Below are 72089 nucleotides of genomic sequence, written 5' to 3'. Positions count from 1 at the left end.
TTACCTTATTTGCATGGTCACCAAAAAGGTCTCTACCTGATCCTTTGGAAAGATGTCTTGGCTTTTTGGGGTTAAGAGAGGTGGCAACCTTGTCAATCTTGAATGTCTTGATGGATTGCTTTTCAATGACTATGGCATTAATCCCCTCCATCTTGGAAAGGATACAACTACCAACGAAGGTGGAAATCTTTGTGGGGCAAGTATGGAGCGTAGTCCCCTAGTTCCAAGTTGGAGCTCAAGCTAGAGAAGCTGCTCCATTCTCTTTTGGAAAGTTGTTGGGTACTCAACTATTGTTGATGCGATGGTTTAAGAGCATGAGATGGGTTGACTTCTTTGACACCAGTACCCAATATTTGCTCGGGTTTTAGTTTGCTCGAAAAATCTTGCTCGGGCTATGGTAAGACTCTAACTTTTGAGCATCACTCTGCGAGTGTCGCTAATGTGAAGTACCTCTTGTAGTGCTTGTTATTCTTCAAGTTCTTATGGAAGCATCTCGATTGAAAGGAAAAAAGTTTTATTTTTGCTTTGTCGATTTCAAGAAAGCTTTTGACATGATACCGCGAGGAAATCTTTGGAGACGTATGCAAATTTTTCAAGTGCTGAGAGAACTTATGCATACAGTCTTTCACATCTACCAAAAAATAATATGTTGACTATTTATGTGAGATGGAATTTCAAATTTTTTTGCAAGCACCATTGGTGTCAAACAAGGATGCCCACTTTCCTCAACCCTCTTTGGGCTACTCATTGATGAATTGAAATGCATGGTTCTTGATTTTATGCAGCAAGAAGGCATATAAGAGGTTAAGATCAGAAATGCGGTGATCATGCTTTTGCTTTATGCCGATTATGTAGTGCTATTGGCACATACTTTAGAAGATGCACAAAAGCTTATGAGTGTTTTGGAACGCTTTTGCCTACATAGCGGGCTGATTGTGAATGGATCCAAAACCAAGGTTATGCTTGTAAAGACCCTCAACGACAAAAATCCATGCATTGTATACAACAATGAGCAACTTGAAGTGGTAGATAGCTTCAAGTACCCTAGTCTTGAGGTTCCATCCAATCATAACTAGAAGGATTGCGCAATGTGTTGCTTGGAATCTGAAAAGAGGTCTTATTATGCATTTGAGAACATGTGCAATGCTAGAGAGATCATGTGTTGGGCTCTCAAAAAGTACCTCTTTGACACGTTCGTGATGCCGGTACTTCTTTATGGAGTGGAGGTGTGGGGTGGTAGCATTGGAAAGTCTACTTAGAAAGAGTTTGAGAATGTCCAAAAGCGTTTTCTCACCAACTTTCTACAAGTCAAGACACAAACACCCTACATGCTCTTACTTCTTGAGTCCGGATTGCTTCCCATTGAGGTCTTGGGCATGCAAAGGGTTGTGGAGTACATGCATAAAACACAACGTAGCCCTGTGCATCGACTTCCTAAAATCACATATTAAGCAAGTCAAAAGGTCCAAAAGACATGCAAGAGCAAAATACTAAGTTCAGGGTGGATGCTTGACATCAAGAAATGGTTTGGAATATGGGATTCATGTCACTTTGTCAAGGAAGTGTCGATTGACTCCCAAGTTAATGAGGCCTTCTTACAACGCCAATGTATCACGGCTTGGAAGAATCCGGACCTTCTCGCTTCAGCCATTACACCACACACATTGCCCCAAACTACAAATCTCTCTTCTTCACCAAACGAGGCAACCGAACCCATCCCTACATCCTTGAGCCCATCTCATTGAGTGCGATCTGCACCATTGCCTCCATTTATCTTAGCTCCCGTTCTCTACGTGGCGAGACAAGATGCTACAACACTGGCGAGGAGTCTCATCGACTTTGCACCTTATGCCCTCGTCAAGTGCAAGAGAGTGAGTACCACACACTACTTGAGTGCTCGTCTTTTGACCACATTAGGTCCTCTTTTCCCATATATTCAGCCACGAGCTCTCCCTACATACCTTCCTCTCCCAATCACGTTGTGAACTCTATATTGAGACGCTCATTTCAACAATTTTTGAGCATCGAGAGTCACTTATGAACTCCACTCACACCACGTCACATGTTCATTTGGTCCCATAGGTCATATTTGACCTCCAAGGACGATGATAGAAATAACTATCTCTCTCTCTCTCTCTCTCTCTCTCTCTCTCTCTCTCTCTCTCACACACACACACACACACACACACATTAAGAAGGTCAGTAATGGTGCAAGTTCTCTCTCTCTCTCTCTCTCTCTCTCTCTCTCTATGACAACTTTAACTTCAGATCGATAAAAATCACTAATATTTACAATTTTTTTATTTTTGTGCTAATGTTAAAACCCCCCCTTTCGAGCTTGGTGCCTAGAGCATGTTAAAAAGTTGTTGTAATTTTATATGTTTGACCAAGAATGTTGATGATGTGTTCAAGCAAGCAGTCATCTACATTAACAGCGCAGAGGACCCCCAATTTCAATCTTAGTGCATTATCCGTATGCTTGGCCAAGAATGGGAGAGGTTGTTCAAGTTCAAACGTTCAAGAAAATTACATTATGCTGGGCCAAGATTGGGTGAGATTATTTGGGCAAGGGGTCATCCGTTTTTGTGTAGAGGAACCCCCATTTACAACTAGGTATTCCTTTGGCAACCTCTAGAGGTAAACTTTCATGGCCAACCATTGTGGCTATTAATGTGACACCATCCCTGTCCAGACATAGCCTACCCCTCAACTCACATGCCATGCATGCTTTGCCATACAATGTCCTAATCCTATTGAGTTCTGTCATATTCCGATTAGTATAGAATCACATCAATTTTTGTTTTATCACGACTATGTGAAGGCTTGATTATTTAGCTACACCATTTCATAAACAACTTAGAAAAGAAAACTTTGTGCAAAAAACCACCATATGTAGCAAACAATAAAAGAAATTGACTTACTTCTCTATGTCTTGGTCATCCACCAACAAAACAAATTGTCCTACTTCTATAAGGTTTAGAAAATAAGGCTCAACTAGCTTGTTCGGATCAATAAGATACTCATACACACACAAATGTTATGATGCACAAACTACTCAAGTTTAGTAATCTAAATTTTTCATTTTTGACAAACTTCTTGGCTTTGCAGGCTTTGTGAACAAGATATGGATCCCAAGAAACGAGGGCGAAAGGTAATGAATATAAATAAAGACTGGTTTTTAGCATATTTTTTATTTTATGTCTTGAACTTCAATTCATACATTGACCAAAAAACAAAAGATCATGTCTAAGAGAAAAAATAGGTTCTTCACTTAAATCTAGATCTATGTGTATCAAATTTTGAGTGAAGGAGTGCAATCTAGGACTCATGCACACACACACAAATTTATCTACAATTTAACAGAAAGATAGATTGGACACATCATCCCATGATGTGGACAATTATCAAGATATGGAGAAACTAATTATTTCCATGATATAACCAAGCTCCCCAACAATTATCTCTATTATACAAAATGTTAGCCAATCACAATTTGAGAGACAGGATACCACTAATGATGTGGAGGCTAGGAATAAATGGCTTCTTGGACCAAGACTTGATTTGGGATTGTTAGGCGGGCTAAGATACCATCCTACTGTATGCAAGAAAACAAGATTAATAAATGACCCAACATAGATTAAAAAACTATAATGAAAAAGATATTAATTATCCTTCACAAACATAGGCACTAAGGTAGAAGCAAATCTCTTATAACTTCTTTATACACACACCATATTTAGTAGAGCAGTAACCATTGTCATATATATATATATATATATATATATATATATATATATAGATTTAAGATTTAGAAATGATTAAATATACACACAAGCAAACAAAAGCATATCTTTGTCTTCTCAAATCTCATGCAAAATCTAGAAGGCGTGCTTTAGCTAGCTCAAGCTCGACATCATCTTATATCCCTAGATAATGTCTCTTCAGCTCTCCGCATGCATGCCCTAGGCCTCCACATCCAACAAAAATTTCCAAAGTAGCATCTCCTTTATCCGTAAAGTCCGAACTAACCATCTGTAAAAAAAAAAATCTCTTCCACCATAAGAATTTTTTTGAAACCACAACAAATGAATATGATGAGTTTCTATCTCACATAAAAGAACATATGATGCCTTTCTTGTAAGGTTTCCAGTTTTTGAAACCTTAAAGATTGTATAAAGCTTAATCAAACTGATATGATTATTGAAAAAGCAATGTAGAGTTGTTCGACCATGGCAAATATTGGTATTTTTGGAATCTTAAGCATAGAAAACCCCAGGGTAGAAATTTTCAGATTTAAATTCGGACAAAAACTGACCCCGCTAGTCCTTCCGGAAGATTCAATGTAAATTAAATTATTAAGAAAAATTGAAGGGTTGCAATAATCATTTAAGCATAGACTTGATTAAAGGCCTCCCAGATATTTACAAGATATTTTACCAATTAAGAAAAAATAGGTCAAAATATAGCAGAATTGACATTTTAAAAGCTGGCAGGTAATGGAAGGGTCATCACTGACCTGCCAGGGACTCATTTAGTAGCAGGGGGTGTTTTTTGACTTGTTGGGGACTACTTGAACTGCAAGCAACTGCCTTTTACAGCTTGTGAGTGCCAAAAAACTATAAATAGGACCCCTTGCTTCACAAATTCGATAGACTCGGAGCCTTGACACTCTCTCTCACATCTAGAGAGAACGCTACGTTGAAATCCCTAGAGATTAAGCTCTAGTTGATTAACCTAAACATTAATTAGTCTAATCCTTCTTAATTAGCAAGGCTAGATTAATCTCTTTTGTTAATAAATCAAAGATTAGACCTATGTATACTCATAAACCCTATACTAATTAATTATTCTCTACTGATTGTTGTAATTAAGCTTGGTACTGTTAAGCTAATTAATTATCCTATCATATTAGGGCAATTAAATTGAACTATTCAATCAAAGGTGAATTAAACTTTGGGAAACCCATGATAATTATATTACCATCAGAAAATTAGTTTAACTAAATATTCTAGAAAAATTACATTTTTTAGGGAAAAATAAAAGGGGAAATATAGTAAATTAACCCAAAAACCTTTGATATCAATATCAGAGGAATAACACACCTTGAGGAATACATGATAAATATCACAACCTTAGATAAATAGTTTAGCTATGTGTCTTCAATAAAAACAACCAATTCTTGTATAAAATGGACAAGGGAAATTAGGAAATGAATTTATCTAATTGCCAAATAAATACACGAGGTCCAAAACCATTATTGAAGAGTGGGAAAAATTACTTATAACATAAATAAGTTATAAAAGGAATATCTCATCAAATCGACTATTAAAGATACCTATTTATTCCAAAAATCCTTATTTTTGGGTAAACAAGGAAAAAGAAGACTATTCAATTAAGCTTCTAAATGGATTAAGTCTTTTTATAAGGTTCCCAACATGGCTCCAAAGAGAAGCAGGGAAAATCCTCTTACTGAGGAAGAGGATGTTAGCAACAAGCGAAACAAAGCCACTAATGACCATGAGGCTGGGCCTAACCATAGGCCGACTGAGGAAAGTTTGCACGCTCCAGCCCAGTAGCAGATGGCCGAGTAGCCCCAGGTGGGTTTCTATTTTGTTAACTTAGAATTTTTTAAAAGTTCATTTTTAAGTTAGCATTGCATACGTAAAGTTAGGAAGGATAAACTGGCTGAAACAAAAGGTAGCTTCCAACGTGCATTTGTTTATAATGTTGGAAAGAATTGTTTGGGTTAAAACTGATTGAAATAGGAAAGATATGATTGAACATTCTTAAGACAGCTTGTCTCAAGACACCTCCGACTCCTTAGTATAAATTGATGATAATGATTGGCTTTCTAACCACGGTTAAGTCGGCTACCCCCATGAACGATGATTTTCTACTCCGTGTCATGTCTTGATGTTTCTACATAAGTTAGGATACCATTTTTATCCTAGGGGAGCCGCCCGGTTGTACGGGCAACGGGTTTTGGTGTATGGGCACTCGAAACCTTGGGTGGGGGTTTATCCACTCCGGATTGTGAATAAGAAATGGGTGCCGTTTTTTCACCCTTAGGTGGTCTTGAGACAAGAAGAGTACTGGTCATGGTTATTATGGATAATGTTTTGATTGACAGTACCCTGTCTTAAGTTTAAAGATGTCTGTTTGCTAAAAGAATGTTTTTAATACTGTTTTCAAGGGCTGTTATAATAAAATTATGTTATGAAGGATAAAAGGAATCATTATTTTAATTGTGATAAGAACGTGGTAGTAATTAAATAACAAAAGAATCATGTGTGAGTGCGGGGTGGTAAGTGGGGATTGACTAAGGTTGTCAACCATGGACGGGTGGATCTGATTAGTCAGGCAACTATCCATTCCCGCGCACTAAAACGTTTTAGAAACTTCTTGACTTGGAAGAGAAATCCACGAATGGCTGTGCCCTCACCTATGTTAGGGGGAAAAAGCGTTGGCTAAGGAAACCATAATCTGAATGATGAAGTTATAGTGCCAGAATAAGAATTTGTTTTTGTAGGCTGTTTGAATACGTTGTCCCATTTCTGCTACGAGACAGTATTAGGTCTGCTTCTAAGGCTATATACCCAAGCCATTGTCAATGGTAAAGGTCTATTCCTTGGATTTTTCTTGTTTAGAGACTCTGATTTTTATCAGACCTAGAGACCTGTCAAGGATCCCATCCCGTTTTTGGTGTTGACGTGTTGGGGACCTTACAAGTGGTATCAGAGCATGTGTTAACTAAATTAATTCTTGGACCTAGGGAAAAGTTTAAGGGTTAAGTCGAAATAAGTGATGTTTGACAAATTCAATTAAAGACGTATTTAATTAAAAAGAGGGAGTGAAAGGAAGAGAGAGAATTATCCCTATCCTTGCAGGAAAATCTCCATAAGGCCTACTTCAAATTCTTGGATTTCAACATTAGGTTTATGAGGGCTTGCCTATCCCGAGACTATTCAATGCGAGAAAGCATGATGAAATGGATGGATAATAGATTTTCTCCTTCCACTTGAAGAATCAAGTGGTCAGGATCTGGTGGAATTTTCTTCATTGATGCGGGAGAATTAGAAGGTTTAGAACTAAATATGAAGAAACTCAAATGGGCCAAAGATCTTCAAGTGATTGAAGTATACTTTTTCATTGGGACGGACAATTAAGAAGAAACCCTTGTAATAGATGATATCCAAGTATTGCAAAATCAGTGGGTGTTTGATCAGGTGTCTAAAGTAATCTACCCAGGTAGAATTAGGCCCATAGGTGTAGGCCCTAGTTTTAATGGACCAAAAGATGTTGTTTTGATATCTGATCCACCCAAAGTCCACAAGATTCTAGTATAGGGTTGTCGTCACCCTTGTACATAGTAGGACCTTCATGGATTGTATTAACTCTTGTACATACTATGGGTCTCATGGGTATGCTATAAGCAGTTTTGTTTATGGTTTGGTAATTGTCTTCATCCTGTGTGCAAAAGTTTGAGTATGAGATAAGTTAAAAGCATAAGTAAGAGAGATTTCATTTGGTACTAAATTCCACTAATTCAATTTCAGGGATATACTCGTGTAAATAGCCTTTACACTGCTAGTCAAGAGAAAAAATTACTAATAAAGCAAGGTCAACTCCCTACTTTCAAGGGAGAGAGACCCAATTTAGAGCGAGATGCCGAAGCGTGGTTAGATGCCATGTATGACTATTTCAAAGCTGTAGGAACTGCTCTAGAAAACCAAACAATGTTGGGTATGTTCCGTCCTAGTGGAGATGCCAAACTTTGGTGGAAGCAACACTGCAGAGATAATCCCACGAGTAGTCCATCTTGGGAGAAAATGAAGCAAGCAATCAAAGAACATTATCTCCCTCCTGCACATCAGGCTATCAAAATGAACGAGTTCTCTGGTCTACGCCAACTAGGACTTTCATTAGAGGAGTACAACACCAAGTTCATTTCTTTACGACGCTATGCTCTCCAGATGACCATGGAGAAACAAATTGCCCGTTTCTGTCAAGGCCTCAACAAACCCCTAATTACACGTCTCAAAGCCATGAGGCCTACATGAATACAAGATGCCCTTCTCAGGGCTAAGTCTCTCGCAGCCAAAGGAACCAACTCTATAATGGATTTAATAACTTTAGGGGAAGAGCCAGGGGAACTTTCAACCAAGGATACCAACAACATGGACTAGCTGCAGTAGTAAACTTGGAGCAGACCGTCCCAAACGTTAGGTGCTATGGATGCAATCAAATGGGGCACTATAGAAATAACTATCCTAAAGAGCAAAACCCTCGAACTAATGCTAGAACCATTCCTCAAAATCAAGGACATAATGTAAGAGGAGGTAGAAATAGAGGACGAGGTAGAGGAAGAGCACAAGGAACCGGATCTTATGCAATCATAGGAGAACCAACTTTATGAATAAGAAAGATAAAAGAGCCACTCGCTTGGCCATAGTTCGCAATCTTAGAGCTTTGTAAACCACTATAAATCAATAATGTAAAAACTTGAGTTACTTATATATTATAATGGTATACATGATTTTCTTCTCCAAAATTACTTAATGAATCTAAAGTTAAGTTGGTATTTAATCAAGAAGTTAAGGGTTGATCTAGCAAATGAGACAGAGGTTCTCGATAGTGCGAGAAGAAATTGAATCTTGAGATTGAGATAGTTATTAAGAAACCAACTCACATTCCTTGTGTACACGATAGCCTTCCTTGAAGAATGACCTAGATATGAAAGTATTAATTTACGACGTTAACAAGAAGCCGAAAAAGAACTCTTGGTATGATACTTCTTAAAACCCTTTACATATTGTTCGTTAACCAGGTTAGAGCACAGAGGGGGTACCTCTCGTGCAATGGTGGAAGCTTGTGCCGAATGCAGATTGCTCAGAATGGCAAGAACACGCCGAGCGCATTCATATTGGCAAAGCTGAAATACATGATACTTGTCGAACACTGATTGCTCTGAACGGTCAGTTAGACCTAGCGCGTTCATGTTGACAAGGTGGATATATGTATCTTTTATGGAATTGAATTAGCCTAGTTTTTGAGATGATACGAATGGTTTGTAAAGGTTTTTAAGATGAGCTCAACACTAAGAGTTTCTCGAGGAAAGAACTCTTAGAGTAATCAGTAACATTGGTAAGTGAAAAGGTTATCCCTTCGAAGATGCCACTTGGGAGGATGAATTTCTCTTCTCAAAGATTTTCCCAATTTCGGTTGAGATGAGGACATCTCAAATTCTTAAGTTGGGGTGATTGTAAGGTTTCCAGTTTTTGAAACCTTAAAGATTGTATAAAGCTTAATCAAACTGATATGATTATTGAAAAGGAAATGTAGAATTGTTCGACCATGGCAAATATTGGTATTTTTAGAATCTTAAGCACAGCAAACCCCGGGGTATAAATTTTCAGATTTAAATTCAGACAAAAACTGACCCCGCTAGTCCTTCTGAAAGATTCAATGTAAATTAAATTATTAAGAAAAATTATAGGGTTGCAGTAATCATTTAAGCATAGACTTTACTAAAGGCCTCCCAGATATTTACAAGATATTTTACCAATTAAGCAAAAATAGGTCAAAATATAGCAGAATTGACATTTTAAAAGCTGGCAAGTAATGGAAGGGTCATCACTGACCTGTCAGGGAGTCATTTAGTAGTAGAGGGCATTTTTTGACTTGCTGGGGACTGCTTGAACTGCAAGCAACTACCTTTTACAGCCTGTGAGAGCTTGTCAGTGCCAGAAAACTATAAATAGAACCCCTTGCTTCACAAATTCGATAGACTCAAAGCCTTGACACTTTCTCTCTCATCTAGAGAGAATGCTACGCAAAAATCCCTAGAGATTAAGCTCTAGTTGATTAACCTAAATGATAATTAGTCTAATCCTTCTTAATTAGCAAGGCTAGATTAATCTATTTTGTTAATAAATCAAAGATTAGACCTATGTATACTCATAAACCCTCTCTTAATTAATTATTCTCTACTGATTGTTGTAAGTAAGCTTGGTAGTATTAAGCTAATTAATTATCCTATCGTATTAGGGCTGAAATCACTCAAATTAACCATGAATTAATGAGAAATATATTAATTAATCTTAGATTAAGTTGAGGTAATTATCAGAGCTGCATTAGACATTCATTAAGCTAGGTAATTTTTCTAATTAATTAGGCAGAATTACACTATTTTTTAGAGAAAATTAAAGGGGAAAATAATCAAATTGATCCTAAATGTTTTGAGTTATTTATCAGTGGTTAATTACGTGTTAAGAAACCCGTGATAATTAGGAGAATCTCAGATAATTAATATAGCTAATTACTTTAGCAGAGATACTATGTTTTTAAGACTAATTAAGTAGGGAAAATTAATAAACTGATTTCAAATGCTAGAAGTTATTTATCAGTGGTTAATTAGGTGTTAAGAAACCCGTGATAATTAGAAGAAGCTCAGATAATTAATATAGGTACTTACTTTAGCAGAGATACTCTGTTTTTAAGACTAGGTAAATAGGAAAAATTAATAAACTGATTTCAAATGCTAGAAGTTATTTATCAGTGGTTAATTAGGTGTTCAAAAACCTGTGATAATTAGGAGAAACTCAGATAAATAATTTAACTAATTACTTTAGTAGAAATACTCTTTTTTTAATATTAATAAAAAAGGGAAAATCAATAAATTGATTTCAAATGCTGTGAGTTATTTAGTAGTGATTAATTAGGTGTTGAACAACCCATGATAGTTAGGAAAAACTCAGATAATTAATATAGCTAATTACTTTAGCAGAGATACTCTGTTTTTAAGACTAATTAAATAGGGGAAATTAGTAAATTAATTTTAAATGTTGTGAGTTATTTATCAGTGGTTAATTAGGTGTTAAGGAACCCATGATAATTAGGAGAAACTCAGATAATTAATTCAACAAACTTCTTTAGCAGAAATACTATGTTTTCAGGACTAATTAAATAGGGAAAATTAGTAAACTGATTGCAACTGATTTGAGTTATTTATTAGTGGTTAATTAGGTGTTAAAAAATGAGTGATAATTAAGATAAGCTCAGATAAATAATCTAGGTAATTACTTTACCAAAAATACTCTATTTTAAAGGCTAATTAAATAGCGGAGATTAGTAAACTGATCTAAAATGCTTTGAGTTATTTATCAGTGGTTAATTAGGTATTAAGAAACCAATGATAATTAGGGGAAGCTCAGATACTTAATCAAATAGGGAAAATTAGCAAATAGATTCAAATTGAATTGAGTTATTTATTAGCAATTAATTAGATGTTAGGAAACCTGTGATAACTAGGGAAAGCTCAAATGATTAATCTAGCTAATTACTTTATAAAAAATACTTTGTTTTTTGGACAATTTAAATAGGGGAAATTAGCAAATAGATTCAAATTGATATGAGTTATTTATTAGAGATTAATTAGATGTTAGGGAATCTGTGATAACTAGGACAAGCTCAAAGGAGTAATCTAACTACTTACTTTAGCTAAATTACCCTGTTTTTAAGACAAATTAAATAGGAGAAATTACCAAATAGATTTAAATTAAATTGAACTATTTATCAGAGGTGAATTAGACTTTGGGAAACCTGTGATAATTATGTTACCATCAGAAAATTAGGTTAACTAAATATCCTAGTAAAATTACATTATTTTTAGGGTAAAATAAAAGGAGAAATATAGTAAATTAACCCAAAAACATTTGATGTCAATATCAGAGGAAGAACACACCTTGAGGAATACATGATAAATATCCCAACCTTAGATAAATAGTTTAGTTATGTGTCTTCAATAAAAACAACCAATTCTTGTATAAAATGGACAAGGAAAATTAGGAAATGAATTTATCTAATTGCCAAATAAATACATGAGGTCCAAAACCATTATTGAAGAGTGGGAAAAAATTACTTATAGCATAAATAAGTTATGGAAGAAATATCTCATCAAATCAACTATTAAAGATACCTATTTATTCCAAAAATCCTTATTTTTGGGTAAACAAGGAAAACGAAGACTATTGAATTAAGCTTCTAAATGGATTAAGTCTTTTTATAAGGCTGCCAACATGGCTCCAAAGAGAAGCAGGGAAAATCCTCTTACTGAGGAAGAGGATGTTAGCAACAAGCGAAACAAAGCCACTAATGACCATGAGGCTGGGCCTAGCCATAGGACAACTAAGGAAAGTTTGCAGGCTCCAGCCCAACAGTAGATGGCCGAGCAACACCAGGTGGGTTTCTATTTTGTTCACTTAGAATCTTTTCAAAGTTCATTTTTAAGTTAGCATTGCATACATAAAGTTAGGAAGGATAAACTCGTTGAAACGGAAGGTAACTTCCAACGTGCATTTGTTTATAATGTTGGAAAGAATTGTTTGGGTTAAAACTAGTTGAAATAGGAAAGATATGATTGATCATCCTTAAGACAGATTGTCTCAAGACACCTCCGACTCCTTAGTATAAATTGATGATAATGATTGGATTTCTAGCCACGGTTAAGTCAGTTATCCCCATGAACGATGATTTTCTACTCCGTGTCATGTCTTGATGTTTCTATATAAGTTAAGATACCGTTTTTATCCTAGGGGAGCCGCCCGGTTGTATGGGCAACTGGTTTTGGTGTATGGGCACCGGGAACCTTGGGTGGGGGTTTATCCACTCCGGATTGTGAATAAGGAATGGGTGCCGTTTTTTCACCCTTAGGTGGTCTTGAGACATGAAGAGTACTGGTCATGGTTATTATGGATAATGTTTTGATTGACAGTACCCTGTCTTAAGTTTAAAGATGTATGTTTGCTAAAATAATGTTTTTAATACTGTTTGCAAGGGCTGTTTTAATAAAATTATGTTATGAAGGATAAAAGGAATCATTATTTTAATTGTGATAAGAACATGGTAGTAATTAAATAACAAAAGAATCATGTGTGAGTGCGGGGTGGTAAGTGGGGATTGACTAAGGTTGTCAATCATGGACGGGTGGATCTGATGAGTCATGTAACTATCCATTCCCGCGCACTAAAACGTTTTAGAAACTTCTTCACTTGGAAGAGGAATCCACCAACGGCTGTGCCCTCACATATGTTAGGGGGAGAAAAGCGTTGGCTAAGGAAACCATAATCTGAATGATGAAGTTATAGGGCCAGAATAAGAATTTTTTTTTGTAGGCTGTTTGAATACGTTGTCCCATTTCCACTACGAGATAGGACTAGGTCTACTTCTAAGGCTATAGACCCAAGCCATTGTCAATGGTAAAGGTCTATTCCTTGGATTTTTTTTGTTTAGAGACTCTGATTTTTATCAGACCTAGAGACCTGTCAAGGATCCCATCCTGTTTTCGGTGTTGACGGGTTGGGGACCTTACATTTCTAGACCACCTCAAACTATTCCTTGCAATGAAAATTCTTTAAGCATTTGATAATTGTTTTGTGACCTCTTCACCTATCTCGCAATCAATTAAAGGAAGATTAACTATGTTCTTGAGAGAACATAGTTAGTGCCAATGTTTTCACCTAGACTTACACTTGTGCGCATCGATCTATAACATACTGCATATTTTATCAATGAAAATTAATATATTTAATGATTAAAAAATCAAACCAGATGTCCCTCCTAATTCTAAAATGTGGTGTACTTCCTTATCATGAGACTTCAAAGCCAATAGAAACTCACCAAAAATTGACACCTTACACGCACATGGCAAGAGAGGATGCGTAACCAAAATATCAATAAAGGAAAAAAAAATTTAGGATATTTCTCTCTGGATCGTAATAAATAAAAAAACTTCATATTTTGAAAAGGAATCCACCTTTTTGCACACATGATACCCATGCTTTCACACGATGATTTTTCACGTTTGAGATCCTCCCACTCTTTTCCATTGATTTCTATCCTAAATCTCTTATGTTGAAGAACCCAATTTGGCCCAAACTTTTGAAAATCTATCTTTGTCACATCAAAGTAGATAGAGATTTCACGTCGAGTGAGGGAGACCAAGAAAGGGGCAGATGCATCAACATAACTATGGCTATCAAAGGATTCAAGAAATTCTCAACATGGCTAGAGCCGATATAGATTTCTTCATTAGAAATCAATCTACACAAAGGGATTAATGGAGCAGAGCAACTACACTTCACAAAAAAGTTTTGAAAACACATCATCTAACAATCCCAAATCAAGTGATTGTCCAAGAAGCCACCACATCATGAGTCGTATCTTTCCTCTGAAGTTGTAATTGGCTAACATTTTGTGTAGTGGATATAATATCTAGGGCAATGGATGATATCATGGCAGTAGTTAGTTGCTCCTTATCTTCATCATTTTCCACATCAGGATATGATATATCCAATCTATCTTTTTGTTGAATTGTAGGTAAATGTGACTATGTAGGAGTCCTATATTGTGCTTCTTCACTCAAAGTTTGATACACATACCTAGATCTGAGTGAATAACCCTTTTTTGCTATAAGACATGTCCAAATCAAATGTTTTGTTCAATGTATGAATTGAATTTCAAGACATAAAATAGAAGAATATGCTTAAAACCAACCTTTATTCATATTCCTTGCCCTTTCCCATTGTTTTGTGGGAGAAGTGTTAGAAATGAAAAATTTAGATCATAAAACTTGAGTAGTTTGTGCATCCTAACGTTTGTGTGTATGAGTATCTTCTTGACCTCAAAGAGTGAGTTGAGCATTATTTCCTAAACCATACAGAAGAAAGACAATTTCTTATGTTTTGTATCTTTGTGGACTAAGATATGATTTTGGTTATTTGTAATGAAATATTTCATCATGTGTTTTGAGTGAAGAAAATATCATGCAAATCAACCATTTAGCAATAGAAGCTTATTGAAGTAAGCACGCAAAAAAATCTCCCAACTGCCTTCATCCTAAATGGGCTATTGATTTGGTGTATGTTTTCTATAGCATGAGACTTATCCATAAGCCAGTGCAAATTGCAACAAGAGCAGCAGAAAAGCACTATGGTGTCTTCCAAACCCATGAAGTTATTGCTGCAAATTGATGATGACAATGATATGGAATGGAAGATAGCTTCAAAATGCTCAGATATGGATGAAGTAGATGATATGGTTGGTGTGTTTGACGCCGACGATGATCTGTGAATTATGCCTTTTAAATTTTGTTAAGTTTGATAACAATATGTGATGGAATACAATGCTACATGGTACTTGATGTTCACACCTCTCTCTCTCTCTCTCTCTCTCTCTCTCTCTCTCTCTCTCTCTCTCTCTTTCTCACACACACAAGTGCTACACCTAATTTTTCAATAAGATTTACAATTACAACTAGATATAACACAATTTCTTTTCAAGAATACAAAAAAGGAGGAGATGAGAGGGTAAATGCAATTTTGAGATTACAAAAATTGTGATACAGCACATTGGATTCTTAAGGAAAGAGATCGGTGAAACTGAGAAGGGTGCTTAAGCCAATGATTGTGTTAGCTTGTCAGGTAGGTCATCTATTTTGAAGTCAGCACCTCTAGACTCATGAGATTGGTTTGTAAGTCCTTGTTGCAAAGGACTAGCCTTGTCACGCAGAGTTCCATACAAGGAGGCATATCGTTGCAGCTTTTCAATATCTCTATCTTAAGCTCAAGGATTCGGCTACACAACATGCAAGGTATCTCTCTTGGGCTTGCAAGATCTTGCCCCTGGATTGCTAATTCAATGATAATCTCTGACTCTTCGAGAAGTAGAACCGTGGGGTGTTTGCGTGCATGCATCGGGTTATTGGTGTTTCTTGCTGCCACTTTTTTTAAAGTGCGACCATGGCCAATGTGAGAATTCTTTGAGAAGTCTAACCAATCTACCTGCCTCCTTAGGATGTTATAATTGTAACACTATTGTATGAAGTGAGCTACCATTTGGTTTTTTTTTGCATGATCCTCTCTCATCATATGAATCTTTGTAGTAGTACTTGTGCTAGCCCTTTGTGCTGCAAATCTAAGAGCTTTACTGGAGATGAGTCCTTTGCATGGTCGCTAATTTGAAATAGTTACTGATGCAGAAAGTGGTTTGGGAATAGCTTCCTTCACTCTTTGAGGCTAAGTGTTTTGCCTTGTAGCGAGAACTCATCTTCTTTGATGCTGGAAATAGTTGCAAGATCTTTGTCCTTACCATACCTCTCTCTCTCTTCTTTATAGATCACCTAAGTTTTAGCATGGTTAAGTTCTTTCATATCTGCAAATCAAGCAAACATGTCATGATTATAAAGTTTGGACGTGAAGTTAATAAGTCAGCACATTAAAACCTCTTATTGAATACCTATTATATAGTAAAGAGACATGCTATCTACCACCATGTTCTAAGAAAGATACAAGATAGCTTGATCAGTTATATAATTTATATTTTCCACTAGAGACAATACAAAAATCAAAACATCCCTTTATTCATGGGCTGGTCATAGACCAAAAGTCATTACAATATCATAACCCACTCTATGGGAATTGTTTCTATATATATATATATATATATATATGTATATATATATATATATATAGATAGATAGAGAGAGAGAGAGAGAGAGAGAGATCAAAAGCGTTAGGTTGGGTTGATGGATTATTTTGCTTGCCATTCTCAAGGTGTGTAAGTACATTGCTCAAAAAATCCCTTTTGTTTTTCTCTTGGTGCACGAACAGGCACTTTAAGAGCCATTTACAAGTGTGGCACATGGAGAAGACGTCCATGGCTTTGGTCCGGAGGGGGTGGGAGGGATTAATAGATATACATTAAGGGGTGGCCCATGGAAAATATCTCTTAATTTGTTTCTAGTTTTGATATCCAAGTCACGGAGAGGAGGAAAGTTGCTCGTTGTTTTGGTCTTTGTGCATGACCCCCAATCCACAATGCCTGCATAGATGCCCTCTGCCCAAGATGGAGCATCATGTTGCAGGATATGGGTCATTATGGAGGTAGTCATGCGCATATAGATACTTCAAGGTTTGGAGAAGAGCATTTATTATATGCAAACTATTATTTTGCAATAGATCTATTGTTACTTCAATGGTTACATAATTGCAAATGATCGGTTCACTACCATCTACATTGCACTCTTTTATCCAACTCTCTACATGGCTGCCATTCCAAAAACATGAAATGAGTATTGGATGATCCACGTCGAGAGCCATGGAAAGTGGATAAATAATTTTGCAATGAGCAATGTCCAAAACTGTCACTTTGTCTTTAACCTACTAATCCACTGTGGGTCCATGCAAGTGGACTTTGAGGATCTTTGCTACATACAGTGGATCTTAAAATACAGGATGTGTGACACCTACACGCTTCACATGTGCCCATCTGTTGTCTCCCAGCTGTGGAACCTGCATGTTGAAGGTTGTAGTATCTGGCAAAAGATGTAATTCATGGGGGAGTTGTGACTAGTCTAAAGCAATAACCACACTGGTATCAGACTCTACGCTAATGTTGGGTCCTGAATCTTTCACAACACTAGAAGATATGGCTTCGACTCTTGTACACTTTTCTAATCTTTCTAGATTCTCCTTACTCTTGAGCTCAATATACAATTGTTACACAAGTTGTATGCAAGTAGCTATGATTGACAAAGTAGTATCTTTAGCATTTTTTAGCTCCTTAAGAGTTTATACAATCTACCCAATAGACTGCTTGACAATGCTCAATAATGAACCTGATCTCATAAGAGACATGTCCAAAGCAGTGGGTAAGCTAGAGATGCTTCTCTCCATTCCTTGTTTGACAAGAAACACTCTTGTGTCTCTATGTAGTACAAAAAATGACGTGTCCTGATCTAAAATTGAGAATCCTAAAGGTTACTCTAAAGTGTGAGGTGTAGAATCATGCCTATTGTACTCCACGATTCGACCACTAAATTCTAGCCAAGATCTATGCTAAGAGATAAACTACTCCACCACATGTGTGAGAATCTAGTTTTGTCCTAAAAACCCCTTCCTTGAAGTGAGCCATGTGTCTGCACAACACAAGAAGAGAGACTGTTACCATATACATGTGGTAGTGATGTGTGTGAACACACTAGGACCGCCTGGGCAGTTTTCCACTCTTTAGGAGGTTTCTTCCCCCATGCATTTTATATACGCCCATTCATTCTAGGGCTATCTATCTTTATATTCCACACTAAGTAGCACACACTCTCAGTTGTGTGCCTTGAGCTTCCTTCATATTCTCCAAGCTATGTGCATTTCTCTACAACCCCAGTTTCAACAATTGGTATCAGAGCAGGTTGCATCCTCTCGGGCTTAGTCGCCAGCAGCTCCAGCACATGCCTACTCACTTTATTTGATTTCAGTGAGATTTGGCAAGCATTCCCAGTTCAAAAAATATTTTGGGTGAGCTTGTAGAGCTTAGTCTGCTCAGATTTATGGTTTGGGCTCATTTCAACCTCCGTTTCCACTATAGCTAGGTCTGCACATGCAATTTTGTCATTTTTTGTAGAAATTTTGTCAGTGCCAATTGCTGCATAGCAGGTCCTATATAGTTTACTACGGGTTGTGCTATAAAGCATGTGCTTGTCTCACTGAGTCTCTCCTCATTTTGGGAAATTTTCACATCAAGTGCAAACATTTTCCATGGATGACAACAACACAAATGTGTTCAAGATGTTTGCTACTGAGGACAAATTGGATGGGGACAATTACCTTATGTGGGCTTACATGATGCAACATGTTCTTGTGTCAAAGGGCGTCTAGAATATTGTGCAGGGCATTGATGTACGTCCTTGTTCTAAGGATGTAGGCGATATTGATGACATTGCAGGTCTTGCTACAAGGATTGCTGCTATTAGAGTTGTTTTGACTATGATAAAACAAGCTCATTGGGATGTAAAGGATGCATAGGATCATGCGTTGATTGCGCTTTCTATGAGGTTCACCATTACTCCTCACATTCATTCAACAAAATTGAGATTTGAAAAACAGGCTTGGGATATTCTAGCAGGTCTTTATGCAAGCTGCAAAGAGGCTAAAATAGATTTGCTGCGTAAAGAGCTGGAATCAAAGATTATGCATGAGGAAGATGATATGGACACTTTCCTTGATGGTTTCAAGAATATCAATGAGCAACTTATTTCTGTAGCACGAGAAGTCATTTCAGACAGTTCCCTTGTGTAGACTGTTCTTGATGCTTTACCAGATTCTTACCAAACGTTTGCTAGTACTTGGAGACTTATGACCCAAGGAAATCCAGAAGTTGTCAAGTTTGATTCATTATGCACATTGTTGTTGCAAGAGTCACTTTACCAAAAAAATAGGACTAGGCAGCATGCAATGGAACATGCTTTATTGCTTCTCAAAGCAAGAATGGTAATAGCAATGCAGCCACTTCTTATGGTTCTGCTGCGAGTGGAAAAACTTCAGTTCCTAATGATTTTGATGGCAGAAATTCATCTGGAAATTCTGGTGATAAGGGCAAAAAGAAGATGCATTACCATTATTGTAAAGCTAATCAAGCAGTGTCCTAAGTTGAAGGCCAAAGAGGCTAAGAAGAAAGAGGGTGGTTCCACTGCAAATGTTGGTTCTGAAGTCGCGGAGCGGAGCGTGGGTCGACTCTCTCTCTCACACACACACACAGTGAGCTTACACAGTACAGTACACAGAGAGATGTTAGAAGGGTTATCTCCCAAATCCTTAGTATTCACAAAGAATAAGTTAGTATATACAAAGAGTTAGAGGTAAGTGAGTTAGGCGGGCGGCCGGCCATATCCGCATAAGAGGCCACTTGGGCTTTAATCCCAACAACCTCCCACTTAAAGTCCAATGTGGCACTTTAAGTAACTGTAAATCTATGAACATAAATGTACAAAGATTTACATGGCTGCCATCTATCCAATGCCCAATAACTCACGACAATGCACAAAGCCCTCTCCTGGAAGTCCCTTTGTGAGTAGATCAGCAGGATTGTCCTTGGTGTGGATCTTCAGCAGTTGTATCTGCTTGTCTTCAAGTACTTCCCTAATGAAGTGATACTTCACATCAATATGCTTAGTCTTCGAATGGAACACTGGATTCTTTGCCAATTGTATAGCACTTTGACTATCACAATATAACTCTGGCATATCTGCATTGATTCCCAAGTCTGCAACCAATCTACCAAGCCAAATAGCTTCTTTGCATGCCTCATTTGCTGCAACATACTCAGCTTCTGTAGTAGACTGCGTAACACAATCTTGTAATCGAGATCGCCATGATATGGCACCTCCAGCCAATGTAAAGACATAGCCTGATGTAGATCTCCTCTTATCCAAGTCTCCTGCATAATCTGAGTCAGTGTATCCTCTGACACTCAAATCCTGACTACCATAGCATATGCGCATACTCTTTGTATGTTTTAAGTATCTCATGATACCTTTCACTGCCTCCCAATGTTTCTTGCCGGGATTTGACATATATCTGCTAACCACTCCCACTGCAAATGCAATATCCGGACGTGTAGCAATCATTGCATACATCAAACTACCCACTGCAGACGCATATGGAATCTTATCCATTTCAGCCTTTTCTTCCTCAGACACAGGACAATCTTGTTTGCTAAGTTTCACATATGGTGGCAATGGAACACTCAATGCCTTTCCCTTCTCCATATTGAAACGTTGCAAAACCTTGTCAATATACTCTGTTTGAGATAACCAAATCAACTTCTTTGATCTGTCTCTCTCAATGCGCATACCAAGTATATGACTTGCCTCACCCATGTCTTTCATGTCAAACGATTTTGCCATCTTTGACTTCAAAGCTGAAATTTCTTCCAAGTGTTTGCCAGCAATCAACATGTCATCCACATACAAAATAAGGATCAGCCAACTGCCATCCTTAGCCTTCTTTGTATATAGACAGTGATCGAACTCACTACGTTTGTAGCCTTGAGAAAGCATAAACTGGTGGAACTTATGGTACCATGCCCTCGGTGATTGTTTTAAGCCATAAAGACTCTTTAACAACTGGCATACCAAATGTTCCATGCCTTTCTCAACAAACCCTTCTGGCTGCTGCATGTAAATTTCCACATCTAAATCACCATGCAAGAACGCTGTCTTGACATCCATTTGGTGCAACACCAAATCCAATATAGCAACCAATGCAAGAAAGCATCTCAATGTAGTCATCTTGACCACTGGAGAGAAGACTTCATCAAAGTCAATGCCTTGTTCTTGCTTAAAGCCCTTGGCAACAAGCCTTGCTTTGTACTTTGGCTGACTATCATGAGCGGTGATCTTATACCTGTAAACCCATTTACAAGGTAGAGCCTTTTTGCCCTGTGGTAATTTAACCAACTTCCATGTCTGGTTTTTATGCAGAGCTGTCATCTCTGACTGCATGGCCAACTGCCATTTTTTCGAGTCAACCACTTGTAATGCTTCCTTGTAACAAGATGGTTCTCCGCAATCTGTGAGCATGACATAATTTAGAGATGGCACATAACGATCAGGTGGTTTGGAGACACGCTCAGAACGTCTCACCACAACTGATTCTGCCTCTCTAGCCACTATAGGCTGTTCCTGAGCCTGACCATGCTGTCTTGATGTGCTAGCACTAGGTCCATCTTCCCTGAAGACAACTCTTCTGATCTCCTCTGTCTTCTCTGGCTTAGCGTGAAACTTGGCTTCATTGAAATGCACATCATTGCTACGAATAAGCTTTCTGGACTCAGGATCCCAAAGCCGGTAACCCATCTCGCCCGATTCTCCGTAGCCAAGAAATATACACTTCTTGCTCTTTGGTTCTAACTTATTTCTGAACTCCTTAGGAATATGGCTATAAGCTTCACAACCAAAGACTCTGAGATGCTTATACGAAGGTGCCTTGCCTGTCCATAGCATCTCGGCCACTGCACTCTTATCCAGAACCCTACTAGGAGACCTGTTGATCAAATGGATTGCTGTAGCCACTGCTTCCGCCCAAAATCCATCAGGCAACTCAGCATTTGACAACATGCTTCTGACCTTCTCTTGTATGGTGGTCCTATTCATACGTTCTGCAACCCCATTCTGTGAAGGATTATATGGTGCAGTAAGTTCCCGCTTAATCCCTTTTGCTTCACAAAAGTCTTGAAAAGCTTTGGAAACGTACTCTCCACCATTGTCAGTTCTCAAGCACTTCAGCTTCTGACCACTCTGATTCTCCACCAGCTGCAAGAATGTCTTAAAGACCTTGAGCACCTCATCCTTGTGCTTCAAGAAGTAAACCCATACTTTGCGAGAATAGTCATCTATGAATGTACAAAAGTACGCTGCTCCCCCTAGTGACAAACTAGGCATTGGTCCGCATAGGTCACTGTGTACAAGAGCTAACCGTTCGTCCCTACGATTCCTCTTTGATCTGTGCGGTTCCTGTGTTTGCTTACCATAAACACAATGCTCACAAAACTCGAAATCTTGAAATGAAAAGCCAGGCAAATAACCATAATGAGAAAGTATTTCCATTCCTCTTTTTGACATTGTCCCAACCTACGATGCCACAGTGACACACTTGGCTGCTCAATCACATTAATTACATGGTTTTTAACCTCTGAAACATGTAAAGTGTACAGAGTTCCTGACTTGCTGCCATGTGCTACAGTCATCGAACCTTTGGAGATCTTCCAAGCGCTGTTCCAAAAACTGTCACATAACCCGCATCATCCAACTTCCCTGTACTAATCAAGCTCTTTCGGATTGCTGGAACATGTCTGACATTCTTGAGCCATAAAGAAGAGCCATTCTGAAACTTCAACTGCACATCTCCCACTCCAAGTATGTCACAAACCTGCTCATTGCCAAGTCTGACATAGTCTTTAGTAGCCACATATGATGTAAACCACTCTTTGTGCGGAGAAACATGTAAAGATGCCCCTGAGTCGATAATCCAATCACTCATAGCATGTCCATCCTCTGCAGTCAAGAAAACAGAATCAAGATTGCTTGTAAGGAAGATGTCACCAGCTGCTATACCAGAATCACTGTCTGAACCAGATCCTGTGACATTCACCTCTTCAATCTTCACTGAACTCTTCTTTTCATCTTGCTCATAACTCTTTGTTTTGCCTTTTTCTTGTTTCCACTTCGTACAGTCTCGCTTCATGTGACCCTTCTTGCCACAATGGTAGCATTCTATGTCATCCTTTGACTTCGAATCACGAGACTTACTTCGGTTTTGTGCCTTCTTACCCTTCTTCTCTTTAAACTGTTGTCTCCCTCGAACGACCAAAGCACTATTGCCTTTGCCTTTGTCAATGTTCTTCCTGTTCACTTCCTCTGTGAGCAAGCTGCCTTCTACATTGGCACTTGTAAGACCTTCTGGCGCGACAGAATTACTTAACGCTGTACGAAAAGTATCCCAACTGTCTGGCAAAGTGATTAAGAGAAACATAGCCTTCACTGAATCTGGAAAGACTATCTCCTGTGCTGTTAACTGGCTGAAAATTGAGTGAAATTCATTCAGATGATTTGACATGGCTGTCCCTTCCTTCATCTTCAAATCCACCAATTTCTTGAGCCAGTAAATCTGAGAAGCAGCACTTTGTTTCTCGTACATATCACATAGCTTTTGCCATACGCCATACGTTGTAGTCTCTTCTACTACGTTGAAGTAAACATTTTCTGCCAGTGTCAGCATGATTGTGGAACAAGCTAACTCGTCAAGCTCTTCCCACTCATCTTGAGCCATAAATTCTGGTCTCTCCCCTTTGAGCTTCAGTGGCTTCACTTGTTTTTTCTGCACCAAAACCTGCCAAATCTGCTTCTTCCAGAATGGAAAGTTTGTGCCATCCAGCTTCTTTATGTTGTAAAGAGTCTCACTGTGAGAAGATGCCATATCTGCCAAACTGTTTACTCCTGAGAAAAATCCGGCAGAGTTTCCCCTGTAAACTGGCCTCTGTACACAGTAAACAAGCTATAATCAACAAGCTGAAAAACCTCTCCTCAGGAACTGTCAGTATTTTGAAATTTTTGACAGAGTCTCCCCTGTAAACTGAGCTCTGGGAACCAAAAGATAGCTCAAGAAACAATCATAAATAGCTGACCAGTGACAAATCTAAAAAATCCCTGTAATATGCTGTCCTGTAAGCATACACTGTCTCCTCTCTGGGCGATGACAGAACCTGTATCTGTCTCAAGACTGAACCCTGAGCAATGCCTCAACGGCCTGACGCATAAGATGCAATCCAGTGTCTACACAAAGTCATACATCCTAAGGGATAAAAGTCGCCGAAGAGGATGCGTGTAGAGGGGAACTCCAGCAACCTAATCCACCTCACACTGGGTAACCCAGCCCCCAGTGCTTGGCTTCAAAAAACCTCACACACGACCCTCTCAGATGGCTCAGCAAACTGCCCAGAACTAGCATACATCCTATAATAGACCAATCACTGTCACTATGACCGCTGCGGGCGGTCTGTCTGCTAGCGTGACTCACAACTAGCAGACCCACAATCTACAGATACATCAATCTGCAATACATGCCAGTGGTGTCAGGTCAAGCAGTCGTATGTGCCACACCTCCCCTGGAACCCTGGCAAGCACAAGAAGTAGCAATGCAGACTGCAATATATATATCTGATGATATATATGTGTACCTGGTCTATAGATGATGCTCTGAAGACGAATAAGTGATGTATGTCGATGTCGATATTGATGTCGATATTGATGTCGACCACCTCCTGCTTGCCAATCTACACAAGACGGATTTCTTTGCGGCTGAAATCTATCTTCTGCTGTAGTGCTCAGAATGAAATTCTGAGGGCATAAACGGCTTCGAAAGGGGGGTAAAACCCCAGGTCACCTGATGGAAACGCTCCCGGAACGCCGAGTGTGAATTTTCGAACTCCGGATCCAGAATCTGCCGGAAAAGTGCGCGCGCGCGCGATTGCGCAAATCCGCACTGAACCAAGGCTCTGATACCAATTGAAGTCGCGGAGCGGAGCGTGGGTCGACTCTCTCTCTCACACACACACACAGTGAGCTTACACAGTACAGTACACAGAGAGATGTTAGAAGGGTTATCTCCCAAATCCTTAGTATTCACAAAGAATAAGTTAGTATATACAAAGAGTTAGAGGTAAGTGAGTTAGGCGGGCGGCCGGCCATATCCGCATAAGAGGCCACTTGGGCTTTAATCCCAACAGGTTCCACTACAAATGCAGCCATTTTTGAGACTTTTGTGAGAGGAGACTGTGATGTTAATGTTGACGTAGAATGGGCTTTTAGTGCAGAGTGCACTTACAATACTGTTGTCCATGATGCATGCATGTCAATTGCTGCAGATTCACATGTGTGGTATTTTGACAGTGGTGCTACAAATCACATTATCTCACATCATGAATTGTTCACATCTCTCGAGTTTGTCCGTCATAGAAATTGAATCACTTGTGCCAAAATTCCTCGTATCCGGTTCAAGGAGTTGAAAAGATTGTGCGTACTGCTGCAAATGGTAGTTCTTTCACACTTGTTAATGCACTTTATGTACAGAGGAATCCCAATCCTCGAGCGAGTACTTCCGAACGAACATGAAACCGAGCGAGCATGAGCAATGAAAAAGATTAGATCAAGATCTCAATAGTCACTCTATAGAGTATAGTGTAGCAAAATAACCATGTTGCATCTCAAATAGTCTCAAACAAAAGAGCCATGCTCTTCCTTCAATGTGTTCACACACATTAAAATATTCTCAAACAAAAGAGCCATACTCTTTCTTTAAGGTGTTCACACACACATTGATACACAGTCATATCCTTGCTCGGAACCATCTTGTTGAGCATATTCCAAAACTCTATTTGTGCAAAATTATTCTCCATGGTAAATTTACATGTTTCAATTTTCATAAGTTCATGTACAAATAGATCAAAAGATGGTAACTCAAATGCCACATGTCCATCATAATGCATAGCTAGCTCTTGAACTTGAATGATATCCTTTTCTTGCTTAAGTTTAGTTAGTTTACCTCTATGTTTCTAACATGTAAGTTTAACAAGTCTTGGAAAAACATTTTTTTCGAGCACTGGTCACTCACTCTTAGCTGCTGAGTTTAGTGAATTTTCACTGTCTTGTCTCTTGTTCACTCGCACACTCTCAGACTCTCTCTCTCTCTCTCTCTCTCTCTCTCTCTCTCTCTCGAAAAATCTTTAGAAAGACATTAAAACAATATCAGATACAAGCCCATCCAAAAGACTCAAAAGTCCCTCAACATCCATTTTATTGATGGCTTCAACTACAGTGGCAATGGTCGTAGCATGCGTCTTCTAAGAGTTCTATGATAGAAGTAAAAATTCATGAGCCTTCTTCCTCTCCTGGCTTATGCACTAATTAGACACCTCTTCACTTCATAACAACATAAACATTGGTATGCTGATTTTGGTTCTGCATATCCTCCTTGTGTCTAAACCTTTGTGGTGGCTCCCAAACTCTTCTTCTTGTGCGGAATCTCATACGGACAACATGAGAGCGAATGGTGCATGAAATGCAGTGCTTCATATGGCGCAAAGCTTGGGAAGTGCGTATCCATAATAAACAAAAGCATATTGCACAACAACTTGTTCAACAATGTTCCTTGCAAGAAACCGCTTGACAGCCTTGTCCTTGGGCACACATTGCCCACATATGGAGCACCTGATGGGGTTGGTGTGGCCTCTTCCATGCTTGTTACGTCCACCGTTGTGGCACTTGACCGTCATGACCTTTTATGCCACAACTGCTTCTGCTTCCTCGTCATCGTGGAGATCTCTCTCTCTCTCTCTCTCTCTCTCTCTCTCTACTGATATCTTTGGCTTATTCTGATTAAACACCAATTCAAGTGTTGTGCAACATAAGGGAACCCTATGTTGACATGATAAGACATTAAACTTGCATTGTGAGAGAGCAGACATTGCTATGCTAGAGAGAGAGAGAGAGAGAGAGAGAGAGAGAGAGAGAGAGAGAGAGAGAGAGAGAGAGAGAGAGAGAGAGAGAGAGAGAGAGAGAGAGAGAGAGAGAGAGAGAGAGAGAGCACAATCTACTCAACCCACAACCTTGTTAAAGAGACCTTGCAGTTTAGATACAAGAGAGGACTAGCCAATGCTTATAGGTGGTGCTTGTGGAATCTAGCAAGCTAGGCATGCAGGCTGTGGCCACCATGACCGCCATGCCCCTTATCGTAGCTGCTACCCCATGGCCCTTGCCCTGGTCGCCTCTATGGCCGTTGTTATAGCCGCCCTTGCCACCATAGCTGCCCTTGCCACCTTGACCGCCATGCTGATCATAACCACCACTGCACTTGCTGCCATAGTGACACTTGTCCCCACTCGCATTCGCAAATCTCGCCACCCCCATCGCCAAAAGCATGCCAAGAAGCAGTAGTGCCAGATCCTTGTTGCTAGCCACATAAGAAGAGCTCGCCATTGCAGTACTACGGCAGACTCAAGTGCTACTGACTAGTGGATACCTTGTTAGAGGTGCAGAATGCAAGTGATGGATTCTCTCTCTCTCTCTCTGGAATTAAAAATCGTATGTACAAAATCCCCAGAATTAACAAAACCGTATGCACATTGGAGTAAATTGCAATCCATCAAAGAGAAACTGTTTTTGGATTGCATAGAAATTATCTTGCACATCATCATCATCATCATGCACGTAGCCCACCCGCGCAACTTACTTCCTTTTTCTTTAAATAGAAAATTTAGTTGCGTGGACCGGCTTGGCCTGGACCCTCTTCCCCACCTCCACCTGTAACCTTGCTCATAGCTATCTTGATAGCCTCGCTTGCCTTGCCGAGGGTGTCGGAAACCGTACCTTTCGCCTCTTGGGCCTTCTCCTTTGCACTTTCCGCCATTCCCTGGGTTTGCTCGCGTACTTGCTCGGTCTTCTCCTGGCTGTATTACTTCATCTCATCCGCCTTCTGAGCGACTGCCTCCTTGGCCTGTTGTGTACATTTAGCCATCGATCCTGCTTCTCTTCTGAGGTTGTGTGTGTGCGCAGGTGTCTGACATGGTGCCATTCTCTCTCTCTCTCTCTCTCTCTCTCTCTCTCTCTCTCTCTCTCTCTCTCTCTCTCTCTCTCTCTCTCTCTCTCTCTCTCTAAAAAAACTCAACTCTCTCAAAGAGCGCGCGCCGACGCGCACTCTTTGAGAGAGTTGAGTTTTTTTTTTCTCTCAAGTAAATACAGGCCGCAGAAGCCTTAGACTGTAGGGGTATTGGCAAGAGTAGTGGGAGCGTGCGCACCGGCAGTAGCATACCCAGTAGTGTTTGTATTGACGCCTGTAGTAGCAAGCGGATCATTGCCATAATTCGCCCCTGGGGCGTTGCTGTTGAGAGGATCTGCGGTAGTAGGTCCACTCGAGTTATGCACATTTGCCATGTCAGTGTTCGCAGCTGCATGCTGGCGGTCAATGTCCGCCCGCATAATTGCCGTCTCAATGGCGTTCTCTGCTTTCTTCTCATGCTTCACTTCCTTGGCTGATGCTTCCTTTGCCTCCTTTCTTTCGTGAGTAGCCTCGCAGTTGGGTTTGTCATGGGCCATAACCTTGTCGAGCTTCTCCTGCGTGGAGGCCTTGGCATTGCCCATCTCAGCACATGCGGACAGTCACGAGCAGCCATGGTGAAGCATTACCCTGATCTAATATTGAATCGCAAGCAATCGGGCATCGCTATAGGGAGACTCTGCGAGAACTGTGATGGTACCCTACCCAAGAAGTCGACGAGTAGGCGGCATCATTGAAGTGACAAAGGGGAAGCCCGGGAATGTCTGGCCATAGTGGCGCTGTGCTGTCCGGGTCCCAACATTAATCGCTATCACCAGAACCCAACCATCTCTGCAAAGTCCACTGTTCGTGACCTCACCTTTAGGTCCTTGCTCACGAAGAAAACTCAATTGCCGAATGCTCTCCCTTGCAATTAGCGCTTCCTCAAATACTCTAAATCCCACAGGCAACATTCTTTCCCTCCTCTCTCATCAGCAGACATGGGAGTCAGTGCGTGATTTGGAATTCATACTTGCGCCCCTGTACTGTGGTTCGAGTGTGCGATGAGTGCCATTATAACTCCTTCCAAGGGTGCTGCATCATCCGCGGAGCTGCCGGCAATTCTGATGCTTACTATTGTAAAGAGAAGGATAGAGATGCTTGCCCCAAAATTGTGAACCTTGGCAATGCCAAAAGTGATTTTTTCTATGAACATAAGAAGCATGGTTTTAAGAAAAATAGGTCAGTGCACTCTAGCAACCTTTTTCTTTGTCGTGCCTTATGAGGTTGGGGGGTGCTGCATACATACAACTGCAATGTGTCATGCTTATTGTGGGCTATGATGTCATGTTCTTGCAGATGTAAGTGTGCAAATAATGACACTTTTTAATTGTGAGGTTTGCACCGGTTCAGATAGACATACTGTATTGATGTTAAATTATCTCCTATTGTTGTTGGATGTTGCATGTTATTTCAGAAAAGGTTTTTCTTTTGAGAGAGAGAGAGGGAGAGGGAGAGAGAGAGAGAGAGAGAGAGAGAGAGAGAGAGAGAGAGAGAGAGAGAGAGAGAGAGAGAGAGAGAGAGAGAGAGAGAGAGAGAGAGAGAGAGAGAGAGAGAGAGAGAGAGAGAGAGAGAGAGAGAGATTGTCAAGTGAGTGAGGGCAACGTAGGGTTGTGGGAGAAGAAGCGGAAGCAACAAAAAGAAAGGAAAGGAAACCAGTAGAGATGCCGTCCAAATTGGATCCCTCACAGATAGTGGAAGGGACCACAGCGACCTTGGCTTGACGATTCTGGATAGTGAGCTTGACGATAACGTGCAAGCCCTTCCAGTCCTTGGTAGTCTCCTTGGCGATGTCCTCTCCTACCTTCTTGGGCGACAGACCTAGAGGTATGATCTTGGGCGCCAATGAAGAGGCAGCTCCAACTTCCCCTCCTGTTAAACGAACAAAAACCACCTCCTCATATTCTTGCTGCTCTTTCTTTATCAGCATTGCATCTTCGTTGTGGGTGCAAAACATGCATCACTCAGCTTCATGTCTACCGTGTATTGGATTTTACTGGTGGCTCCCTCAATGGTGACACTGAACTAGAGTAGGACTAGAAGTAGGGCAGCAATTAGCACCGCTACCCTTGTGATCAAAGCCCTCAAGGAGCCCGAGCGCAATAGGAAGAAGATGAATACATTGCTACAGCTGCTGCTCCTCGTGGGACTGAAATAGTAGCTAAATGTGTTATAATCCCTGCTCAAGAACGAGTACTGTTGTGGTGGGTGCCTGTGCTCTGGTGTGAACACAGCCTCTGAAGACAATTCGAGTTGCTCATGATTAGTGCTAAGGGTGTTGTTAATCCGCTCTAAGTTTCGTGCAACAATTATTTCCCTTTCTAATATCGAAGAGGGCGAGATCTGACAAACAGATTCCTACCCGTTTAATGCATAATTAATACCACAATGATAAAGCCGACTGAGAGAAACAACAAAGATGCCATGATTTTTATTTATGACATTGCTATACTACAGGTGCTCTTCATGATTGATGGCTAGTGGCTACTCTCATAATTGCATTGTCAAAATTCCTCCTATTATCCTGAACATGCAAGCCGCTGCAGCATTCGATTGCCTTTTTCTTCTTCGTCTACTTGCCCCTTAGTCCTAGCATTGGCGACAGGGTTTTGCTCCATGCTAGTGTGCCCCATGATCTTTTAGTTGGTTTCCAACGTGCTCATTACTCTTCCTTCTCCTTATACATTTTTGATGTGATCGAGATTGCCCGTGTGATGCGTCCCCGTTCAATGGCAAAGGATCTTGCTAGCACAGTAAAGGAAATTATCGACACTATATTCTATGGTTTTCTCTGTGGATGGGAAGGATCCCAAGGATTTGCAAACAGATATTGACGATGGGGATGTTGATATTTCAGAGAACTAGCTTAATTAATCTTAGGTAGGTGCCTCTCTAGAATGTAGCGTTGCTAAAGTAAGTTTCAATTTGTGGTACTGCTGCTGGTTTTTTCTCGCAAATCATTTTTTGGACAAATGTCATCTTGTTATACTTTTAATGAGTGTGTGGCGCTCAGCGTGTCAAAAGAGAGAGAGAGAGAGAGAGAGAGAGAGAGAGAGAGAGAGAGAGAGAGAGAGAGAGAGAGAGAGAGAGAGAGAGAGAGAGAGAGAGAGAGAGAGAGAGAGAGAGAGAGAGAGAGAGAGAGAGAGAACCAGTTCACATGCTTCAGACAGTGTTGGGGAAAAATCAACTTTACAAACATCCATAGAGGAAATGTCCCAAAATAACGGCATTTTTTATAATTAAACTCTATTTTCTTGAAATTTCAAACCGGATTCTACTTTTCCTCCCTTTAATTGGTTGTTTTGAGTTTTCAATTGGCTTTTAGTACTATTTTTAGCTGACTTGAAATCTAAAAATTGAAAGAGACATAGAATTTTTAAGAGAGTTTTTGTGTGTGTGTGTGTGTGTGTGTGAGAGAGAGAGAGAGAGATAGATAGATAGATTTTATTATCGTCCTCGGAGGTCAAATATGACCTATGGGACCAAAGTTACATGTGATGTAGTATGTGTATGGCTGATGAGTGACTCTCGATGCTCCAAAATTGTAGTGATGAGAGTCGCAATGGAGAGCCCACACTTTGGCTGGGAGAGGAAAGTGTGTAGGTCTAAGTTATGGCTGAAAATGTGAGAGAAGCAAGTTCGGATGTGATCAAAAGCTGAGCACTCTAGTAGTGTGTGGTACTCAGACTCTCGAACTTGCAGTGAGCATAATGTGCACAATCGATTTGACTCTTCTCCATTGCCCCAACGCCCTATTTCGCATCGAAGGAAATGGGAGCCAAGCCGAATTGCTGCGATAGTGCGTATCGTGGACAAGGGAATAGGCTCAAGCATGTAAGTGTGAGTACGGTTTCCTCTCTCAGCGAAGAACATGGTTTTGTAGTTGGGGGCAATATAGGTGGTGTAATGTATGAAGCGTGACCCACCGGATTTCTCCCAAGCCGTAATACATTGGCGTTGTAGAAAAGCTTCATTCACTTGAGAGTCAATTGAAGCATCATGTAGCAAGTGTAATGCATCCCATCTCCCAAACCACTTCTTTATGTCTTGCATCCATCCCGTGCTCAAGATCTTGCTTTTATGCGTCTTTTGAACTTTTTTGCTTGCTTCCCATGCAATTGTAGGAAGTCGATGTGAGGGGTTTTGACGCATCTTTATCATGTACTCCACAACCCTTTCCATGCCCATAACCTCAATTGGAAGAGATCCCGACTCAAGAAGTAAGAGCATATATGGTGTTTGTGTCTTAACTTGGAGAAAGTTTGTAAGAAAACGCTTTTGGACATTCTCAAACTCTATCCAAGTAGACTTTGAGATGCTCCCGCCCCACACTTCAACTCCATAAAGAAGAACCGGTGTCACCAATGCATCAAAAAGATACTTCTTGAGAACCCAACACTTGATGTTTCCTGCATTACACATGTTCTCAAATGCATAATATGCTCTCTTTCCCGCTTCCAAACGACGCATAGCACATTCATGCCACTTGTGATTGGATGGAACCTCAAGGCCAAGGTACTTAAAGCTCTCAACAACTTCAAGTGTCTCGTTGTTGTACACAATGCATGGCTTCTCCTTATGGTTGGTTTTCACAAGCATAACCTTTGTTTTGGATTCATTTACTATCAGCCCAGTATGCAAGCAAAAGTTCTCAAGGACAACCATAAGCTTTTGTGCATCTTCTAAAGTGTGTGCTAGAAGCACTACATCATCCGCATACAACAAAAGCATGATTACCGCATTGCAAATAGTGACCTCTTCAATGCCTTCTTCTTGCATAAAGTCAAGTACCATTTGTTCCAATTGATCGATGCATAGACCAAAGAGAGTTGGTGACAATGGACATCCTTGTTTAACCCCAATAGTGCTTACAAAAATTTCTGAAATTTCTCTTCCCATGCGCAATTGACAAATCACCTTCTCATAGATTCGAGAAACCGCAAGCATAAACTCACTTGGCACTTGGAGTTCTTCCATCCTTCTCCACAAATTGTTACGTGGAATCATATCAAAGGCTTTCTTAAAGTCCACAAAACAACAATACAATCGCTTGCCTTTCAACCGACTTTCCTCCATGAGAACACGAAGAGTGACAAGATGATCAATGGTGCTATGGCATCGACGAAAACCCGCTTGTCCCTTTGCACGCTTGTCATTCTCTTCAGCCCAATCACTCAATTTCATTTCCATTATGCACCTAAACAACTTTGCCATAAGAGACCCAATCATTATAGTCCGGTAGTTGCTTACATTCTTTACATCCCCTCCTTTATGCAAAGGCTTAACCCAATTAGTACTCCAATCATAAGGCATACCATGTTGAAGTGCAAGGTTGAACATATCACACATCCACTCATGGGTAAAATCTCCCGTCCATTTGATCATCTCCGGCTTGATACCTTGAAGATCTCCCGCTTTGCGAGTGGCCAACTTTTCAAGCCCACCGCATACATCCTCAATAGTAAAAAAAGACGGCATACATGGGAGTGAACCATAAAATGGCATTTTTTCAGTATTTTCTTGCTCATATAATTGCCTACAATGTGTGTACATATCCACTAGACTCAAGTTACCAAAATTCTCAATCTGCTTGCCTCTCAAGTTTCTCCAAAATCTTCCACATGCATGTGCCTTTTCTTGGACTTGAAATTCTTGTTGCTTTACTTCCCATCTTCTTCTCTTCTTTTGAATCAATGCCTTGTATGTATGCAAATGACTTTGATAGTTGTCTTTGTCCATAGTTGCATCAAGCTTTATCAAGGACTTTCGAGCATCTTGACATTCTTTATCAAACCACCTTTTGCGTGATCTATCTTTGTTGATACCATGGAGATGCTTTATGGCAAAGCATTCTTCCGCACAAGAACAAATAGCTTTTTTGAAAGCTTCCCATTTAGTTTCCAATGGTGCATCACATTGAAGCTTTGTCATCCATAATTTTTGCTCAACCATTTCAATGTACATTGGTGCCCGTTTGAAATCCATACATAGTGATAACTTCTCTTTCCTTTGGCTGAGATTATCATGCTTAGTTGCTTCTCCACATGAAAGGTCAATACATAAGGTGCGATGGTCGGATTCCGGGATCCATTGACCAAACATAAAACTCTTTATGCGATACATGATGGCATAAAGAGAGAGAGAGAGAGAGAGAGAGAGAGAGAGAGAGAGAGACAAAGAGAAGATCCTACAAGGTAGTTTGGTTGTGTTCACACGTTGGATTGGTTTTCATGAGGACTAAAACTTAAGTGGGAGAATGCGCAAGGTGAAGTGAAAGAGAAGAAAGATAAGACAAAGATCGAAGTAGACCTAGTTAGCTTTGATCCGTGAAAGTGAAAAGACTTTTTCTTGGAAATTCTCCAAGCTCAACATTTTGTTGTAAAGATGTTTTGTATATGATGAAAATAGTCGGTGATAGTGATATTGTTTCTCTTTTTTTTTTAAAGAAAGAGAGAGAGAGAGAGAGAGAGAGAGAGAGAGAGAGAGAGAGAGAGAGAGAGAGAGAGAGAGAGAGAGAGAGAGAGAGAGAGAGAGAGATCTAAGCATCTCTCTCACTTATTAGCACTCTTCCTAGTGGACATACATGGTAGCTCTTGGTTTGGCAAGCTATCATCTGCAAAAAAATGGGATGTCAATAGGATGCAACCCTTTCCCTCATCCAAGTAGCAAGATTTCCTTACCACCTTGACTTTAGCAGACACAAGCTCAAAAGAGATTGAAATTTTCCGCAACAAATTATGGCCTTCTAGACATCTGCTAGATTTTTCCAAAAAATGATGCAAAATTGAAAGGAGTCGCATCTTCCATGTTTGTGAACTAAGCTGTTCAATTGATCTATATTTAAGTTTCCAAAAAAACATATGTTTGCTAGCAATGGTGACATGTATAAGGACGACTAGATTTGTATAATCATGATTGGGGAGCAATGGTGCTGACATTTATTGTTTGGGTTTAGAGAAATCTCTCTCTCTCTCTCTCTCTCTCTCTCGCTCTCTCTCATGTCTCTTTTTAGAAAAGATGTATAAAGATACGTGAGAAACTCACTTGGTAACTTTGCTCGGTTTTGATCTTGCTCGGATAAATTCGCTCGATGTTTGGTAAGGGAAAAAAGAAGATGCATTAACATTATTGTAAAGCTAATCAAGCAGTGTCCTAAGTTGAAGGCCAAAGAGGCTAAGAAGAAAGAGGGTGGTTCCACTGCAAATGTTGGTTCCACTACAAATGCAGCCATTAATGAGACTTTTGTGAGAGAATACTGTGATGTTGATGTTGACGTAGAATGGGCTTTTAGTGCAGAGTGCACTTACAATACTGTTGTCCATGATGCATGCATGTCAATTGCTGCAGATTCACATGTGTGGTATTTTGACAGTGGTGCTACAAATCACATTATCTCATATCATGAATTGTTCACCTCTCTCGAGTTTGTCCCTCATGGAAATTGAATCACTTGTGCCAAAAATTCCTCTTATCCGGTTCAAGGAGTTGAAAAGATTGTGCGTACTGCTGCAAATGGTAGTTCTTTCACACTTGTTAATGCACTTTATGTACCTAGGATCAAGAAGAATATTTTATTTGTATCTGCACTTGCTAGACTTTGACTTGTAGTCAAATTTGTGGATGATAGATGTACAATTCATGATCTCAGTTTTGGTGATGAAATTGTTGCATCTGGCCTTTTGTGCCGTGGGTTGTATAAGCTCACTTTGTATGACAAGTGTGGACAAAATTTTGCAAATACAATTGCAGATTCAAGGGCTGTTTTTGATATTAAACTGTGGCATGCAGGCATCTGAATTTTTCCAATTTGCTGCGTTTGCAGAAATTTGATATGGTTGCTTCTTTGCCGCCTCTTGAAGCACCTGTCAAACATGTTTGTGAAGGCTGCATTTTAGGTAAAATGCAATGTTCATAGTTTTTAAAGGATGGTTTAGTTAGAGACACATATAGGTTGTAGCTTGTGCATAATGATGTTTGTGGGCCCATGCAAACTCCATCCTTGGGCAATTAACTTTAATTTGTGACTCTCATTGATGATTACTTCAGGCATGCATGGGTATTTCCACTTCAACAGAAGTCCAAAGTTTTATGTGCTTCAAACAATTTTTGGCTATGGTTGAAAATGTATCAAAATGTACTATGGGCACTCTCTGTTCCGATCGAGGGGGGGAGTATATGTCTCATGAATTTAATGCATTTTTGGTTAGTTGTGGGATAAAACACCAATTTACAGTGCCTTATACGCCTTAGCAAAATGGTGTTGCTGAGAGGAAAAACAACATATAGTGAGTTCCTATATTAGTGGGTGCAACATAAGTACACACCCATCTCTACATGACAATGCATGTAGATTGACGATAAACCCTAATATTATCGGAATCTAGCCTAAACCTCCTAGCAACCTGAAAGAGCTAAATTGCAAAGAACCAAAGTCTAAGTTGCTAGCCTTAAGCAGCCAACACGACCAGCCCTAATCACTTTTACAAGACAAATCTCAAGCATTCAAAGAAAACGTTGCTAACCTTAAGTAGCTAACACTAAGTGAATTAAAATAGCCCTATTGCTCACCCTAAGCATCTAACCCTAAGTAGATTACTGAAATTGCTAAATCAATGAGACACTATGCCAATTTAGAGCGGCCAGGTCAAAAGCCACTAACCCTAAGAGGCTAGCCAAATTGCAAATAATTAGAACCTAAGCCACTAACCCTAAGCGGATTGAAATAGCCCCCCTGCTTACCCTAAGCGGCTAGCCCTAAGCAGATTACTTAAGTGGCTAAACTAATGCAACACTCAATCAATTTGGAGTGGCTGAACCAAAAGCTGCTAAACCTAAGCGATCGAAAACATCTAAATTGCAAAAACTAGAACCTAAGAGGCTAGCCTTAAGTGCCTAACCCTATGTAGAGTGAAAAACCAACCGCTTACCCTTAGAGGCTAACCCTAAGTAGATTTCTAAAATGGCTAAACTAATTTTACACTAAGGTGATTTAGAGCAATCAAATCAAAAGTCGCTTGCCTTAAGTAGCTAACCTTAAGTGACTTGAAATAGACAAATTGCAAAGAACAAAAACCTAAGTGGCTAGCCCAAGGCATCCAAACACGTCCATCCCTAAGCACTTCTACAAGGCCAACTCCGAGTAGTCAAGAAAGCAAACGTTGCTTTACCTAAGCAACTAATCCTAAGTGGGCTCAAACACCCCAACCACTTATCCCAAGTGGCTTACTCTAAGGGGCTAGCCCAAATCGACCTAAAATATCAAAATAGAAAAGAACTAGAACCTAAGTGGCTAGCACTAAGCGGACTCACTCACCCAACTTCTTATCTTAAGAGACTAACACTAAGAAGATTTTTGAAATGTCTAAACTAATGTGACACTAAGCCGATTTGGAGCGGCCACATCAAAAGCCGCTAGACCTAAGTAGCTTGAAAGAGTCAAATTGCAAAGAAGTAGATCCTAAGTAAACTAATGCTTACCCTAAGCTGATCATGGAAATTTCTAAGCTAATGCAACACTAAGCCAATTTAGAACGGCTAAATCAAAATCCACTTACCCTAAGTGGCTAACCCTAAGCAAATTACTAAAATGGTTAAACTAATGTGACACTAAGCCGATTTAGAGCGGCCAAAAGAAAAGCCGCTAACCCTAAGCAGCTAGCCCTTAATGATGTGAAACAATCAAATTGCAAATATCTAAAACTTAAGTGGGTAGCCCTAAGCACCAAACACGTCCATACCTAAGCGCCTTTTGAAGGCTAAGTTATACGCCTCAACAAAATGGTGTTGCTCACATGAAAAATAGGTCACTTACGGAAATGGCACGATGTATGGTAAAAATTCAAGCTTTACCGCATTATTTTTGGCTTGAGGCCATCATGTGTGCCACTTATGTCCTTAACAAGTGTCTCGTGAGAAGTTTGAAGATTTTCAAAAAGTTGATAAGTTTGAAGCTTTCCAGAAAGCTTTGGGCTTACTCCCCTTTGTGGACTTATCATGTCCTCAGGGCATGGCACTTCCCTTTACTCATGTGCCAGCTCTCGTTCACTGCATCACTCCAAGGGGGATTGTTACCATATACATGTGGTAGTGATGTGTGTGAACACACTCGCCGAGGCATTTTTTCCCTCTTTTGGAGATTTGTCTCCCCGTGCATTGTATATACGCCCATTTATTCTAGGGATATCTATCTTTCCATTGCACACTAAGTAACACACACTCTTAGTTGTGTGCCTTGAGCTTCCTTCGTCTTCTCCAAGATTTGTGCGTTTCTCTCCAACCCTTATTCCAACAGAGGCTTAATTCTACTCAGTAAAAAACCTTCCTTAAAGTGAGTCATATAATTGTACATCACGCAGTGACCTATAGCCTAATAGCCAACTCTGTGGTCAGAGAGAAATTGCTACACCACACAAGTGAAACACAATTTAAAAAAATAGGTTAGTATGTATAATCAAGTGAAAAATTATACCTGTATAGTGCTCTGCCTGCAAAAATCTCAAAATGCAAAAGGCAATTGCTGATTTTGTTCTAAATCGGTGAGAATTTATTTTATAAGAATTTTCTTCGATCAAAGAATCTTTCGATCAAAAAGAATATTTGGGTATTCAGACATTATTTAGGATTATGGAATATAATAGTGTTTTATACGTATAATATTTATGAAAAGGGTGTATAAATGAACCCAATGTTTATGTACAATCTTGCTTTTACATGTTTGTATGTATGTGATGTACCTATATTGTGTTATATACATACATATGTCTAGGTACATTTAGTATTCATTTTACCATCCAATACTATATTTATCATACCTATGTGTAGGTATATTTGGTATGAAATAGTATACATTTGGTATGCATTTTAACATGCAACAGTATACATTTACACCATACATATAAAGGATTGTATGTATCAACATACAATTCTACATAGGGAAAACAAACACACTATCACTCCTACACACATACATACATTGCATAAACATTTGTAACATGGTGGATGTGCCTAAAGAGGAAGGATAGACAGAAAACGAATTGAACTTTTTTGATAGTGTGTGAATGTATATGTGAGAGTTAGAGTATCTATGTAATTATGTGTGAGAGAAAGGGAAGGGGATTAATCATAGGAGTGTTTTTTTGACTATGTATGTGTGTGGGTTGTGTGTGTATGTTTGTGTAAGAAAGGAGACAAAGAACCAAAGAATCGTGAAGGTCACTATGGCCTTTTGATCCAAACCTTAGAGCTAGCTCAATTGGTTTTGTTTATATAACTTAGAAAGGATTGACAAGAATCCTCTTAGTGATTTGTTAAGAATGGGAGTATGCCCAACGACTTTGCAAGTGCTCTATCCGTAAAGGAACGTGCATCTACTTCGTCCCTTGAATTAATGCTTAATGCATGCCATCATTGTTGTCCTCTTGAAAAGAATTTTTGTGGTGAGACCTTGACCTCTAACAATGTGCTGCGAATGTTGAAAAGAACTGCTCTCTGTATAGAACGTGCTGAGTTCTGCAGGTTGCAAAATACTGACTGTTGGAGTAACTGTTTAAAAATCTCTCCTTTGAGTTTGGCTGTCAATCCTTGCGTCTGCTCTTTGTAGCACATTGACATGACACAAATAATATTCCTTTTCTGCTTCTCGTCGAGCTGGACATCCTTTGGCTTGTCAGCACAGAAAGTTTGCTGCCTTTTCCTCTCTCTTTTTTCCCTTTTCTTTGCCGCCTAGTAATCATGTAAGAAGCCTGTGAACTGCTCAAGAAACTCTGCTCGATTGTGTATTGGTGGGCATGGAGCCGGATCAAGAAAACCTAAAGAGAAAGAGCTCAATGCATGAACATACAACATGAAGAGCCCAAGCATAAACAAGACCAAACATGTCACAGACACCCACACACACCTAACTCGTGAGAAGGCTCCATCCTTAGAGAGAGAGAGAGAGAGAGAGAGAGAGAGAGAGAGAGAGAGAGAGAGAGAGAGAGAGAGAGAGAGAGAGAGGGAGATGGAGAACTAAGCAGACACAGCAGAGAACCGTGCATAGAGGAGAGAAAGGTAACGTGCTGCAAAAACATCGTATAGAGAAGGAAAGAAATACGCTCTACTCTATGCAAAAACCTTGCACAGAGAATACCCTAAACCTGCATGCTTTGGGCCCACGCAGAAAACGAGACACAGGGGGTGCTCGTACATCCAACACATCCAAGAACTACAGGGGGTGATAAAAAATGCATACCCCTCTTTTGAAAAAAGTTTCTCCCATCTTCATTACTCATCATTGAGGTTCGTTCCCCAAAAATCAAATGTAGACTCAAAAGTTCCCCAAAACTACTTTAAAAAGGAGTGTCTAGGACACCCCTTTTTGGACCACCTATACATGCTTTCACCCTTTTGCAACTCTGATGTATATTGAAAATTGTATAAAAGTGTAAATTGTATATTTTGTGCATAGACACCCGGGGAGGGGTATCTTTCACTTGGTATTAGAGCCTATGCTTAAGGTTATGGGATAGCCTAAAGCCTGCGGGTTATTTATGCATCATGCATGCTATTTGAGAAAATATATTGTATTCATGATGCATCTATAAGTGACATTGGTTAGTGATACTTGTTTGACTTGTCTTCTTGAGTGGAAGTGTTTGATTTGAGTTATGGTAAAGTGGTTGAAGTGTCAAACGACGGTGTTTTAATTTCTTTGAATTTTTGTTTTGTAGTTACAAATGGCTCCCACAATGATGTCTGAATGATTTAGCCAGGGGAACGAGGTTTTGGCCATAGTGTTCAGCAATATGGCAACACAATTATCAAGGGATGAACGGGAACTCTTTTACTTAGAATCGGGACCAAAGTCTTTGTCATAACAGGAAGCACAACTCATTGGAAGAGTGTTGACCGTAGTTACCTTACCCGTCACCAAGAACCCTTTTGTCAATTCTTCATCTATATTGACGATAGTCCAAGAGATTGGTTTGCCAACCTCAGACTACTTCAATGCAGAATATGGTTAGGCCTAGAAGACATACTACTTGGCAATGCGTTCCCTAATGTTAAGGAATGTCAAAGTCGCTACGAAGTTTGAAGCTCTTGCCAACTGTCATAGGAAAAGAGAAGTTAGATAACTATAGACCACGTTGTTGCATGGGAGGTCTGAGAGAATACCCTGTTATAAAATTTAAAAGAATATCTATAGAATTAGCTCCAAGACACCCATAATATTGTAATGAAATAATAAAGATCAAATTTTGATGGATAAAAGAAGCGTAGACTCACTTTTAGTTCACATGTGTACTAAGTTTCTTCTCTCTCCTTGTCTTGTTTTAGATGGATCTTCTTAATTGTCTAGATGAACTCCCAAGCGACTTTGTGCAAAGAGTACTTTCGAGTTATGTAGCTGGATTCAGTCTCCATTGGGAAATTGAAGTGGTTCTAGTTTCAAAGGGGATTAGAGACTACCTTGTACCCAACACTTACGTAGCATGGGAGTTATATGTTGAAGCTCAGCTTGAACATCGAACGCAAGTGCTTGATAGGTTTATGACCAACCACATCTTTGGGTAGAGGAACAGATTTAAGAAGGCAATGTTAAAGTGCAAGGATATGTTCTTTACCTTAACTTATGCTCTCTTTTGGATACACCGAGGCGTTAACTCATACTTAGTAAGAAGGGATTTATGCTAAACCAAAGATATGGCTTTTGTAAGAAGGCCATAATCACAGTATAGAAGAAGTCAAATGGCAGCAACCAATTCTATTATGTACCCTAAGATTGGTTTAATAGAATTTATGGACCAATTCTTAAATACAACCCTCACAATGTCACCATTACCTTTGATAACTATGAGAAACCAAGGTGCATTTGTGACTTTGTCGAAGCACAACCAATGGCCATGAACTCGAGTAGATATTTCTACAGAAATTATGTAAATAATGACATGCTCATGTAAACTGCTTTAGTGAATTATCACCCAAGGATGTATCACGGGGGGAAGAATGGTATGAAAAGAAACATGTGACTTTTAGTGCACAAGTTGAAGTGCTTAACTTTGACACCGAAGATGTGGACAAATATAGGGGTAGAACCTTAGTTGTAGGAACCAAGAAATGGTTCATTGGACCCTTTTGTATTTATGTATCTCCCTAGAAACACTATGTAGCTTTTTGGTCTTCTACGGTTAAAAAATTTTGATTTTGATATAACACATATTGTTTTGAGGATACAATATTTGAGTTTGAATCTTGGTTTTATCATTTCAACTAGCTTGAGTGATGGGGTGTGTGTGTAGATGACTAGCATCTTACCTCAAGGGATATGTGCGGATATACTCTCTTGCCTTATGGTGGAAGAGCATTTCCAAACATAAGTGGAAGTGCAAAGACTTGTCACTACTACCATGCATAATGGGGAAGAGAAGAAAAGGTTGATGTCTACGGATTTTATTGTACCAAATACCCTCTAAGCTTGGTATCATTATCATGCAGGGAATCCCAAGTTTAAACCACCTGAGCATAAACCCTCGTCTGTTGGGAGTATTGAGTGGATAAAATCCAATTTGGAAACAAAGATTGTAGTCACTAATCCAATATTGTACATAAATGCTTATGAACTTACCCTACGACCGACAAGAAAACATGGATGGCTAGAAATATACTTCCTCTAGTAATGGCTACGGGATGCTTTGACATTGTCATGTTTAATGTATGGGGCCGACAATGCAAAAACAACTATCGATATTCCTTTCTCTTGGTACCTTGGAAATTATCTTTTGACTTATTTGAAAAGTCATTAATCCACAATCCTCGCCATGTAAAAGTCTCATACAATGCCTACAACAGACCTCAGTTCCCTACAGATTGTGCAAATATACACAGCTCAGTCGGATGGGACACACCAAATGTGTTTTCAAAAGAATCTACCTACTTCAATGATTACTTCGGGTACAAGAAGGCGACTGTCCACACCGAAATGGGGGTACCTATAACAAGAAAATCTCTTACTCAAGAATGGTATGAGTTAGATGATTCCATGAAGAGATGTTCTAGCCAAAGATCACAAAGGATTATTGGAATCAACCATCCAATATACTCAAGGAATGGGACAACTATGCTCCATTGGTGGAAGGATGCCACAATGGATATTACCGAGTGCATTATGTCAGAGCCATTAGGATTCATTAGAAGCTTTTGAGACACTTGTAGAATTTTTGAAAATCCAAAGTTTTGTGATATAGAAATTGGATTAATTTATTCATTATTATTTCTCTAAATTCTCTCTCATCTTAATTTAAAATGTCTTTTATACTTGATTTAAGGACTTTGAGTGAGTTAGAATATTTTACTAAGTGTGACCTTGGTTGATATGGTGCAGTAAGTTACCATGCCTCCTAGAGGAAATGTGGCTGCTGCTAACACAAATGCGTCTATTTTTCCTCAACACACCATCATTGATAGAGACATTGATGGTATTCTTTGCAAGTATCAACTTGGGAATTTTAGTGGGGAAGGCAAAGATGTAGGCAAAGTTCTTGAAGATTGGATTGAGTGCATGGATGAATACTTTGAGTTGGCTCATTCGTCAGCAGTAAACAAAGCCATTATTGCTAAATTCAAACTAGAGAAAAGAGCCAAGCGTTGGTGGAGAGACCATTGCACAGAGAACAATTTTGATGCTAATTTTACAACTTGGGATTACCTTAAAAAGCCTAGCTCAACAAGAACTATCAGAACAAAGTATATCATTCAGACCGTATGAATGCGTTTCTTGACTGTACTCAAGGAACCAAAGATCTGGAATCATACTATCAACATTTCTTAATCCTTGCAAGTTATGATCCAGTAGAGATGAATCAAGAGGTCAAGGGAGCTCGATTCGTATCAAAAGGTACTTAGCAAGTACAACCTACTTCTAAGCTACCTCTACACAGTAAAAGGCGACAATCTTAAGCTATGAGGATTTAAAGAGAAAGTTTTGACTCTACGTGATCCTAGAGGAAGTTAAAGGACAACTACACAAGAAGCTCATGTTTTCCCTAGTTTAGGTCTCTTCGATGCCCACCAGGAGTGCCAAATGTGGAACGGGTTTATAACATCAAATATAATTGTCAATCCATGGGATGAAGCTGACTCGACTAGTGCATAGAGGCTACAAGAGGCTGTCAATCTCTTGGAAAACAACAGATAACTCGCATCTAACTCAAGCTACACTCAAATGACAGACATCACCAAAAGCTAGTCGTTATAATTGGCAAACAACTCATAACCGTTACAACATCAAACAACCTCCAACCATTATAAAAATTCTAGGACATGTTTATAAGACCTAAGCACACATGCTTATGGTCTCAAATCTCACTTCAAGTCAAGTGAAAAAATCACGATTATTAACAACAGTGAGTTTTTGACCTAGTCGTTTTCGACCCAAAATGCATCTAAATGCTTAGCAATGGTGCCCCAAGACCTCGCCTATACTTATTTTATGATTTCTAGTTTAGATTCCTAATTATGATAAAATTAGGCCGAGGTCCAACGACGCCAAAAGCTACGGATTACCATGAATGCTTACGTCAACGCGTGGAGCTCTTACCTACGATTGCAATGCAACAGATGGCACTACAATGTGACATTTGGGAAGGGAGTAGGAAGCACGAGAAGGAGAGAGGTGAGAGCCGTTAGCTCATGCTATGTTTCTATTATCCAATACTTACAAAAATTGGCTTTTATACCTTAGCCAAGATTTATGTGGTCAAAACTAATAATCTGGGAGCTCTAACTGAAGATAGGTTGATACAATCTAGAAGCTTGTAGGCCTGGCTCATCAATTATACTATTTATCTAGAAAGTAGGAGTTACAACATTCCCAATTTATCAAACTAATAAGTATTTTTACAAGAAAAGCTCTGAAAATGTTATCCGAGTTAGCTTGCAACTAACAGTCAATCAGTCAATCACTCAAAGTGAATCTTAATTCTTGCACATATATATATATATATATATATATATATATGCATACATATATATAGGTATCTCTAGGTGTTTGGTGTGTGTATTTGTAGCATTGATATTAGTGTTAGTGTACCCTTTCATCTTGCTTATATTGCTTAGGAATTTTCCTCTTCGGTGTCCTAGTTTGCTCTCTAACTAGGTGGTGCCCCTTCACTTGTTGTTGGCTGTGGGTTTGTTGTGGTTGGCCGAGCCCCAATTGAGCAGCACGAGAGCCTTGAGGGGTGTTTAGAGGTCGCCTCTGTGGTTGCCCACCCTGTACCACCTCAATTTTGGTGCCCCCACTAAGGAAGGCTTGTGTACGTTTTTGTGAATACTTAGACTTTAGAGTAATCAATTATCTTGCATGAGTCACGAGAGTTTGTATGATCCTTTCATTCCCATTGCAAGGCAAAAGATACACATAATTGTTAGTACTAAATTCAAATTTCAATGTGTAATTCATAGGATTTTAGGTCCTCTTAGATTTGCCAAGATAAACTCTTTTGTAAATTTGTTTTATTTTGCCTCTCATTAGGTACAATATTAGCTTAGACTTCTATATTTTTGTGTTATTTTAAGCATCAGGACATGCATAGGCCATGGATAATGGCCCAAGAATAGACTTTTTTCCCTTTCATTTGACTTCACACATTATATTAAACATTGCAATTAGTAAGAAAATCCATTTTCAACAACGTATGGTGTTCATGTTTGGTTCCCAAAGAGTAGGATAAATTCTCACGTCACCAAACCCTATCATCCTGCCTCTTTTTAATTATCATTGATCATTTGATATGCATCTTTTTATTTTGTTTCCTTAGTGATCAACCTACCCTCACGGCCTTGCACCCCACCTTACAATTGTACAATTTGCTTATTAATCTTCGCATACATTTGGTGCAGATGAAACCCTTCCAAGTACATTATTACCCTCATTTAAAAGTCACCATTCTTATAGCTTTATGTGGATTGGATCTCCCCTTCTATGTATGTTTTATCCCTTCATTTTGTACATCAACACCTTGCTAAAATTAATAGCTTTGCCTGCCTTGACCCCACCTTCCTTGCATGTTATAACCCATAATTTTAATCATCCATGACCTTACCTTGAAAGTTAAATACCATTTTTTCTCCCCTTGTACATTCCCCAATCTTTGCCTCACCTAGTTGGTGACCTGTAACTAAGCTGAACCTGACCTCATAAAACTCTAATACTAACCAAATTAAGCCTTACCCACTTTGGTTCTCTTAAAACCTTGCATACCTTAACCTATCACCTCTCCATCCTTATTATTTGCACCTACCTAACTGGCTTCAATGTTATTATCATAACCAACCTCTATTTTCTTAACTATCCACTCCAAGGACCCAGTTAACAACCTACCTGCACATACTTGCACCCCACCTTACAATTGTTCTAAATTGTAATTTGTAAGTCTCCACAAGCATCCAGTGGAGATGCAACCCTTCCAAGTTCTTTTATCAGTTTTTCCTAAATCACACCATTTTTATATCTTGTCACCGCTTTTTACTTCCACCACACTCTTGGCCCAAAACTCAACCTAACCATCCAGCACGTTGGGCCCAAACCTTAATCTAAGCTAGCCATGTACACTGCATGCACAACTCAAGACTTCAATTTTTGTATAACAAAGTAGGGGTTACGACAAAATCTCTTGGAGAAATCTTATTTTTAAGATGAACCTTATCAAGGATTCTAGTACTTCATGAAACCCCCTAGCCATTGGTACCACTTTTTGTAATGTCTCTAACATTGCCAGAAGTTAACACCTTAATTTTTCCCACTCACAAGAGATTGCACTTGCGTTCAACAAAGCCAATCTATTTCTTGGTATACATCCATCACCATTTAAAACTCTTGAAGATGTACACAAACCCATTGAATGCCCAACTAGAGAAAGCCAATCCCCTTGGTATACACCCATCACCATTTTAAATTCTTGAAGTTGTACACAAGCCCAACCAATGAATGCCCAACAAAGCCAATCTATTTTCTTGGGATACATCCATCAACATTTAAACTCTTCAAGTTGTCCTGAAACCTAATTATAAACTCTTCAAGTTGTACTCAAACCTATTTTCTTGGGATACATCCATCACCATTTAAATTCTTCAAGTTGTACTCAAATCTAATTATAAATGTCCAACTACCCACATTTACCTCCAAAAGTCTTAGAAATTTTCCCTCCAAAAGTGCTTATAAAACCATAAGCCTAAATTGATAATTTGGTATTCATGGAATGTCCTGATGAGACTCAATAAAGCCAAAACTCGTTGGCGATTTCCATGTTTAGTGAAATCTCTCTTTTTCCTTTATAAATCCCTTCCCTTTCTTTATGCTTATGTGAAGTACTCGCACACTTGGCTTCTATAACTAATTTAGAAAACATTATTGTGTAAGTATTTTTAAGAAAGAAAATAAAAAACATTGTCACTTTGAAATTCATTCAATGGAGTCCTGACACCAAATGTCAGGATATCCTCTCTTTTTTGGAGAGCTTGGCGAGGATGCCGAGCTATTTCTAGCTAATTTCAAAATGGTGTGCCGCATAAAGAGAGTGATAAGAGATATTTAATGTTTAGAAATGTTTGAAGTAGTCCTTAGAAAAGATGCTAGCACTTGGTTTGATTCTCTATCTCAGGATGTTAAGGAAAACTATAAGGAAGTTGTTGATCATTTCAAGAGATAATTCTTTGACCCCCAAAACACTCAAAAGCTATTGCAAGGCATCATTTCTCACAAACAAAAAGACTTAGATGACTACTAAATTTATAAAGAAGAGTTTCTACGTCTTTGGGCTGTATGGGTGAGAAATGGCTAGCCCTGGTGGTGGTGCAGAGTTCCTAAAGAAGGAAAGGTTCATAGCCGGCTTTTACACACTCAAGATAAAAGTCGAGGCAAATGCACCTGCTACCTTTGATGCAACTGAAACTAGGGCTATTAAGAAGTAAAGGAAACTCAAGGGTCTAAGAGGAGAGGTTCCAATAGAGGGTCCTAGATCTAAGGGAAAATTGCAAGCATCAACATCTAGAGAGATTCCTGAGGTAACAACAGAGGTACTTGAAAATTTAAATGAATCCTTAAGAAAATTGTTAATCCACCTTGCAGAAGCTATAGGTCCCAAGGGACAAACAAAGAAATCCGAGGAGCAAGAGCCACGACCTAGGAGACTTTTGCAATGTTGGAATTGCAAAGAATCTAGACATGGTATGTATAATTTTCCTTGGGCCTGTGGGGAGCCAACGAGACCTAAATTTAATTACCCACTGATGAATGCAGGTGAAGGAACTAGTTAATAACCACAGTTTCTACAAAGCACAAATGTAACAAGACCACCTCCACGAGGAGTGGAAGGAGTTCCACCTTTGCGAGATCCAAATATGCATGTGGTAGAGGTGACAAATTCAAATGAGATTGACATGGAAGCAAATGGCATCAAGCATGGTCGTGGAAAAGGTAAGGAGAAATAAGAATTCATGTCACAAAGTGACCATGGACAACAGAAGAAGGCAAAGGAGACCAAGGAGGCCAAAAGGACTCGACATCGTATCAGCCTCCAAGAATTTCCTCTTGGACATGGTATGGATCCATACAACCTGTTGGAAGACATGAGAGGTAAGGGTCCTAATATCTCATGGCCTCGGTTTCTTTGCATTATGTACACAAGTTAGGAGAGATTTAATGAACGGAGTTAGCACTAGGAGAAAGGTAAAAGAGAGTGTGCCTATTGTAAAAATTGCACAAGTTAAAATGAATGAGAATGTTGCACCTGTGCTAGATTTTTACATCAAGTTAGGAAAGGTCTAGTGGATAGGGGTGCACAAATCTGCATCATGAGATACTTGAAATCAAAGTGAAAATGGCAAACAATAGAAAGGCTAGAACATAGGCATTTGTAAAACTGTCTTTGTGGAGGCCTTTGGCATTAAGAAGGTGGTGGATTTTTATGTTATATCCATTTATCCTAGGAAGACCATGGCTAATAAAAATGTGAGCTTTGCAGGATTGGGAGAGTGGAAAGTTGATTTGCAGGAATGACCATCATAAGAAGGTTGTCTTTGACATGAAGGAGCAACGTAAAGAGGATCTCCATGAAGAATCATCTCAAAGTGATACGGAGGAAGAGTGGACTAATAGCACTTGAGAAGAAGAAGGTATCGGTAGCAGTACAAAAGAGGAGTCTTCCATTGAAGTCATGGGGGTGAGGTTTAATCCAAACAACCAAAAGACCTCTTGTCAAGGTTTGGAGGAGGTAGGTTCCAAAGAGAACCAAAATGTGAAAGATGAAGGAATGTTAGAAGGTATGTTATCTACAACACTTACAAAGGATAAAAGAGAGGAGTTCAAAGGTGTGTTGAGGAAATTTCCTAGGATTTTTGCTAAAGACTACACCAACGTGCGTGGAGTAGATGATGTTCAACATAAGATCAATATAAAGCCAGAGGACACACATAAGGCTCAAAAGCTATAAAGGCTAGGAGTCATCAAGGAGAAGGCTTTACTCAAGGAGATAAGAAAGCTTCTAGTAGCAGGTTTTTGTTGTCACTCCAAAGAAGAACGGCAAGTGGAGGGTGTGTTTGGATTACCGTCCACTAAATGAGGCACCAAAAAGAGATCACTGTCCCCTCCCATTTCAGGATGAGATACTAAATGAGGTAGTTGGTCATGAGAATTACATTGTGTGCGATGGATATTCAGGTTACTTTCAAATAGGTATCGCATTGGAGGATCAGTTAAAAATAACCTTCATCACACTTTGGGGTTGTTATGCTTTCAGAGTCATGACATTTGGCCCGACAAATGCTCCTGCAACTTTCCAATGCTTCATGAACACGGCATTTCAAGCATTCTTTGGAAAGTCCATTAGGGTTTTTATTGATGATTTTTGCATTTATAGCTCAAAATCATTGCATCTAGAAAAGTTAGAATAGGGTTTGAAGAAACTCTACGACATGGGAGGTCAACTCAACCCCGACAAGTGCCACAGGTGAGGATGAAGTGATCTTGCTTGTTCATAAAGTTTCTTACAAGGGCATCGAAGTGGATCCTTCAAAGGTAAAAACTCTTATTGAGTTAACCTCACTCAAGAGTCTTAAGGAGGTCATCTCATTCATTCAAAAGGTGAAGTATTTGTCATGCTTCATTCACTTAGCCTTGGAGTTACTTCACCCATTGCAAAAATTGACACAACATGTAGAGTTTGTTTGGTCTAATGATCTTAAAGAATATTTATTAACATCAAAGTCATTCTGTCATAACTACCAACACTTATGCCTCCTTGTTGAGAGTACAAATTCTTTGTTAGCTCTACTGTTGGGAAAGAAACAATTGGTGCTTTTTCTCTACAACAAGATCCCCACAGTACCAGGATGCGACCCATTTTACTTTGTTAGTAGGGTCATGAATGATTTGGAGAGAGCCTACATAGAAGTAGAACTCATGATTCATTCTCTCATGTTTGCAGTGAGAAAGTCTAGATTCTACTTGCTACCAACACCTTTTCTAATTCTTACTGTAGAAAATTTGTTCCCTTGGGTGTCATCTCAAATGAATCTCAGTACCAGGATCTCAAAGTGGATTATGGAGTTGCAAGAGCTCAAATACCTTTCAAGATAGAAGATAGTGTGCGTGCACAATTGGCAAGGATTCTCACTTATAGGGTGCATGAAAAGGGAATTAAGGTTCTTGAAGTAAAGATCCTACCATTTCCACCACCAAAAAGTATTCCTAATTCTTTTACCTTGTTCTTTGATGGAGCTTTTTGAGGTCCAGCCATAGGAAAAGCAGGGGGAGGTCTAGTGTTGCTCAACCCAAGTAGAGAGGTGGTCATGAAAGAGAAGGTCAATCTATCAGGTTCAACTAGTAACAATGAAGCAAAGTATGACATACTACTTCATGGTTTGAATATGTGTATTAGTCAAGGTATACAACGTCTCATGGTAAAGGGGAATGCACTACTCATTGTGAAGCAAATCTTAGGCATTTGGGCGTGCAAGAATGAAAGCCTAAGGACAAAGGTTCATGTCATCCATAGGTTGTTTTATCAATTTGAAGAAGTGCAATTATATCATATTCCTAGGAAACATAATGAAGATGCTGATTTACTTGCACAACAAGTAGTTACATGTGTTGAGAAAGTAGTGCAGGTCATCATGGTGGCAATAGTTGTCAAGCAACCAAGATACCAAGGATTGGAGTCATTGGCTCCCATTATTGGCTACATTTTGGAGGGTGAGTTTTCACAAGACTTCACAAAAGCTCAGAAGAGGATACTCATGAATAAGGAAAGTTTCTCTCTCTTCCTAGAAGGATCCCTCTATCAAAGAGTGAAGTATCAAGTGTGCAAAAGAGTACAAACTATCGAGGAAATTCTAGCCATTCTAAAAGTTTTGCATGAAGAGGCATGTGGTGGTCATTTTTCCCAAGATTTAATCGTGAAGAAGATTTTTCTTGCGAGGTAGGTTTGGCCAAGCCTGCGTGTGGATGTCCAACATTGGTGTAAAAGCTGTCACAACTCTCAGGTAAATGGAAAGAGAAGGTTGGTCCATGGTTCAAGGAAAAAAGTGCTTGCAAACGGGCCCTTTGAAAAGTGGGGCATTGATGCTACGGGTCCTCAACCTAGAACAAAAAATGGTAAACTCTACATTATAGTGTCTTTAGATTACATGACTAGGTGGGTAGAGGCTCAAAATGTGGCAAGGGTAAATGGGAAAACAGTGAGCAGGTTTGTCTACACTAATATTTGTTGTAGGTTTGTCACACCTTTGGAGATTGTTTCTGATAATGGTCTAGGGTTCAAGAAGGGTTTACTCACGGAAGTTTGTGAATAGCACATCCTACTACCCACAGTCAATGGTTTGGTTGACAAGGCTAATGGTGTCATTGCAAGCATCATTAGAAAGATGGTGCAAAACAAGACAAAGCTGTGGGATGATTTCTTGGATTGTGCCTTATGGGCATATCAAACCACATATAGGGAGGCCTTAGAGTTCACACAATTTCACTTCGTCTATGGTCAAGAGGCCTTGCAGCTTATCAATCTCAACATTCCAACAATGAGGCTTTATGGAAAAGGGCCACAAGATGATCAAGAAACATGAACAGATCACCTTCTTACCTTATTTGAACTTGAGTGGAATAAAGAAGCAACTTATGAGTGCTATAAGAGGAAAGCTATGCAAGCAAAAGAAAAGAAGAAACTGAAGAACAAAGGCATCAAGGAAGGAGATCTTGTACTAAGGTATGACAATCTACTTGATAATTCTTTTTATGTCAAGTTTGAAACTAGATGGTAGGAACCATACATTGTCAAAAAGGCTTTCAATTCAAGTTATTACCAGCTCATGGACTTGAATGGTAAAGAGCACTCCAGGAAGGTAAACGGGTATTGACTAAATCCCTACTGGAGTCGCCTTCTACCAAAGGATTTAGCAAACAATTATCAAAGAGTTACTATCTCGTGTAAGTTTTGTTGCATGATTCATGTGTTTAACTCAAACCAAAGTGACAAGGAGCTACACTATGAAAGTTTTTTTAGGATACCGAGAATCACACAGGACTCAAAACTACTCTCTTTGGAAAAGATGCCTCATGATGTTATGTGAATGTACCATCATCTTGGGGGAGGGATAATGACGGCCATTTTTCATCTCTCTGCAATTGCCATAGTGAGCTACCTTACCCTATCAAAATCACTCAAACAGTGTGTTTATTCTCACCCTTTCACTGTACATAGGCGTTTGTGAGTTAGAGGACTCTCCCCATATCTCCTTAAAACCCTCAGCTAGCTAGTAATTGGGCTACTCGAACCAAAAAATAAATAAAATAAAAAATAAAAAATAAAAACTTATTATGGCTAATTTGTGTGTAAGTATTTCATTGTATATAGGGCCTAAATATAGGGATTTTTAAATAATTATTTTGGTATTTATTTAAATATTTTTACCTAGGTGTGTTTATTTACCTAAGTATGCTATGTACCTAATTATGCTATGTAAATTTACTCACTGATCTTTCTTACCATGTATTCTATAAAAATCATTTCATGCGTGAATCCACTCCAAAAAAAAACCTTTAAAAAATACCTTTCACCATTAGTCATTGCCTTTCACTAAATATTATTATTTTCTACAGATATTTTTTCTTATCTCTTGTAAATAAATATACATCAATAAAAACAAATGAGGATCCTCCTCATTTGATTCTCTACATTTTCATATATTTATTTTTTCAATACACAACTAACATTATTCTAGATTCTATGAATTAACTATATACTAATCTGTTTTTTCTCCATTATATCCATATATTATATTTGTGTATAATCGACAATCATGCATGTTTTCAAACCTCTAGAAATATATTAGTTCATGCTCTCATGCAAGGGGGGCCACTGAAGACTTTTTTGTGAAGAAAAATAGGCATTTTTGTGGGACTTTTTATACTTATCTCCACTCCTAATTTGAAGTGGTGACTAAACGACAAAATATGCAACAAGAGCTAAATAATCCCCTAAAAAATTTGGATATTTTTTGGAGCCATCACCGGTGAGATATGATTTTTTTGTAGACCCTAGGATGCCCACTATAAAGTAACCCGTAGTCTTCTTTCATCTCACCTTCTTTCATACTTCCACACATACTAACTCATTTCTCTCTATTCGTCACTCAAACCTAAAACTTCCATGGTTTTCTCTCACCCTCTTCACCATTAGCCTCCCCTCTCACACCCGTAGCTCTCTTTTGAATCTCTACCTACATCCACCATCTCCATATCTCTCTCTATTACTCCCATATTACAATTTTATTCTACCCTTTCAAGAATGCATAGAAAATCAGCAACCTAACCATACTTAACCTCTAAAAAATAAGGTTTTTAATGAATAAAACCCTCATTCTCTTTGTGGTGATCCGACTATGGCGGCGGCTTGAAAAGAAGAAGAAGGAGAATGGCGATCACTTTTGATAATCTACGCAAGGGTGAGTCTAAGATTCCTCAAAAACTCACCATCTCAAGGGTACACCCATCTCATTCATCCCTCTTTTCACATACTTCAAGTCATTCGACCCATTATAGCAATACTAATAACTTTTTCTAGTGATTACTGACATTAACTGCTAACCCTTTCCTGTAAATTGCACCCAGTCTACTCTACCTTGGAGTAGGCAACCTCACCAAAAAATCACTCACCTCTCTAGAATCTTATCTATTTCACCTCAATAATTCTCTCCTCTTGAGCCTACATCCATATGACTCAAGAGACAAGAGAGCCCCACTCTCATAAGACCATACCAAAAATTTCATAAACATGGTTTTCTATGTAAATGTTGATCAGGAGATAATCCTAATAAGGGCTATCCTCACCTATAAATAGATCTCTTTTCCCTTTTTAAATGGCATGATCTCTACACTATTGCTCACTATTTTGAGCGTACCATTCGCCATCTTAGTTGTAGGGAGAGAGTGTGAGCTCTCTATACACCATAACTTGTGGTGTGTATAAGAAAGTTTATTTGAGCTAGTTATAGCATTGCAAGGGAGTGAGTGATTCATAACTTCCAAATCAAAGTTTTACCTACTCTTGCACATCAATTGAATCAATAATTTGGGTGCTACCATAGCTCAAACCTCTCTTGAGTCTCTCCAATTCACGCTTGGCAACCTCATCTCATTTGGTTTAAGGTGATGCGTCTTCATTTTGAGATTCTTTTGTAGTATTTTTTGTATGTGACTCAAGAGCTCTTGTGTTTGTTTTTTGTTGCTTGGAAAAACATTATAAGAGGGTTGTATGGTGAGAGGGTTCCCATAACTCTAAGATAATGTGTAGATTGCAACATCATCAAGCTTAGTTGTGTCTCTTGACTCTCCTCCAAGTTGTTTATACACCTACATCAATCATTTAAAGTGAATCTTAATTCTTGCACAAATCTCTCTCCCTCCCTCTCTCTCTCTCTCTCTAAATATTTGGTGTGTGTATTTGTAACATTGATATTAGTGTTAGTGTACCCTTCCTTCGTGCTTGTATTGCTCAAGGATTATCCTCTTTGGCATCCAAGTTCGCTCTCTAACTAGGTGGTGCCCCTTCGCTTGTTGTTGGCTTTGGGTTTGTTGTGGTTTCTCTTGTTTGTGGATGCCACAACCCTAATTGAGCAGCAAGGGGATCCTTGAGGGGTGTTTAGAGGTCACCTCTCTTGTTTCTCACTCGAGTTTGCCTCAATACTTCTTTTTGTTGGATGTTTTATTCTTATCATAGACTTTGAAGTCTAAGGTCTTGCCTCTACTTGTTTTGTAGTGCTTGGCACAAAGGTCACTTTTGTGCTAAAACTCAATGAGTGTCAAGTAGTGAAAGGTTGAAGTTTAGAGAGGCGAAGCCTCACTTTAATGAATAAAGCCTTGTTGCAAACCAAGCCAAGGGATTCAATCAAGCCATCTCCCACCCCATCTTTCAATGTGCAATAAAAGAAAGCCATTTGGTTGTTGGGTGCTATCGAGGTGGCCAAAGAGACCAATGGAGCACTTTTATGGATTTTTGAGGGATATCCATGGATCACTGAAGTGATATACTCCCAACTTGTAGGTTGAGGGTTTTGGTAGCTTTGACGTGGAGTGGTACTTGGGTGGGGATTGAAAGACAATAAAGTGTTTACTTGGCTACAAAAAAGGGGCTTCTTCTCTGTTTCCTTGTCCATTTTGCACTGTATGGTGCAAACCTAAAAGACAAATAGCACAAAAGAAATCTACAAGAGGTGGTTCAATGCTTCCATGGAAAGAGGATGGAGACAAAGCATTTGACAATCTTGATATCAAAGATGAAGGTAGAGAATGGAAAGCGTCTGTTTTGAGATGGTCCATGCTAAATGCACCAGATCATGCACAAAAGGACAAAACTTGGATCCCATTAGGGTTTGTTGTAGACATTGTATAAAAACTTTAAGTTGTGAGAGTTGTGGATTATGGATTTTCAAACAAGTCAAAGAATAACTTCCAAGCTGTTAGGCTAAAGGAATGTTGATCATTAGTTTGACATTAACAATCCCATACATTGAACATGATAATATCAAAGCATCATGTGGCCATCACTAAGTGAAATATGTTCCTAGTTATCCAAGTTTTCTTTCGTGATTTCAAGGTAAATTCATGAACATTTATATATAACAATTGGTTAGTGATAAAGGTCTCCTTCCCTAACTTAGATTTAACCCACTCAATACTTCCCACAAGAAAAGGTTTATGTCCCAGTGGTCTAAACTCTGGATCTCCTATAGTGTAATGGTAACATGCCCGGAATGTATTTGGCACAATACAATCTTCATTGATAGTAACCTCTTCTTCCCTACTCCGTCATGCGTAATCCTGATAAGTCATTATACTTCCACTCTACTCTGAAGATGATCTCCCACCATGAGGCAAGAGAGTATATTCACCCATATCTATTGAGGTAAAATGACAGTCATCTACACACTCAGCCCATTGTTCAAGTTAGTTAGAACTAGTAAAACAAAAGTCCAAAGTCAACTATTCTGACCTTAAGACAATATAAATCATATCAAAATCACATTTTTATGTCCATAAGAGTCAAAAGGTCACATGCTACTTTGAAGGAAGTACACAAATGTGAAAAGATTCTATCAACCATTTCTTGGCTCCTAGAATCGAGGTTCTATCCTTGTCTTTATTTACATCTTGAGTCTCAAAGTTTAGAGCTTCTACTTGCACACTAAGATTCACATCCTCCTTCTCATACCACTCTCCCCCTTGAAATATGTTTGTGGGTGGTATTGCATTAAAGCACGTTATATGAGCGTGTCATTCATTTACATCATTTTTTATAGAAATACCTACTTGAGTTCATTGCCATTGGATATGCCTAAGCAAAGTCACTTATGCATCTAGGCTTCTCACAGTCATCAAAGATGGTAGTGAAATTGTGAGGATTGAACTTAAGAATAGGTACGTAGACTCCATTGAACTAGTCTTGAGGTACATAATAAAACTGATTGGTGCCATTTGACTTCTTTCAAACCTTGATTATGAATTTTTCACAGAAGCCATATCTTTAATTAAGCATGAGGGCCTTTTTCCTAGGAGTGATCTCTTGGCTTGGTAAGTCAAGAATTGAGCATTGGTTAAGGTAACAACATATCCATGTACTTTGACGGTGTCTTCTTGAATCTTCCCATTGATCCAAAGTTGTGGGTCAACCATATACCTATCAAGCACTCGGGTCCAATGTTCAGGGTGTGCCTCAATGTACAATTTCAATGATATGTAAGTATTTGGAACAAGGTAATGTCTAGTCTCCTTTGAAGCTTCCAACTCCCCAATGAACATTATCCAACTATATAGTTGAAAAATATTTTTTGTGCACAATCACTTGGGAGCTCATCTAGACAATTAAGAAGATCCATCTGAAAACGTGTGGAGCAAACGTGTGAAGATCCATCTGAAACCTAGTATACATGTGGAGCAAAACCTGATTCTAATCTCTTCATTCATCAAAATTTGATTTTTATTATTTCTTCACAATATTAATGATGTCTTGGAGCCAAATCTTTAAATACTCTTTTAACTCTCATGACTAGGTATTCTCTTAGACCTCCCACATGACAACATGGTCTATAGTTATCTTCTAGCTTTTCTTTCCCTATAATAGATGTAGTGCTTCAAAATTCCTAGCAACTTTGGCAATCTTTAGCATTTGGAAGCACATTACCAACAAGTAGTAGTATATATCTTCTAGACCCAACCACATCCTAAGTAGTATGAGATTAGTACCCAAATTCTCAAATTATCATCAATGTAAATAAAGAACTGACGGAAGGGTTCTGGATGAAGAGTAAGGTAATTGCGGTCAACACTCTTCCAGCAAGTTGTTTTTCTCATTACACTGACTTTGGTCTTGATTTCTAACTAAAAGAGTTCTCTTGCATCCCTTGATAACCAAATTGCCATATTGTTGAATACTATAGCCAAAACCTCGTCTCCATTGCTAAAGAATTTAGTCGTCACCTTAGGATCCATTTGTTACTACAAAACAAACATTCAAAGAATTTCTTAATACCATTTTTGAACACTTCATCGTAACTCAAGGCCACACAATTCCACACAAGAAGAAAAGTCAATCAGGTACCACCAATCAATGTCACTCATAGATACATCATGAATAAAATATCCTTTCTCAAATAGCATGCATGAATGTATGCATGATGCATAGCTAACTTTTACTAGTATCACTGTTCAGGCTATCCCAATAACCTTAAGCAACAACTCTGATACCAGGTGAGAGATACCCCTCCCCAAGTGCCTATGAACAAAGTACACAAGCTATACTTCTATACAACTTCTATATATATGAGAGTTCAAAAGTACATCAGAGTTGTGGAAGTGTTTGCATATAGGAGGCGTTCTTAGTGCCCGACCTAGCATGGATTTAAGCCATGATCCGGACTGCATCCAAAGGCACATAGAGACAAGTCTACCTCTTATTGGGTGTTATGAATGAAAGAATACTAAAGAAAAATAAGATTATGGAGGGTGAATATATATGTACATCGCATTGTGGGAGTAGTGTGTGTGTGTGTGTGTGTGTGTGAGAGAGAGAGAGAGAGAGAGAGAGAGAGAGAGAGAGAGATTATGGAGGGTGAATATATATGTACATTGCATTGTGGGAGTAGTGTGTGTGTGTGTGTGTGTGTGTGTGTGTGAGAGAGAGAGAGAGAGAGAGAGAGAGAGAGAGAGAGAGAGAGAATAGTGGGGGGTGAAATAGAGTGTGCAAAGACACAAGAGAATGACAAAGAGAATCTATAAATGCCCCATCTAAATGAAACAAGAAACCATGTATTAATGCAATAACAAAATCTCTGTATACCATAATAAAATAAAAAAATGACTAGCAGAGCACGAGGCCCTCTGCGGAGATCGACCGGTCCACCCATCCACTTCTGCTCTACTTAGGACAAAGAAAATTTCACTTTGTCTCAAGAGCAAGCCAAACACCTCCAGCCTACCTGAGCCAGACATAGGTTGAGCCCGCTTTGCCTCCCTCCTTGAACTTGAGATCTGAAAGGATCCCAAATAACAACAGATGGTAGGGTATCAACACCAACCATACGAGTTTAGGTGCCTTATCTCTTCAATGCCTAGCTTCGTGTGTTTAGACAAAGCCAAGGTGTGGGACGCTTGTTGAACCTCAGTATCCTATCTTATTGCAGTATTAGCAAGAACCAGGATTAAATTTTCAATCCATGGGATGAAGCTAACCTGACTAGTGCATAGAGGCTACAAGAGGGTGTCAATCTCTTGGAAAACAACTAACAACTCACATCTAACTCAAGATACACTCAAGTGACTGAAATCACCAAAAGCCAATCACTCATCGGCAAACAAATCATATCCGTTACAACATCAAATGACATCCAAATGTAATGAAACTTCTAAGACATGTTTATAAGACCTAAGCACACATGCTTATGGTCTCAATCCCCACTTTAGGTCAAGTGCCAAAATCGCGATTATTAACAGTAGTGGATTTTTGACGTAGTTGTTTTCGACCCAGAATGCATCTTAATGCTTAGCAATGATGCCCCAATACTCTGTCTGTGCTTAGTTTTTGATTTGAAACTGTAAATTCCTACTTATGATGAAATTAGGCCTCGGGTCGGCGATGCCATATGCTACGAATTACTATGATGTGCTTATGTCAATGCGTACAACTCTTACCTGCGGTTGCAATGCAAGAAACGTGACTGCAATGTGACAACCGGGGAGGAAGTAGGAAGCGCAAGAAGGAGAGAAGTGAGCACCGTTCACTCACGCTGTGTATTCCATTATCCAAAACTTTATAATAACTTACAAAAATTGGCTTTTATACCTTAGCCAAGGTTTTTGGTGGTCAAAACTAATAATCTGGGAGTTCTACCAAAGATGGGTAATGACAGCTTGATACAATCTGGAAGCTTGTAGCCTCGGTTCATCAATTACAAAGTTTATCCAAGAAAATAGGAGTTACAATATTCTCGATTTATAAAAAAATAATAAGTGTTTTACACTGAGAACTCCGAAAAATGGTATCTGTGGTATCTGTGTTAGCTTGTTGTTAACATTCCCTCCCCCCTTGCCTGTGTCGTCCCTTGACACAGCTTTATGGGTCGGAGTAGTCTTCGGGCTGGTGACTGGCGAGGTGGTCTTTAAGCACTGTTAGAGCCTTTTGATATCTGATCTTCCTTTCCTTATCTGGCACTTGCAAAAATTGCATAGTTACTCTGTTTTTCAGCTCCACTGGTGAGTAGCCCACAAACCTTGATGTCAGGTTGTTGATCACTGGTGCAAATATCTTTGTTCTCTAAGTGAAGAATCCTGTGTAGTACGCTTCCTCAAAAGCCAGCATATTGTGAGATTGTAGAAACATATACCTGGCATAGAGGCCATAAAGGACTTCTTTGGGAAGTTTGGCCATTGAGATCATAGCACAAACCTTTCTTACCCTCAAGGAATGACATCCAAGGGGCGCCTGCTTTCTCTGGCTCATTGAACACGTCGATGCATGTGAGCAGCATTTGACAGATTTTTTATAGCATAGCACATGACAAATCTGGTAGACTTTTAAAGAATGACATGACGCCCTTTAGGCTTTTCTTCAGTCGCTGGTCCCTTCTTTGGAGTAGGCAATCTGGGGTAATTTAACCAAGTTGGCCGCTTCTTTAGTAGTGCTTCATGTGCTATCCAGGTCCTTACTCTTGGTACTGGACAGAAACTCGGATCCTTTTGCAGGGCCACAGGTGCTTTCGTGCACAGAATCAAGTACCTTGGGTTCTAGTTCAACCATCTCAATCTCCACTTCAGGTGGTCTTTATAATGTTCACCCTCAACTTGAATGTCTGTGTAAAGCCTTTATTTTACTTGTAGCAGCTCAACTTTAATCAGAGGGTAGGGCAGGGATTTTTGGTGACATTGCACATTTATTTGATTGGGAGTGAGTTGTGTGACATTGATGGAATGAAGTACTCTCAGCTCCCAATCCATTGTTGCCTTCCACTGCTCATCTACCTCTTCTGTAATCTTTTCCTTTAGTGCATCTTCTTGAGTATTTGAGAGCTGGACCATGGGCCCTGTGTCTGCTTCTATAATGTGTATTTGAAACTCTTCCTCTCCACGCAGCTCTACTGGGAACTGTGTCTCCATCTCAGTAATAACTCATACTGAGGGGATTTCTGTCTGGGCTGCTCCGAAGTGCCTGCCTCTTCTATTGTTTCTGTCTTTCCCTCTCTCGATAGCTGGTTGACTCTCTTGAGCTTAGCTATCTCCTTCAGCAACTCACCTTGTCTTTGGACCCGCATCAAGGCCAGGTCTCTGCACTGAGAATACTCTAACTTCAGCTCCAGCTCCAGGTCTTTGTTCTTCTTTTTCAATGCCTTGTAGACCTCGTATGTACCCTTGATTGAGGCAACGGTTGGATTTTCTTGTATTTGACACAAGAATATCGCTTGATAATTGATTATTTGTTATGAGTAATGTAGGGAAGCATTTGCCACATCTAACTGTACCTGGATCTTTTGAGCTGATAGGGTTGTAGTTAGAAGTTCATTTGTAACTTTCGTCAGCTGATCATCCTTTGCTTTGCATGCATTTGATAGTTTTGTGAGCAACTCACCCAATTCCTCCATTTATTTTTGTTGATTATCTCTTGCCATCTGATGTTGTTCAGCTTCCGCTCTCAACTCCTGCACTTGCCTCTGTAGATTGGTGATGACATTGAGTGTGTTGTCCAGCTCCTCTTAGAGTGCATCAATCACCATCTCTAACTCTTTGGCCCTTGTGCTACGGCCAAGTGCTGCTGAGAAAAGTCTTTCAGTCATATCCTGCATTTGCTTAGCATATGCATTAACCTGCAGGATGACTTCATCATTGGATTGCCAGTCTTCATTTTGTGCTAGCTGTCTTGATGTTTTTGCAGTCTGTTGTGTGTCTTTTGGCTACGTCAGGATGGTTGATTGTTTTTGTTGCCCTTGGGGCTGTTGATATTTTTCCGTTGAGGTAGAGGATGGTGCCCTTGCCATCTCTTGCTGTGTTGAGGTAAAGGGTGGTTCATCTACCTTTTGCTCCTTTGGCTGCTCAAACTGTGTGATGTCCTCTTCTGGTGCAGGACTAGTGGTCTTTTCTGTCTCTATCTCTTTCTCTATTTACTGCTCTTGAGTAGATTCAACTGCTTGTTGTGTAGATTCAACTACCTCTTTGTGTTCATTTTCTTGAGCAGATTCATCTGCCTTTTGCTATTCAGGTTCTTGAGTAAATTCATCTGCCTTCTGTTGTTCAGGTTCTTGTGTAGATTCGATTGTTTTTTCTTGTTCAGGTTTTGCTTCTTTTGTTGACTCAGTGGTTCTGGTTCTAAATACTATTGATGGTGGTAGGCTCGGCATTGGTTGATCAAAGTGTTCAGAGACAGAAGAAGAGATGTGGGGAGACACATCATCTTGGGCATGTTGTGCTTCTCCATGTGAAGTGGCTTCCTCTGCTCTCTTTTGTAGTTCTACCACCTCTTGTGCTTCTTTCAAATTTAGAGATTTTGCTTCTTGATACATTTGTTCTAGCACCTTTGCGGGTTCTTCAGCCTGTTTCCTGGTGTGATGCTTGGTTCGTCGTCCTTTAAGTTCAACAAGCACCCACTTTTCCGAGTCCTTTCCTTGTGCTTGGCGACTGCGTTGGTAAGAAATTTTTTCTCGTTCAAATCGGGCTTGCTTTTCGAGAGGCTCTTCTTGGTGTGCTGCCACGGCTTTTCTCTACATCTCTTCTATCTGCACTCTCCTTTCTTTGTTATGTGAGCTTTCATGTAAGGTTTCCAGTTTTTGAAACCTTAAAGATTGTATAAAGATTAATCAAACTGATATGATTATGAAAAAAGCAATGTAGAATTATTCGACCATTGTAAATATTGGTATTTTTGGAATTGTAAGCACAGCAAACCATGGGTCAAAATTTTTCAAAACCGAATTCCATAAAATCTGGAATAGTTACGGACTTTGAAAGATTACACTATGAATTTAATTAGTTAAGTAAAATTGGATGGTTTCAGTAATTATTATTAACAAAGACTTTCTTATCCTAAGATTCTAGAAATTACTGATACTTCCAATTTTCATCATTAAAAATCATTGAAAATAGTAAAAATCAATTCTGGAAGCTGGGGGGGGGGGGGGGGGTCTGCGTGGGGTAATGATGAACTCTCCTAGACTAGATTTAGTAGCAAGGGGCGTTTTTTTACTTGTAGGGCTGCTTGGGATGCAAGTTATTGCCATTTTCCAGCCAGTGAGTGCCCAGAAACCTATAAATATGACCCTTGCTTCACATTTTGGACAGACTCGGAGCCTTGACACACTCTCTCTCATCTAGAGGGACCGCTACGCAGAAATCACTAGAGATTAAGCTCTAGTTGACTAAATTAAAAGGTAATTAACCTAATCCTTCTTAATTAACAAGGTTAGATTAATCTATTTTCTTAATAAATTAAAGATTAGTCCTATGTATACTCAAACATCCTCTCTTAATTAAATATTCTCTATTGATTGTTGTAATTAAGCTTAGGGATATTAAGCTAATTAATTATTATATCATATTAGGGCTAAGATTATCCATATTATCCATAAATTAATGGGAAATATATTAACTAATTTTAGATTAAGTTGAGATATTTATTAGAGCATCATTTGATAGTATGTTTTAAGTAATTTTCATAATTAATTAGACAGAATTACATTGGTTTTTAGAGAAAATTAAAGGAGAAAATAATCAAATTGATTCAAATTTCTTTGAGTTATTTATCAGAGGTTAATTACATGTTAGGGAGCCCTTGATAATTATGTCAAGCTCAGATAATTAATTTACTTAATTACTTTATAAAAAATACTCTATTTTTAGGACAAATTAAAAGGGGGAAATTAGTAAATTGATTCCAATTGCTTTGAGTTATTTATTAGAGGTTAATTACATGTTAGGAAACATGTGATAATTATTTCAAGCTCAGATAGTTAATCTACCTAATTACTTTATCAGAAAAACTCTGTTTTTAGGATACATTTAAAAGGGGAAATTAGTAAATTGATCTCAATTGCTTTGAGTTATTTATCAGAGGTTAACTACATGTTACAAAACGTGTGATAATTATGTCAAGCTTGGATAATTAATTTACCTAATTCATTTCATAAAAATACTTTGTTTTTAGGACAAATTAAAAGGGGAAAATTAGTGAATTGATTCCAATTACTTTGAGTTATTTATCAAAGATTAATTACATATTAGGAAACCTGTGATAAATATTTCAAGCTCAGAAACTTAATTTTATTTATTACTTTAGCAGAAATACTCTGTTTTTAGGACAAATTAAAAGGCAGAAATTAGTAAATTGATTGCAATTGCTTTGAGTTATTTATCAGAGGCTAACTATATGTTAGGGAACCTTTGATAATTATTTCAAGCTCAGATAATTAATTTATCATAAATACTCTATTTTTATCACAAATTAAAAGGGGAAAACTAGTAAATTGATTCAAATTGCTTTGAGTTATTTATCAGAGGTTAGTTACACCTTAGGGAAACTGTGATAACTAAGTTACCCTCAGATGTTTAGTTTACCTAAATATCCCAGTAAAATTACATTATTTTTAGGAAAAAATAAAAGGGGGAATATAGTAAATTAATCCAAAGTTTAAAGGTAGAATACACCTTGAGGAACCCGTGGTAAATACCCCAACCTCAGATACATAGTTTAGGAATTTATCTTCAATAAAAGTAACCGATTTTGCGTATAAAATAGAGAAAGGAAATTAGTAAATGAATTTATCTAATTACTAAATAGATACATGAGGTTCAAAATCACTATTGAAGGGTGGGAAAAGTTACCTCAACATAAATGGTTGGAATAAAAAATCACTATTAGTAAAATTTTGCCTAAATTAATAAGTATAGGAGGGAAAGGTTATAAATAAAATTTATGAAAATTCCTGAAGAGAGAACATATTAAATTACAATTCAGGGTGAGTAATTTATTTGCCAATAAAAATTTATAATTTACTAAGGCTAAAATGAAATATAGACTAAGAATAAACCTAGTTAAAGGGCTTCCCAAATTAAATGGTAATTATGGGAAATTACTTATAGCATAAAGAAGTTACAGGAGGAATATCTCATCAAATTGACTATTAAAGATACCTACTTACTCCAAAAATCCTTATTTTTGGGTAAAAAAGAAAAAGAAGATTATTCAATTACTTCTAATCGATTAAGTCTTTTTATAAGGCTGCCGACATGGCTCCAAAGAAATAACCAGGGGAAATCCTCTTACAGAGGAAGAGGATGTTAGCAACAAAAGAAACAACGCTACTAATGACCATGAGGCTGGTCCTAGACATAGACCGACGGAGGAAAGTTTGTAGGCTCCAGCCCAACAGCAAACGGCCGATCAATCCCAGGTGGGTTTTCCATTATTTAATTAAGTCTTTAAATAGTTTAAGTTCTTTTATAAGTTAGCATTGCATACGTAAGGAGTGAGAAAGAATCAGTAAAGGAATAATTGACCAAAAACGGAAGGTAAATTCCAACGTTCATTTGTTTATAATGTAGGAAGGAATTGTTTGGGTTAAGATTGGTTTAATTAGGAAAGATATGGTTGATCATCCTTAACACTAAGTTGGTAACCTAACAGGACATAAAAGTGTCCTTTCAGGGTTTTGGAAAAAACCTCCAAAACCATAGTAGATCCACTCATTTTGTAAAATCCTTTCATGAGGTTATAGTTCAAGGCCTACTACACATGGAAAAAATAAGAAACTTGTAAAATTTCTCATCTTTTGGTCACACCAAGCCTCCAAAGTTGATGGACCATTACATTTTCATCAAAACAGTCATTTCTTACGTTTTGTTGCATAAAAATAAGATTAGGGATTTTTGTAGGACTTGAGATAAATTCCCTAGTTAACTTCAATGGGTTGGTGATAAGAACATATGATTGCTTCTCACTCACTATTTTTTGTTTTGCCAAAAGAAATAGGTACAAAAAAGTTGAGTTTTTTCCATTCTGCAAACCTATCATCAAAGTTTCTATAGCCATGCTCAATACAAATAATATATGCATGTTTTCTTAGTTCCCTATTGTCCTTTAGGTTCATAAGGAGCCATGGAGCATGTCAAAAGAATAATACATCTCTTACTAAGGGGAATCTTGGGGACAAAGATGAAGTGCTAAATACAACAAACATGAAAAAGCTGGGTTCAACATTATGAGTTGTAGAATCCCATAGAAACTATTCAATATCTAGCCAAATTTGATCCTTATGACTAGATATGGTTACTACCTACAAAATTCATGTGGTTGTCACAAGAAACTAACAATATTGAAAATGCTATACTTGATATACTAGAATGTTTCGTTTTCTTCTATAATTGAAAAAATCAACCATCGTTGTCTACTATGAAAAATAGGGTATTAGGTGCCCCAAAACTCAAGGAATATTAGCTTTATGTTACAATATGCGACATAGAAAATCAAAAGTGCATTTGGATATCATGAAAGCCACCAAAAAAATCATAGAAGAGCTAAAATTGGCTAAAAAACAGGATTTGACATTTTTTGTAATTTGGTCATAACTTACAACTTTAACATTTATTTCTCCCTAGAAGCATTTGGACATGTTGAGGACTACTAAAGATAGTTCTCTAGCATTATAGACCTCACAAACATGAATTCTAGAGTGGTATAGTTGCAAAAAGTTGAAAAAGTCAAAAACAGGACCCGTTTTTTCACACAGTTTAGGTTGTTAAATGTTGTGCAAGGACAAGGTTAAAGATGGAATTGATATTCCAAAAAAATGTCGAGTTTTTTTCAGCTCATGAGACAAATTTCTAGACAGATAGCACCTCAAAATCCATTTTGAAACTCTTGACATAATTCAAGGAAAATGGTCACTTCACAGGACATAAAAGTGTCCCAGGACATAAAAGTGTCCCATTACCAACCTAGTGTTAAGACAGCTTGTCTCAAGACACCTCCGACTCCTTGGTATATTTTGATGATAATGATGGCTTTCTAAACACGGATAAGTCGGTTACCCCTATGAACGATGAGTTTCTACTCCGTGTCATGTCTTGATGTCTCTACATAAGTTAGGATACCGATTTTTAGCCTAGGGGAGCCGCCCGGTTGTATGGGTAACTGGTTTGGTGTATGGGCACCCAGAACCTTGGGTGGGGGTTTATCCACTCCGGATTGTGAATAAGGAATGGGTGCTGTTTTTTTCACCCTTTGGTGGTCTTGAGACAAGAAGATTACTGGTCATGGTTATTAGGGACAATTATTACGTTTAAAGATGTTTGTTTGCTAAAAGAATGTTTTCAATACTGTTTTCAAGGGTTCTTTTAATAAAATCCTATTATGAAGGATAAAAGGAATCATTATTTTAATTGTGATAATAACGTGATAGTAATTAAATAACAAAAGAATCATGTGTGAGTGCGGGGTGGTAAGTGGGGATTGACTAAGGTTTTCAATCATGGACGAGTAGACCTGATTAGTCAGGTAACTGTTCATCTCTGCGCATTAAAACGTTTAAAAAACTTCTTCACTTGAAAGAGGAGTCCACCAGCGGCTGTGCCCTCACATCTGTTAGGGGGAAAAAAGCGTTGGTTGAGGATACCTTAGCCCAATTGTAGTAGTTATAGGACCGAAATAGTTTTTTGGACTTATAATACGTTGTCCCGTTTCCGCTGCGAGGCAGGACTAGGTCTTCTTCTAAGGCTATAGACCCAAGCCATTCTCAATGGTAAAGGTCTATTCCTTGGATTTTTCTTGTTTATAGACTCTGATTTTTATCAGACCTAGAAACCTGTCAAGGATACCATCCCCATCTTGGTATTGGCAGGTTGGGGATCTTACATTTCACTGCTACGCCGTTCTGGCGAGCTTTCAACAGATTCTTCACTTGACGTATATGATCTGTTGGCAGATCTTGTAGCTCAAGGAGATGGTTGAGATGACACTATCCAAGTGTTCTGATTTGGGGTAGGTGGTAGGTTGTCGTTCATGCCGATGGCATGGTATGCAATCCTTGTCAAAACCTCTGGTGCACCCAAGTATATGATCTTTCATTCTTTCTTTGTTCCTCTCAAATTGGTCAAGACATATTGTGCATGGTCAATCGGTTGCCTGGTTGTTGACTTGAGTACTTGCGTGAGGGTGGTGGCAACCGCATGGTTTGGCGTCGTATACCTTGGTGGCCTCTTAGCAAGGAAGCGAAAGTGTTGGTGGTATAACCTGGTTGGCTCTTCAACTTGTTTGTGAATAAGGTCTGCAAAGGTGGCCGCGGTGGTTTCTTTTGTGAAAGTTCTGGCCATCTTCCTATCCCTTGCCCTATTGTCATTCAAGTATGAGTGCTTCTTCCACTATTTCCTTGGCAATTACCACCTCACTTTATTCCCTTGTAGGTCAGAAATCTGCATGGTTCCATCTTCTTTGATCATGGACAAAAGATCATAAGCTTTTTGGAAGTTCACTCCACACGGCTCTTGTTCATAAAAATCTCTGAGTCCTAGCCATTGGTTGGCTTCTTTGGTTTCGGGCCTTGCAACGACTTCATACACTTCTTTTGGTAGGAGTTGCAACTCTACTTGATGTCCCTTCTCGCTCTTGAATCTGCCAGTGAACACTGTGGTGTGATGCTCTTCGAGTTGTTCTTTTGAAAGATATGTTGCCTTGGAGATTTTGGCTGAACTGGGGTCCAGCTGGTATGCGGGTAGCTCCTACAACTTTTCTTTCTGGTTAAACTTCTTCTTGGCCCTCTTTGATGCTTGCATGGCTCCTGTTCAGTGAATAAAGTGTCAAAGTTAGCAGATTTGATAGATTTTTCTCTGAATGTCCTTCAGTCTGAAATGCTTACAATTTTGGTCTGATTTTCTTTAAATCAAATTTTGAACAAGCATATATGCATAAAAACATGCAAGGAACAAAATTTTAAAGTCCAAACAGAAATTTGCAACCAAAGTAAATAATCATGATTATTTATAGCTAAGTAATTTCTCCAACTTTTGCAAACTTGGCATCACAGACTTGAAGTATATACCAAATACATACTCTGAGTGAAATATGATCTCATTTGGATGCATAGTGTAAAAATGGTACTAGATTTTGGCTTTAGGTCTCTGAAACAGTAGATATAAAGGAAATTTGAGATTTTGAGCTCCAAACTGGTTCACACCTGGCTAGTGGGCTTAGCACATAATGTACTTTGGATGTATGATGACAAAATAGTAAAATTTTTCCATTTTGGCTAGAAAGTACATAATCGCAATTATTAACTTTTCTATATGAGGTGATTTGGATCAAGAAATGTGGTCCATAACTCAAAAATTGGCTTGCAAAGACTTCTTTGCCGTTTTTGGCAATTTTCCAAGTTATAAGTGCTCATTTTGGCTCATACTTGATTTTTGGCATGTAATAGGTGTGTACACATGATAGGTGAGGTGATGATACAATTTTCAAGCAAAAATAGTCCAGATGTAAATAATTGTGATTATTTACAGCAGTCACAATTTTCTTCTTTTTTAGAAACCTTGATCTAAACACATTCTATACACCTAAAACAAGTCCTAAATTGAATTTGGTCAAGTTTTGTCTTGCCGGTATTAATTTGGGCTTTGTCGACTCTGAAATGACCAATTTCTGTGACTATACTGCCAATTGAGTTGGTTAGTCACTTTTGAGGCATTGGACTTGTCTGCAACATAGTCGTGAATCAACTCATCCAATTTTGGCTCATTTGGAGTCAGTTTGACCCCGTATGTCGAATTTGACGCTTTGTAGCCTTCAAGCCATTTTTTGCTTTTTGAGGGCTTTTCTTGATTGATTTGCCAAAACCAATCATATACATTGTATATGAACCTTGTAGGCAAGCTGTCTGTGGAGCTAGATCCGAATTTTGGCATCTGTCAAAAACCTAGCTTTTCTACTGGGGACCCCCTCGACCCCTACCGAATGGTTACTTGACAATATAGAAAGATTCTATTATGTTAGGGCATCCTACAGTTCAAATCTCATCCGATCTGGTCAAGCTCGCAGGCCGCTATGGTCAGTTTTTGGTCGTAGGTCTTCGTGCACTGCTCGGTTTCTAGGGTTTTTTCTAGGGGTTTAGAGTAGCTACCGGCCGTACAAAATGGATCATTGACGAGTAAAGAACTTACCCCTCATGTCTTGTGTGAGATGGCGTTGAAAACGGGCAACTGTAGAATCCCAAAAGTACACGCGACAGAGGATGAAAAGCTCTCTTTGCAAAGGCCACAAGTAGAAATGATGTGGTTTTAGCCTACCTGGGATATGTATACCCGGACTTCCCTAACCAATTTTCCCCAGATTCCCCCATTAGTCCTACTAGGCCGTGAAATCTATGTTAAACTCAAAAAATTCCTTGATCAGATTCTTGTAGCTCATTCTAGAAGAATTTTGCACAAGTAGGTCTGGCCACTTAAATTTAGGCTTCCAGCTTCCATCTTCTGATTTCATTGAAAATTTTTGTGCTTGTCCGCCTTGTCTTTTTTATCACCATCATGTCTTTGGTTTTTTCATCTGAGCTCCTTTGCTATTTATTATTAATTTTTGAATATTTTTGTGCTTGTCCGCCTTGTCTTTCTTATCACCATCATGTCTTTGGTTTTTCCATTCGAGCTCCTTTGCTATTTATTAGTAATTTTTGACCTGTTTATTGAAAAACATCAAAGAAAATAACAAAATGCGCTAGAAATGTAAAGTAAAAATCTAATAATTAAGAAAATCCATTGAAAAACATAGCTTTATTTTTTTGTTTGGATTTCTCCATTTTTAAGTCTCAATATTTAAAAAAATGATTAAAAATAACAAAAAATAACTATTTTTAATGATTTTTTGATAATATATACACTATTTACACCTCATCCGAAAGATATTATCAGTGAATTTTCCCTTGTTGATGAATTATAGATATTTTTGCAAAAAATTGCACGTTAACATCAACCCTTTTCCTCCCTCTTCAAACATTGCCCTTAAATGCTTAGTGCCCTTCCACCTCTCCTAGATGGCGTACTCCGGGACGACTGTAGGCATGGGTTGAATAATCATGTCTTGTGCATAGCCATGGTTGTTTCTACCATGCTTTAAACTTCAATGCAATTCAAAACATTATGTTGTGCAGAGCTGGGTCTTGAGTAATTAACTCAAGGGTTTCTGAAGTCGAGGTTTGCTGCTGCGGTTTTGCAAAGAGAAAATCGTGTAGCTTGTGTGCTCTTTGCTTGAATGTACCATCAGGATGCTTCAGAACACTGATTGTTGATAGCAATTTTGACTGTTGGTAGCACTCTCCATTGGTTGATTGGTTTTACGGTGAGGCGGTCCGGGGCGGGCAACAAGAGAGGCGCCCTCTAAACACCCCTCAAGGCTCCCGTGCTGCTCAATTGGGGCTGGGGCAACCACAAACACAACACAAAAACAAAGCCACAGCCAAACCCAAACAAGATAGGGGCACCACCTAGTTATGGTATACGAACTAGGACGCAAGAGAAATTTTGTCACAACCAAGAAGATACACCACAAAAAACACACACAAACAACCTCACACCAAGACACACACAAAATGGACTAGAGAGAGCTAGAGCAAAGGGAAGAGAGAGAGGAATCGATCTTGCGTAATACCTTATTTGTGACTTGCAAATGGAGATGGTTCATTATGTTTCTATCATAGATCTTGTACAAAAACTCACTCAATGCTTAGTGATTGCTAAACATTGCCAAAACACACACACTATCTTAGGGTGTGGGAGACCTCTCACCACAATACCCTCTTACAATGGACACAAAATTGGCAATGAAAAAAACACACTAAAACACTTTCTAAAATCAAGATCAATCGGTAGAAACTCAAAATACACAAGTCACCTTGAATTCACCAAACCGTATTGCACAAATGGAAGGACGAAGATTTGAACGTCGAATCACGCCTTTGATGCACCAAACCTCAATTTATTGATGATGAAGGAGCATATACAATAGTGGTTTTGAGATTTGTGGAACTCACGCTCTCTCACTTGCAATGTGTAGCTTGAAGGCTTCT

General features: G+C 38.9%; 1 protein-coding gene and 3 pseudogenes across 1 annotated transcript; 1 reads left to right on the top strand and 3 right to left on the bottom strand.

Annotated features, from left to right (window-relative positions):
• Positions 1-847: 847 nt before the first annotated feature.
• LOC147463152 (uncharacterized) lies at positions 848-1651 on the bottom strand (annotated as a pseudogene).
• Positions 1652-27641: 25990 nt separating this feature from the next.
• On the bottom strand, positions 27642-27902 carry LOC147463151 (uncharacterized; annotated as a pseudogene).
• A 236-nt stretch (positions 27903-28138) lies between these two features.
• On the bottom strand, positions 28139-28525 carry LOC147463150 (uncharacterized). Its single transcript, XM_086495550.1, has one exon. It carries the CDS (start codon positions 28523-28525, stop codon positions 28139-28141), a length of 387 nt encoding a protein of 128 aa, XP_086351676.1.
• Positions 28526-28555: 30 nt separating this feature from the next.
• LOC147463149 (PHD finger-like domain-containing protein 5A pseudogene) lies at positions 28556-29310 on the top strand (annotated as a pseudogene).
• The last annotated feature ends 42779 nt before the right edge of the window (positions 29311-72089 follow it).

The sequence above is a fragment of the Adiantum capillus-veneris genome, chromosome 2 (genome assembly GCF_014529385.1).
Source record: "Adiantum capillus-veneris isolate H3 chromosome 2, ASM1452938v2, whole genome shotgun sequence".
Taxonomy (NCBI): Eukaryota; Viridiplantae; Streptophyta; class Polypodiopsida; order Polypodiales; family Pteridaceae; genus Adiantum; species Adiantum capillus-veneris.
The sequence above is the reverse complement of the archived record's forward strand: the minus strand, read 5'-3'. Positions and strand labels throughout refer to the sequence as shown.

Bases quoted from the DNA above. Each gene is read 5' to 3' on its own strand.
- LOC147463150 (XM_086495550.1), bottom strand. From the start codon at position 28,525: ATGGGCAATGCCAAGGCCTCCACGCAGGAGAAGCTCGACAAGGTTATG.